The 60,948-nt window shown below is 52.2% G+C and overlaps 2 long non-coding RNA genes across 2 annotated transcripts; one reads left to right on the forward strand and one right to left on the reverse strand.

The window, feature by feature from the left end:
- Positions 1 to 43,937: 43,937 nt before the first annotated feature.
- Positions 43,938 to 44,505, forward strand: LOC139078474 (uncharacterized). The gene is made up of 2 exons (XR_011531437.1): positions 43,938 to 44,282; positions 44,362 to 44,505. It is a non-coding gene; the product is annotated as an uncharacterized lncRNA (long non-coding RNA).
- Positions 44,506 to 53,130: 8,625 nt separating this feature from the next.
- Positions 53,131 to 60,392, reverse strand: LOC139078798 (uncharacterized). The gene is made up of 3 exons (XR_011531913.1): positions 59,832 to 60,392; positions 56,036 to 56,214; positions 53,131 to 55,565 (listed from the first exon to the last, which is right to left on the reverse strand). It is a non-coding gene; the product is annotated as an uncharacterized lncRNA (long non-coding RNA).
- Positions 60,393 to 60,948: the final 556 nt, after the last annotated feature.

Here is a 60,948-nt window from a genome sequence, read left to right on the forward strand (position 1 = left end):
CGAGCATGGGTCTGTGCCCGGAGGGAGAGATGCCACAGGAAGAGCACAGATGCTTCACTGGCCGTGATTTCACCCTTACTGTCTTGTGGATGTGATCGCCTCTCGTACCTTCTTGGAGGACATCAATGAGGCTAATTTTAATGCGTTTTACTTTTTGTCCTGTCAATCCCCTTCTTGGGGGTTTTCCTGTTTGTTTGTTCTGTTGGCACATCTTTTTCGTAGTGTTGACCTCTCTCTGGTGTATGGCGATCGCGGATGACGCATCCTGCCCTCCTCCCAGGGAGAGTTCCGACGCTGGAAACCAGCCCCAGGGCTGTGGGAATATTCAATGGGTGAGGTGCACTGTGGCTGACCGCTGAGCGTGGGGCTGCTCCACACCCTCCCGTCTCTGACCCTGTCACCTCTGGAGCCTGGGTGGGAGCTCAGCTTCACCCACTGCCCAGCCCCGTGCGGGAGGAGCAAGTGCTCAGACCAGCTACCCGGGCTGCGCATCCCCAGGCTGCCCCTGATGGCCACCGGCCTCTCCTCTGCTCTCAGGGCCACTGCAGCCCAGCCCCCTCTCTCCTGCACACACTTGGTGGCTGTCATCTCTACTCTTCTTTTTCCATCAAGGTGTTTCTTTCTCTCTGATGGGAATTACTATCATTTCCGGCTTCCCACTGATTCCGTCTGGTCCTCCTGCTGCCTCTTACAGGTTTATTTTTGTGAGTAACCCTGTTTTGTTATCCCAAATAAGCCTGTGAGCGTAGTTTGCCATTTTGACCAAGTGGTTTTCAACCATCGCTTCCTTGGTGGCGTCAATTCATTCTTTACATCCACATTTCCGCCATCGTCTCAAACTTGGGAATCCTCAAACCCAGTTGACCTCCTCTTTACCAGTTGCATCTCTGGGAGCACTTCTCCGTGCTTGGAATGGTGGTTCCTGTTCCTGTGCTCGCTTCATCTGAGGCTCACCTCGTCTTTGCTTCATCCCCAGAGCTGTGTTCCCAGGACCTGGGTCTGGTGCCCTGGGCACGGCGCCCTTGCCCTGCACTGGCTGCCAGCCTCTCTCCCACTCCCTCTCACCCTGCAGGACCCCACCATGGCCCCTTCTTCCCTTGGGTCACACTCTAGTCAGGCCCAGTGCATCCTTGGCTCTGCCATGTCCTTTAAACTCCCCTCTGGTCCTTCACTTCTCTATGACACCTTCTGTCGCTCCCCACTGCCCACTGGCCATATGCCTCCACCTTGGTCCAGAAGACGTGGAGGAAAGAGACATAGGAGGCCTCTTGGGTGGAAGGGAGTGGAAGGAAATATCAGTTTTCCAACACATTGTCAATAAATATTTTCCCCCAAAGATATTAGTGGAGATGTCTCTCACCTGCAGTGAGAACTGAAACCAGGAACTGTTCTTTCAGCTCACATGGGCTCATCTAAGAATGGGGATGGGGCCCCGACGGACCCAAAATCTAAAACTGATCCTCAGGACAAAGGTAAAACTCGGGCCTACAGGTGTGGGAGAGCCGGTTGGCGCACAGGGAAGTCTGTATTTTTGTCTTGTTGCTGTGAGGAAGCTGGTGGCCTGGATGACAGTTAGAAGGCTGCACAGGCGGGCACGTCTCAGCTCCCGTGTGGCATGTTCGGACCGAGCCCCTATAATTAGGAATCCCAGATGCTGCGGTCCCCGTCTCGGCCGCCACAGGCACAGCTCCTGCTTGCCTCCCTCGCAGGATATTTTGGACCCGGGGTTTTGATTTTATTTTTGCCTGAGATTCACCTTGGATGGCAACAGCAGGGTTGATTGATGGCCCCACCAGCCTGCCTCTTTTACCCTTCCCTGAGGGGCAGGCCGGGCTGTGGCTTCAGTCAACGGCAGCAGGACGCCAGCTGAGATGGCTGCGGAATCCCACAGACGGTGCCTGATTTCCGGCAGATGTCCCAGACAACAGGCAGGAGAGCCCACCACAAAAAGGGTTGCGTAAAAAAGGGCTGCTCAGCAGGACCTGCCAGCCACAGGGTGGTCACACCAGCTTGGAGAGGGGAGAGATCCAGGCAGATCTGAGCCCACAGCCCAGAGCGGCCCTTGTTTCAGGACAGCCGGCCCAGGCCTGTCCCGCCAAGTCTCTTCTTCTCTGAGTCCTGTCGTGTGGGACTTCTGCAGGGTCTGGCCCCTGCATGAAGGGGCAAGCTGTGGCAGATAGCACCCTTCTCCCTTCTGGTGCCAAATTTGATGCTGAGGGTCAGACATTGGCGACATCAGAGTTGATAGCCGACAAATGCACCCATGACTGCATCCCACGCACTTGATGTCCAAGTTTGCCAGCCAGTCACTGTTGAGCAGGGACCTTGAGCTGCCTGGTCCAGGGAAAGGAGGTGGCGAGGAGCACAGGAGCCACAGCTCTGTTCTCTTGTGGAGCCCACATCCGGGGCTGGGGGCCAGGGGGCCAGGCGCTGGCACCTGTGCAATGAACAGATGAGCAAGGTGACTACATTGCATGTCAGATGGTGCCTGATGCCCTGGAGAAAAAGCACAGGAGAGTGAGGGAGAGAGGGAGTGGGGCGGGCAGGGCTGGCCACGGCGAGCCAGGAATGCTGCTGGGAGAAGGCTGGCTGGGTACATTTGTGCAGGTGGAGGGCTGGAGCAGCCAGGCCTGCCTCTGGGGTTCACAGCCCTGCCCGCTCCCACAGCCTGATCGTCGGAAGGCCTGAGGGCTTGCAGATGGGGAAACCGAGGCTGAGAGACCCACGGCTTGGAGACCTCAGGCTGGGATTGGAATGGCCTCATCTCCCTTCTCTCCTGTTTCATGAGCCGCCAACACCTTCTCCCTTTGGGCAGGAGCTCAAACTCAGGGTTCCAGTGGGACTGCTCATCAGCCGCATCTGTGCCATGGGCTGCTGTGGTTCTCCCCAGAGAAGCCACATTCTCCCCAGAAGGGAGCAGGGCGGACTGAGTGGGGAGCAGGTCGGAGGATGGAAAACATGATGGGGCCGCTAATTGAAGGCTCAGAGAGCCATAAAATAGGAGGCTTCAGATCCCATCGAGGGGTTAGAAAGCAGACAGAAAGACAGCGGAGCCGGCTCCTTTCACCTCCACCTGGGAGGGGCTGACTGTCCGGTAAGAACGTGGGCCATGGAGACAGAATGTCACTGTGCTGCTTACCGGCTGTGTGACGTTGGGCATCACCACCTCTCTGTGCTCAGGGCTCTGTGGGTGACGAAACCTGCCTGGTGTTTACTGTGCCTCCCTGTGGAGTTGTGATGAAGAGAACGAAGGTGAGAATATGCTGACCAGAAGAGCACGCCCCGTGAATTCCATTGTAACCGGTGTGTTCTTGACTTTCATGGGATGTGAACGTGTTTGGTGTCTAACGGAGCTGTGTCCTTGTCTTATCACAGCTTGATTAATTTTTACCTTCTTGAACCGTAGACTCCTTTGGCAATGCAAAACCTTTGGACTCCCTCTCAGAATGATAATTTTAAATATGCACGAAATCCATAGGGTGTCACAGGAAACCATCCTGCACGTGTCTGTCCGCCTGCAGCAACTGCAGTGTCACAGAAACGCCCGAGATTTCTTAGGCGAGAAGACCGTGAGAACCACTCGTCCCGCTGTGGTCTGGGGCCCACATTCACAACCGAGGTCCATCCTAGATTTCAGTTAGAGGTGAATGAAAATAAAGATCCATTTTCCCCATCTGTGCTCACGCCCCGCTCCCCCAGATTCCATCCACAGACTCCTGAGGGCTACACGGCCTCCAGGTTAGGAGTGCTGGAATCGGAAGCATCATCTCGGGGTGTAGATAAGAAAAAGATGAGGTGGATCATTTTATTTAGACATTTAGATTAACCCAAATATTAAGGGTAAAATAAGATGAAAATTCCGTATTTTTACTGACAGTTTGTTTTTGTTTTATTAATTATCTACAGAGGGAACGCTTCCAGCTAGAGTACAGTCTTAACACTAAAGAGGAAATAAGGACGTTGCTGCTACTTTCATATTAGGGCTGACTTCCTACCGGGATCTTCCAATTTCCGCCTCGAGGTATAGAATGGGGTCTCCAAGGCAGTGGGCCCCGCGAGTCACAGCCTCCTTGGGGGTCTGGCTCCTTCCAGCTAGGCTCTAGTGTTCATCGAGGAGCAGATCTGGAATCTGATAGGTCGTAAAGGGTCAGATCCAGGATCAAGTAGGTCATAGAGGATCAGATCAGGGATCAGGTAGATCATAGAGGGTCAGCTCCAGGACCAAGGAGGTCATAGAGGGTCAGATCTGGGAGAAGGGAAGGACAGCCCTGGGTGGAGTGGAGGTAATTCATGTATGTTTGGTGGCAAATTCCAGACGCACAGTTTCTTTGAGGAAGGATGTTCCCCACACAGAGGCTAAAAGAACATTTAACATGCAGAATTGCACAAATCCTGTGTGGATGATGATTATAGGTACCGGTTGAATATGTGAAGGATGACATTGTCTTACAAAAGCAACATGGTGGGCGACATGGCAGGAGTGACACGGGGACCAGGTGGGGAAGAATTATTGTTAATATACCTTGAGAGATAAATAGAGGAATCTGGAGTATGTTAACGTCTCTCGTTTTGATCCAACAGCCCCAGAGGGGACGCAGTTTATCTACTCCTTTCTTCCTTAAGTAACAGAATAACCTTCCCAGAGGAAAAGGACTCCCATGAACTGCTGGTCCTCCTGCATCCTTCATCTCACCTCCTTTACCCCTGAAACTTCTTCCACATCGAGAAGTCTGTCGCATGCACAGAGGAGCAGCAGGGCTGACAGTTGCCAGGTGTGCTGGGACTTTGCAGGAATGCTGTAACCTGGAGTCCAGGCTGGGCCCTTGGGACACTCGTGACCTGCCTAAGGCATCCCCCGTGTCCACAGTCTGCAGGACAGACATGATCCTTACACCTTTCTGCTGTTTTATATTTTTGGTGAGGAAGACTGGCCCTGAGCTAACACCTGTGCCCATCTTTCTCTACTTTGTATGTGGGATGCTGCCACAGCACGGCTTGACGAGTGGTGTGTACGTCTGCACTGGAATCTGAGGTGCAGAACCCCAGGCCACTGAAGCAAGTGTGCAAACTTAACCACTATGCCACTGGGCCAGTCTCTCTCACATCTTTTTAAACAACAAAGCCTGGGCTCCTGACCCTGGGCATCTCCATCCTCAGAGATCAATCTGCACTGTTAGAGAAGAACAGGACATGTCTAGGCCAACTCACCATGCACCGGCTGCCCGCAGAATTCATCTCTTCCTCCTTGGGGCGGGCCATGAAATGTGAGGAGGGACCCCACAGGTGGGGATGGGAGGGGGAAAATGGGTTTGACACAGTCCTGTGCTTCTGCACATCCTCGTTTTTATTTTATTTTTCCTTTAAAAAGAGACAATTCTTGATCCTCACACAGCGCATAAACACGCTGTGAAGACTCATTCGGCAGTGTCTCCTTGAGAAAGCGCCATGTCAGCCCGGTGTAGCATCCATTTGCTAATACGGGAGTGCGTGGTTGGAAGCCAGTTTTCTTGGCATTTCCATATGAGTCATGCGGCCTGTTATTTTTCCGCTCTCATTTCTCGCCCCCGTAAGCCCCTTTGATTATGGCACTTTTGAGTTGCCCCCGTGCTCACACAGGTGGTGACGATGTGGGCTGCCCAGGGACAAGACCTCCAAGGGGGGACGATGCTGCTGGAGCAGAGTTCAGCCCGGCGCGTCCCTCGCTCATGCCCCTTGGAAGTGTGGAGATGCTGTGCCCTGCCCCTCCCCGGCTCCTTTCTGCTCACTCCCCCCAGTTTCTCTTCTTCTGTGGCAAAACCCAGGGTCAAATTTTTCTGATCCATCACGGAAACAGGAGAGGTAAAAAGCCTTATTTTCTGGGCATCAATTTGTCACTTGTTCTGGGGAGACAGTTTCACAGCTGCCGTGGGGGAAAACAGCCTTCTTGGTGATGCCACTTCTGCTTTTCTTTTTTTTAAGCTACAAAATAACTGGATTTCTAATTCTGGTAGAAGGGTCTTTCCCCCTGAGTGAAGGGCTCAGGCAGGACTCATGGCCAGGCTTGCATCTCCGGGACCAGGTGCTCCCTTGTCAACCTCTGCGGGCACCGGTTCCAGGCTTATCTGGCCAGTGCGACCCCCGGGGAATGAAAACCACACAAATGCCCTGTGCTGTCCATCCAGGACCTCCTGGCCGCATGGGTCTGCGTGCGGCCTGGGGTCAGGAATTCACAGCTCTGCTTCTGCAGTGGGAGAAGCTCCGTGTCCCGTCAGTGACTCAGAGGTCCGGGGATTCTGTCCCCACTCTGTTCTTCTCACTTCGCAACGTCAAACCTCAATGCCTCATGTTTTCTGAATGCTTCAGATTCTGAGCCTGCCTCCATAAATCTGGATATGGGGAAACCCACAAACATGAATTACTTTGAAAGCCGGTAGTTAGTAAGTAATCAACTAGATTTAACCTCTTATAAAAACTTAGCTGCATTTCCATCTTAGTTTGGTTGGCTTTAAGTTAGAGCACATATATTTCCAAACTGTGGAATGACTGTGGAATTGCTCTTCGGGCCTATCTTCTTGGCCAACTGGCCCCCATAGGTGAGGAAACGGATAGAAGACCCTGGGTGGGCAGAGCTGGGCTGGAGGCAGGGCCTTCTGGCTGGTCAGCCGTTTCGGGGCTCTGAGGCCGGCCCGGGAGCGACTCAGATTCGCTGTGAGCCCAGGGCCGTTCCGGGGCCAGGCTGTTTATCTTCTTCCTCCTCTGTGTCTGCCCAGGAGCAAGGAAGGGCTAGAGGGGGCCCAATAGCCAGCTCTTGTTTTCTTGCTCAAAAAACCCCACATTCTCCAAGATCAACTGATTGTTCCTGACTCTCCTGATTCCACCAATTGATTTTTTTTTTCAATCTATTTTTTGAGCAGTCTTAGGTTCACAGCAAAATTGAGAGGGAAGTACAAAGATTTCCCATCACCCCCTGCCTGCACACATACACGGCGTCTTCATTCTCGGCATCCTCCACCAGAGGGTACATTTGTTACAATCGATGAAGCTACATTGACATAGCTCAACCCCCCACAGACAGTCCGTAGTTTACACTAGGGTTCACACCTGCTGCTGTGCATTCACAAACGTATGATGACATGTGTCCACCATTACAGTATCATACAGAGCAGTTTCACTGCCCAAAAAATCTTCTGGGATCCACCTGTTCATCTTCCCCCCTGACTCCCAGCTCCCTGCTTGGCAACCACTGCACTTTTTCCTGTTCCCACAGTTTTGCCTTTTCCAGAAGGTCATTTCATTTGAATTATACGGTACGCAGCCTTCTCAGATTGGCTTCTTTCACTTAGCAGCGTGCATGTAAGACCCCTCCGTGTCTTTTTGTGTCTGGAGAGCTCATTACCTGTTAGTGCCGAATAATACTTCACCGTGTGGATGGACCACAGGGCGTATCCATTCACCTACCGAAGGATGTCTGGGATGCCTCTGACCTTTGGCAATTAGCAGGAAAGCTGCTATAGACATTTGTGTGCAGGTTTCTAGTGGACAGACATTTTCAGCTCCTTTAGGTAAATACGAGGAGCACCATTGCTGGATTCTATGGTAAGACTATGTTTAGTTTTGTGAAAAACTACTAAACTCTCCTCCACAGTGGCTGGACCGTTTTGCATTCCCACCAGCAGCGATGAGGGTCCTGCTGCTCCACACGGCAACTGACCTTTAACGTACCAAAACGGTCATTTGGTTTGCCGCAGAGTTGATCAGATTCCATTTCCATAGCTGCATTTAGATCAGAAGAAACCAAAGCGGGATGAAGGAGGGAGGGCCATGAGCGGGTCGCTGTTGTGTGGATTGGTTTTTAGTTCCCTCTGGCTGGCTGTGCCTGGGGTTCAGGCAGTCGAGGTTGAAAGCCAGTGGTCCCTCTGTGGGACTTTGAGGTGTCAGCTTCACCAGGTGTGCACAGCGCCATCAGCTGTTTTCATAGATCTATTTTAAGGGGGGATCATTTTAAAGAGCAAGATTGCAACGTTACTGCAGGTGATTTGGCATTTTCCACAGCCACTATCCCTGAGGAACCATCGAAGGAGGGAGTCGGTGGGGCTGTCCCTCCCACCTGCTCTGCCGGACCTGGTCAGGTGGCCTTACCTGTGCCATGAGCCCTACCTCCCCTTGTGAAGGGAATGAGATCAATTCGTGCCTGGGCAAGAGGCCTAGGGAGCCCTGGTAGAGAGGACGAGCCACCAGCGAGCCTAGCTCTGTGTGGGTTGAACAATAGTGACCACATCCAGCTGGCAGGACCGTGGGTGTGTTACCTATGGGACCCAGCAGCCACCCCACCCACCCCAGTGCTCATTATCGCCCAGGGGTGGAGACTGGGGGGCTCCTGGCAGCTTCTTTTCTCTTCTCTATCCCTCCTTCAGACACGGAATCTCCTGGCCTCCAAAAAGTCCTTATTTTTGCACCATCTGGAATCTTTTTCCTTAAGAATGTGCCACTTCTTCCATCTTTCCTTTTCCACTGGGCAGTGAAGAAAAATGAAGGGCGTGGTGACACACAGCCTATGCTTTCTGATGGCTACTCTGTGGTCATATTTATCTACTCTGGAGACACCGGGGTCCAACGAGACTAGGTTGCATGAAAGTGGGTATTAATGGATGTGAATAAGCACATTCGATGACACATATGATAAACCGCACATATGATAAACCGGATGTGAATAAGCACATGCGATGACACGTATGATAAACCGCAGAGGAGACTGACCTTGTATACTTACATTCACGTACAGACAGACGGAGGACTAATTACAGTTTGTCAGACCATTCCCTGACACTTCTCCTTTAGATGCGTCTTGTACGTAATTTGAATTAGCAGGATACTCCTTTGCAGTAAATACTTTAAAGAATAGATGTGATCATTTCTTCAAAGTCCCCTTGCAATCACTTTTCTGCACTTGCAGAGGGAACATTTTGCCTGTTCTTGGTACAATACGTTCTCCTCTCTCAGTTTCATTCTTGCTTTGAACAAGCATTGCATTTTGGAGAAATGCTGCCAGGCAAAATCCCTCTTATGGGAGGCAAGGGTTCCAGCCCAGGCTGCCCGCTGGGAGGGGCCGTGTGGCTGCTCCCGGTGCTGGCTGGGCAGGCTGCAGGCGGAGCGCCTGGCGGGACGTCCAAGGGGCAAGAAGGTTCGTATTCGAATCTCATTAGCTGTGAGATTTTCTTAATTGTTCAACTTCCCTGGGCTTCCATGTCCTCCTCTGTAAAACATAGACCAGAACATTCTACTCCATTCTCACTGATTAAACTAACCACAGGATTGGCAGGAAACGCACATGAGCCACCTGTCACCCAGCAAATGCTCAATAAATGGGAGCGATTATTACTTTGTTTGCGTCTGAACGAACCTAGGACCACTCCTCTGGGAGTATGTGGAAACAATAAAACAACAGAATCCCCAGAGAAAGCATCCAGTGTAATTCAGTTTTCTAGTGTTTGCTGTTTTCCTTATTTAACTACTGAAACACAGCAGTAGGACTGACTTTGCTGCTAGAGAATCACGGCTTCACAGTTGTAAGGTAGGAGAGGCCACTTTCAAATGCAGGTCGAGACTTGCCAGCCTCGTGTGTGCACGAGTAATGAGCTCCGAGGGGCTGGGGGAGGGGCAGGCTACAGCATGCCCATCCTGCCTGCCGCAGGCGCTTCCCCGCTGGGCTCTGAGGCCATGGTGTCGCTGCCTGTGGACATGACCAGTGAGTCAGGGCGTTGAAGGACTGGTGTGTCACGTCATGATGAAGCAGGAGCGAGACCCTGCCCTCCTGGGATAAAGCGCCGTGTTCTTCCTGAACGCAAAGCTCAGCCTCACATATTTGCCTTCCAGAAGCTCACCAAGCACGTAGCAGAGCTGGCCTGGAACAGTGCTGTGAACAGCTCCACGTCATTTCCATAATTTTAACACCCTCTGCCTTTTGAGAATTTCTGACTCAGCCATGAAATTTTACTGAAGATAATTTGCCCAAGAACAATTTATTTCTTTGTGCCTGTAAACTATCCCATGCCACTGTCTATTTTTCTATTCTTAGAATGAACCAAAAACATTTAACTTTTACTCAGTGCAAATTCTTTGCCTTTGCTTTAAAATTCACTATCTTTTCGACACCAAATACATATATTTTTACGGTTTGTTACTTGTTAATACTTCCTCCATATTTGGCAGCCCCAAAAGGCCCAAAGGATGGGTGGTGTGGCTTCAAGAGCCCTGGACATCATCTAAGGCAAATGAAATCCTGCTAGGGGGAGCAGGGCTGGAAGCTGGTGGCAGGGGTCCTACTGGCTGTGTGGCCTTGTCCTCCTGCAGCTTTCACATGTGGGGCGTGCTCAAGTTTTCACTTAAGTAGAAATTAGAAAAACGGGGTCCTTGGGGAGACGGCATTCAAAGCTGCCAACTGTCCTTTAGGACATTCTGAGAAAATCGATTCTTGTGTCAGATTCTGCTCATGTGGTGGGGTAGGTCACAGTAGCAGCCGTTATTTCCAACGTCTGTGAAATAACACAAACTGGTAACTCACGTCAATTCCACACCGATTCCTCCCTCCCTTCCTTCTTCCATCCGTCCTTCTTCTAATTCTTTTTATGTATTTATTTATTTATTTGACACTTTGACATTATGCTGGTCAGTAAAAAGGAAAGTCTGTTCCGGTTTAAATAGCCCGAGAAATAAGAACCCTTGAGTTCTGGTCAAGATCCGTCTCTTACTCATTTACAAAATGAGGATGACAAAGCTCCTCTTGGGGACATTATGGGCATTAGACAGACATTAGGGATGTTTGTTAATTACATGGGGGACCACTCCTGTGCCAGGAATAAACTCCCTTGTACCTACTTAAACGGCCGGCATGATTCATGTGTGCTGAGTTCACCCTTTGATTTCCGTGCCAGGTGGGATCAGCTCTTGCGCAGACATCATCCAATTAGTGGGATGGGCCTCTTGCTGGCAGGGCCTGTGGGTTGCTCACTCCAGGCTTCCGGGGTTGTCATGGAGACTGTCAGAGCAGATGCCCTTAAATTGGCTAAGGTACCTCTTAAATACAGGAAGCCCAACTGGGGCCCCCAGACTCGAAAGCAGGGCCGTGTGGAGCTGAAGCAGACAGTCCGCATGTCTCTGATTCCTGCAAAGCCGGCTGGGCTCACCGACGCCCGGCTCACCGACTCCCGGCTCACCGACGCCCGGCTCACCGACGCCCGGCTCACCGAGCAGGCCACCACAGGATCAGGAGGAGAGGGAAGCCCTGCACGCTCCCAGCCCATCTCCGTGTCGAACTGCACCCTGAAGCCAGGTGTTGGCTACTGGCTGTGTTCCTGGGATGCTTGGCTTAAAACCAAGTGGGGTAGGCACTGGTGGGAGGTCTGCACTGTCCTTGGGGCTTACGCTGTACAACACTGGAAGGTGAGAATCAGGCAGAACAAAGTTAATCAGACTTTCCAAGCTGTTTCAGTGGGTAAGATGCAGACCCAATGCTACTAGTAGCATCAGCTTGGAGGAGGGTTCTGGAGGAACCCTTCATCACACCTGACAGAACTGTCTATCCGACTGGGACAGTGGGCTCTCATTAGATGATGTCCTGTCTGGTAAAAAACAATAAAAACTCTTTTACTGCATTTCTATTATGTGCCAGGCACTGCCCTTAAGTATATTCTTCCATCCATCCTCATGCCAACCCGAGGCGGTAAGAAATATGATACCTAATTTTTGGGTGAAGAAATTGAGGCTCACACACTCCAGTGGCAGAGCTGGCATTTGGTCCCAGGTGTGTCTGGCTGCGAAGTTCATGGCTTTTTCGATGCGTCACCCTGCAGTGAGACGAGAGCGGAGATCTTCCATTAGGTCTCCTCAACATGTGTTTTCCACGCCAATAAATTTGACAAACTTTGGTGCAAACTTTTATAAGGTAACTTTTTTCACCTAATTTTCTCTAGTTCATTGTGAATGTCTAGGAGAGAGGATGAAGTTTGCATAAATTGTATAACAATAAATACTGTTACATTGGAATTTCTGTTAGCATCTCACAAAACAGTGGTCCACAGAACACGGCTCTATAGAATGCCAGGTGAAGGTACTTGTATGTGCTGGGTGGGAAAAGGCATGGTTAAATAAGGACAAGGCAAAGATCTGGAAGGGGAAAGGAAAAGAAGGGCCCCCAAAGCAAGAGAAGGGACCCAGAGGACAAGCTTCACCCTACTCCCTCAGCACACACACACCTTGCCAAGATGGGCGCTATGTGTGCGTGTCCACTTTCATCCAAGAAACCTGGAGAGAGAGGTATTCATTAATTATATTTCAGTTTCTCATCTGCAAATCAAGTTTCATCCACAAAGAAGAAAGCTCAAGACTAACAATGTCAGAAAGAACCAATGACCAAGAAACAGCGGGCATTCAGTTTACAGGACTTCTTTCTTACAAACTTGCTTGTTTAGAGAAGTCATTTATGCAAAAGGCACAGAAAAAAATGACATTGTGGGTAGTGCCAGTCAGTATGGCTGCCATAGTAATTGGTACCAGTGGCCAATAACAAGTGCTTCCCTATGTCCAGTGCTGTGGCAGTCCCACGAACTCTGCTCTTTCATGGGAAACGGGAAGGGAAATACATGAGTCTGCACTATCTACCCCAGCATCCATCTCCCTTTCTTCCTTTCAGTAGTGGAAACCCTCAGAGTTTTAACTGGGCACACGGACCAGTGATGCATCTCCCAGCCACTTTTGCTGTTGGATATGACCATGTGACCAAGTTTGGGCCAGTGAGATGAGAGAGGAAGTGATGCTGCTTAGAGAAGTAGGAGATTGTTCGTGACTGCCCCGCCAGCCCATTGGCCAGCTGGGAAATCACAATTGGAGCAGTTGCCTGAAAACCGGAGTGGAAGCCGTGTGTTGAAAGTGGCAGAGCTGTCGCGTAGCCCAGGCTGTTTGCCTTTGACACCTTATGTCAGAGAGAAATAAAATTATTTCAGCCATCGTAGTTTTAGGTCTTCAAACGGATCATTAGCATAAGAGAATTTCCCATGCTTCCTCTCTCTCTCCGAACATTAAAACACTGGCTGGCTGTCTTCCCCATGTCTGAGCCTGTGCATGGGCTTCAGTTTCCACATCCCAGTTATTCACTAGATGCGATCTTGAAGGAGCAGATTAAGGGGGTTGCAGAAGCAATTTGGGGCATGACGCTGACCAGCTGTTGACAACCGGTACTGCTCGACTCTCATTTCAAAGATAAAAACAGATATGCCTCCTCATTTTTCTCTTAAATGATCGCTGAGCAGAAATTGCATGCATCTAGGACACAACAGGAATAAACAATAAATGGGTTTTCTTCATTTGATCCAGAGAACACAAGAAGGCAGAAGAAAACCTGCAAAGAGCAAACACAAATGATTGGGGAGTGCGTGTGGCCGGGCAGCAGCAGCCAGTACTGGAGGGATGGATGTCCAGGTGCCAGCTCCTGCTCAGGGCCTGGAGTCTGCAGAAGCAAGGAGAGGGGTCCGTGTCCCTTCCCACCTCACCACGGTGGGATTGGGGGCCAGCTGGAATTTCCCAAAGGCGGCTTCAACGACGTCTCCCATCCCACAAGCTCGCCGGCAGTGCGGCCTCCTGCCGCTCCTCTGGAGAGTTGGGGATCTGAATCCCTCTGCTGGCCCTGGCCTGGCCGCGGGGTAACCAACAGACTATGGAGAAGCCATGACGCATGGCATCTGCAGCCGTGCCACCTCTCCCTGTGCACCCCGGAAAACTCAGTCTGCGGGCGCCTCCTGGGGGATCAGGCCTGAAAAGCCCCAGCCACGGGGGCTGCGCGCAGGCTCAGGGGGACAGTCCCAGCTGAGCCCAGCCCCGAGTCATGTGAGAGAGGCTTCTAGATGACTCCAGCCCCAGCCACTGGAGTCTGCCCGCTGAGGCCGAGGCGTCATGGAGTTGAGGCACCTTCCTCCATGACCCCCCGACACTGTTCCACAACCCACAGACTCTGTGAGTGTGAGCTATTTTACACTGTGAAGTTTGGGGAGGCTTGTTAGCCACACTGAGAACCGGAACAGAATTTATATCCTTCCCGTGAAATGACATGCACATCTTGAAAAACATGCCTTATTAGTCATCTGGAAATTTCCTAGTTAGAATATCGGGGTGGAAAAATCATCCCGCACATCGAGATCTGGTGGCTGGAAGAAAGCTTGTGGAGGAGTAATATCGAAAGGGCCCTTTGGAGGAAGCGGCATCGAAAGCCTGGAGCCCAAGCCGGACGTGCATCTGTGCATTGCGAGCTCGCGAGTCCAGCTCCTGTCTGCGTGGCCGGGAGCAGCCAGAGGCAGGCCTGGGGCCGGGGACCAGAGGGTCTGGGATGGGGACCGAATGTGAGGAGTTTGGGAACCAAGAGTTTACCCATGTTCCCTTCAAACACACACCTTCTCACTCCCAGAGATTCTGCTGTGTCTCCTTCGCCTGGACGCTGGAGAATCGCAGACCGACTGGGGGTGAAGGGTCAGGGTGGGGTCACGCTGGAGGCTCGCCCGTGGGTGTTTCCCAGGTGATGCTGGGGCTCCTGCCAAGGCCAAGGCTGTGGGGTGTAGAAGGGCCGGCCCCGAGGGTGCAGACGAGTGTGTGGAAAACAACCAGGTCCCTTCAGTGCTGTCACAGGCCAGAAGCCAGGACGTGTGTGTGCAGACCCCGGACGCCGCTGCTGCTCGGCCCCAGGACCCGCCGGAACCCCCTGGGTCCCTTTAGCTGAGCCAGCTTGGGCCTTCCGGATTCTTCCTCGCCTTGCTAAGGCTTAGTGAAAATCTCAACTACCAGTATTTTGTATGTTTTTTATTCCAATAAAATTTTTATTACAGTATTTTACATCTTCTGTTTTGTTTCACTTAGGATGGATTCACAGCTTTAGGAGTCAAATGCTTCACTGGAGAAACGAGAAACGGGGGTGTGCTGAATTCTCTGGAGCAGTGATTGCCGATAAAAAGGTTTGTTTTGTTTTGTTTTTATTTTCTAAACGAAGAATTAGGCCCCATTTGATATTTTCCTTCTTATGTAACAGGTGACACATTCAGGTGGCTCCTAGTACCAACAGTCTTGAGTGACAGCTTCCTTTCTCTGTCCCACCCCCTCCCGGAGTCCCAGGTGTGCACCGCCACCAGCCTGTGTGAATCGTTCCATTTTCCATACGCAAATGCAAGCAGATGCAACAACATTTTCCTTATTTTCCCTCTTTCCCATAAAGAGCAGCATTCTGAGCCTTTGCTTCCAAGGGGATATTAAACTGTCAGTTTCAGGCTATTACTCAAATAACATCACTGTGAATGGCAGTGTGATTCAGATGGCAAATACGTCAACTCCGCCAGGCTACAGCGCACAGCTGTCTGGTCCAAAGCCAGTCTAGATCACCGGGAAGGGATGTTTTTAGATGGGATTGACACTCCAGTCAGTGGACTTTGGATAAAGGAGATACATCTGGGTGGGCCTCATCCAATCAGTTGAAAGCCTGAAAAGCAAACAGTGAATTTCCTCAAGAAGGAATTCCGCCTCCAGGCTGCCCCAGAGGGACCCTGCCTGAGCTCCCACCAGTCCGCTGGTCTTCCCCACGGATTTCAGATTCAAGACTGCAGAATCAGCGCTTGCCTGAATTTCCAGCCTGCCAGCCTACCTGCGGGCTCCTGCGATGACAGGGCCAGTTCCCTAAAGAAAATCCCTCTCTAGCATCCTCTTGATTCAGTCTCTCTGGAGAACCCTGACTGAAGTAAGGGGTATGTCTCTGTTCTTAGGAGACGCCTGCCGGAGAGATTTAGGGGTGCAGGGTCATGTCTGTCACTATCAATCGGTTCAGAGAGAGGAATCCAGAGAAGGAACCGAACTAGGACTGAGTGGTCACCACGGCATCCAGGTGGCGCCGACGGCAGGCGTGCATCAGTTCTTCAGCTTCTCTGAATGTGCAAACGTTTCCTAGAGAGAACTGGGGACACCTCTCCCCACCTGCATTTCCACGCGGGGCGGTGCTTGGGAGGGCTGGGGTGTGGTGGTGCTGGTGCTGCTCACACACGTGTGTCCTGCGTCCTCCACGCAGCCGCAGGGAGGAGCTGCGGGAAGGGGGGGGGGAGCAGTGTTGTTCTAGGAATTTGATCTAGAAAAGTCTCAGGTCGGCTGTCCGCGTCGCCTCGCAGCGCGTCCAGCCACATCCCATTTCCGGCACCTGGGGAAGGGCGGAGCACTGGTCTGGTCCCTCTCTGACCCGCACTGGGGAAGGAGGTTCTGTGTTAGGGGCACAGGTGCAAGGGAGGCGGGGAGGGGATTCCGAAGAAAGCTCTCCCTGGAGGGTGTCGGCATGGACGGAAAAGCTCATCGCACCTTTTCGCACGGGCACGGGGGATGCATGAGCGGCCCTTGCGCCTGAGCTCGGTGCACGGGAAACACGGTGACATGGGGCAGCTGCCCCTCTGCCGGGCCCCGTCCTGGAGCCCAGCACAGTCGCTGCGGGCGCCAGGCCTCATGTGCTGCAGAGCCGGGTCCGGCCGCGGCCTTCTGAGCCTCGGTCTGCCCATCTGTAAGATGGGAACGCGCGTCTGCCCGTCCCAAGGGCATCACGAGTGACGTTTGTAAAGCCCTCGGAGGGAAACCTGCCCCACTTCTAAGAGGAAAAATGCTACCTCGTGTTTTGTTTTTACTCAAAAAAATATTTTGTGTCTGGGGAATTGTTATTCTTAAGCAAAATGAGGATTGAGATCGGGCTGCGCTAAGAAACAGTGGCTGCATTTTTAGATGCTGTGAAGTTCAGGCAGGGCTGGTTTGAGTAAAATGTGGAGATTTCAGTTCAACCGAACAGGAGTTTCCAGCGGACAGAGGCGATGGGATGTATCCTGCTTCTCGAGTTTGTTGGTCTGGGTGGCGGCCCCTCCAGTCAGGACGGAAATCTCTGACACCTCTCTTACCCGACCTGCATGTCTGTATTCTTCTGTGCTCATTTACATGGTTACATCAGGTGACTTTTCACAGGAAAACAGGTAAAAGAGACACTGATGTTTAGAGATGATATGAAAACATGGACAGCCGTGACCAACTGAAATTGGCGTGATGCTTCCCTGAAATTGGCGTGATGGTTTCCTAAACGGGATCGGAGGAACACGCCTTCAGTGACCTCATTAAAAGAAACTTTAAAACACACAGGTGTCCCAGCGTTTCCTAAGGAGGCGCTGCTGGGCCAGGACAAGCCCCGGAAAGGAGGGACTACCGACCAGTCTCACCCCTGCCGGGTGAGTCCCAGCCCCTCCCTGGGGCCCAAGTTTGTGCAAGGACGCCTCTGCTCAGTGCCCAGGGACGGAGAAAGAATGGTGCCCTCGATGCAGCAACCTCCCAGTGGAGTGGGGACAAGCCATCCGCAGGGCAGCCTCGCCCTCAGCCTCTCCCTGGAGCACCAGAGAGGAGGACGGTGGCCATGCTGCCTCAGAAGCTTGGCCCTCCTCTGGGGAGGGGTGGCGCAGACACTCGTGGAGGGCGCACTGGGGTTCTGCTGGGCATGTGCACCCAGACATCCTGTCCCGCAGGTGGGAGAGGAGCCGTGCTGGGACCAAACGCTGCTTGGGATGTCCTCCTGTCCCGGGACATTTTGTCAGGATGGAGACCCGCTGCCTCACAGTGGAGCGTGCGTTTCCGGAGCACAGAGCACCCTCCACACCCTCATGGGCCCAGAGACCCCTTGTTTCCCTGAGACCCACTACAGGTGATTCCCAGGTGACCTAGTAGATAGAAAAGCCCACTGCATATGGGATTAAGACATTGTGACGATTTAACATGTATCCAAGTCTTTAACCACGATTTCCTCCAGCCTCTGAATGGAAACTTAAAAACACTGGGTTGACCCACTGTAATTCAAGTCAGATAAATCATCCATAGAATCAGGTGCCTCCCTTTCCAGAACAGAGTAGGCAGTGAGGGCCTTGCCTTGGGCCTCTGGGGCCCTTCACCTCTAACACGGCGTTGTCCAGGTCCCCTGAGTTTGCCATGGCAATGTACAAACTTGCTCATTGTCTAACATTTTACCTTAAAATGATTCTTTCTATATAAACTCACAAAGAAAACTTTATACCACTACTAAAGTCATAGGTTTGATGTACTAGTCATGTTTTTTTATTATATGCTCTAAAATAAATGCATAGCTTTTTGATCACAATATTTGTCCATGTCACAGTTCACATTGCTTTGGGAAATCCTATTTTAAGGAATAGATCTGTTTCAGCAAATTTCACCAAAAAATTAATACATATATGTTGAATTTGATTTTCTTTGTTGTATCTACTTTTTACATAGGGTGCATGTTTTGAAAATGTTCCAGTGAAATGTATTCCTCTGGGAGAACAGGGTCTCACTGACTTCAGGGTCTGTCCCAGGTACCAGGGCTGTTTGCCCATCACCCAGCATCGCCCAGCAGACTGCAAGTGTGAGTCTTTAAGAAACTTGTATTATGGAATTGACCAGAGAACCCGATGTTTCCGTCCCATCCAGCTTTGCAGTGCAAGCACTGCATGGCTTCCCGAGGTGGGGAGCCTTCCTCACGCTGGACCCTCGTGCAGGTGACGTGTGAGTGGTATTGTCAACCTGCAGGCAGGTCTGCGGGATTCTTTGTGCCACTTAATGATTTCACAGGTGCGGCCACTCCCTGCCCGCCCTCTTGCACCCACCACCCTCGCCTCCCCCAGGCTGATGTGTGCGTTGCCTGCTTCCTTGTCCAGCAAGCCACTCTCGGGCCATTGCCATTTCCAGGCCTCTGTGTAGCTGTCCACAGGTGTTCAGTGAGTCCTGTGCCTGGTGCCGTCCCTGTTGACAACAGCCCACGGGGACCAGCTGAAGCCGGGAGGGGAGGAGGCCTGTCCAGGTCTGAATAAAAACTGGGCTGACCGTGCAAACACAAATCTCGCTCAGGAGCCTCTGCATCCACACTCGCTCTTCCAGCAAGGGACAAGAATGCCAACCAGGTCATATTCTGGGATATCACACAATCTCTTTTTGAGCTGAAAACTTGGCTGTGTTTGTGGCCCAGGTGAGCCCCGGCCGCCTCCCATGTCTGTGTCAGGGTACAATTGATTCCTTATTTACGCCTTCTAAATTGTGCAGGCATGGTAGGGCTGCATGCTGCTGGGGTGGGCATTTCCTGATATTCGGGGTGGAAGGAGCGGGCCACACCTCCCCACCCAGGGTCTGGGGGCTCCTTCCCGAGGCACAAGCACCACGCCAGCCAGAGGTGGGATGGCGGGAGCTCTGCACAGAGGGTGGCGGCGGGCTTCCCAGACTGCACCAGCCCCCCAGCTCCTCCGACGGGCCGGTGAGCCAGTTACATAACCGCTCCCAGCCTCAGTTTCCCCATCTGTAGGATGGGGAGCCAAAGCAGCAGCTCCGTCACAGGGTAGGTTGTCAACTTTGAATAAGGAACATGTGCAGGGGCAGAACCCTGCTGGCTGGGCTCACAGGCAGTGAAACATCAGTCACAGCCCTGGCGAGGGGCCCGCCCCAGGGCCGAGTGGTTAAGTCCGCACTCTGCTTCAGTGGCCCAGGGTTTCCCTGGTTGGGATCCTGGGCGTGGACATGGTACCACTCACCATGCCATGCTGAGGCGGTGTCCCACATAACACAACCAGAAGGACCTACAACTAGAATATACAACTATGTACTGGGGGGCTTTGGGGAGAAGAAGAAGAAGAAGAAAAAAAGGAAGATTGGCAACAGATGCTCAGGTGCCAATCTTAAAAAAATAAAAGGATTAAACTGGCCAATCTGCCAAGCTACAATTTTATACAATCCCCAATCTTAGCTGAAATTTCTTGGTCCCAGCACGTCCTATTTCATCTCTCAAAATAGCTTGGATTTTCCCTCTTGGGGTTCCAAACTTCAAAAGACTATCATTTACCATCCCCCCAAATCCCTGTTTTATTTCACTTTATTAAAAAACAAAATCGAAAACTCTTACCTCCAGCGTGGCAAACCCTCTTGGGAAGAAGCTAAACTTTGATGGAAGTTATTGGTGAGGAGGCTGGCTTGGGCTAATTGCTAGGAGGGTCAGGAGGTCATAGGATGGACCACTGGGCCAGGACAACTGACTTTGGACACACGGCTTCCCCAGGCTCCTCAAGGTGACATTGAAGTGTCCGTGCTCCCCACGGCACACTCACCACTTTCCTCCTGTGCTTACTTCAGACGGCTCAGTCCCAGGGCTTCTGATCTCCCTGGAGCCAATGACTCCCAGATGTGCGCCTGGGATCCGTGTCCTACAGCCCACCCCCCAGTGTTCACCAAGCAGCTGAATGTCACAGGTGCCCGACCAGATTCCATATTCATTCCCCTTGCTGATCCCCCGTCAGGGAACCGCATCATCGCTGGCTGGGTGGATGCCCCCAACAGGACGCGCCCCTGGTCCTTGTTTCCTCTCTCCTCCAGCCAGTCCACCTTCAGGCCCCGTCAGCTCTGCTGTGCTAACAGTTCCAGAATCACCACTTCTTGTCAGTCAGGACCACACTCAAGTCTCAGCCCCCCAAAACTCTAACTTGCCCCCGAGTCCTCTCCTGCACGCTTCTGGCCATTTCTAATGCCGCAGGTGGAGTGGGCTTTCAAAACATGCATTCTAGGCTCCAGACACTCAGAGCTTTCTCATTTCATAGAATTAAAATCCAAATTCCTCCTCGTGACATAGACCCGACCCCCCCCAGGATTTGTCCCCTGTGTAGGACCTCCTCTCCACTCAGCTTCCCGCCTATGCACAGCTCTGGCCACACGGGCCATCTGGCTGGTGCGGGGGCACCCACTAGGCCTCCGCCCAGGATCTTCACCTCCAGTCTGGACCACCCTGCCCAAGCGCTTTGCCAAGAGAGGCTCTGCAGCCATCCCATCGGAAGCAGCATGCTCTCTCTGCTGCTCTTCTCTCTCGTCCCACCTGTTTCTTCCTTCGTCCTTCATATCACCACCGAAAGCTGAAGGACTGGCTATTTGTTGTGCTTTCCCCTCACTGTAACAGAAGCCCCAGGAAGCCAGGTGTGTGGTCCAATTTACATCTGTGAGCTTACCCCCTGAAAGCAGAGGAGGCATCTGTGAGTTCATTTTGGATGAATGAAAGGCTCGTGCTGGTACCAGCATGACGTTGCAGTCAGTTCTGTTGAATGTCCCAGACACAACAAGGAAGATGGGGCATTTCAGATTTCATTGTTCACCTTATCCCCAATATCTGCCTCTGGTAAGAAGCAGCCCATGATCGAAAGTAAGCAACGCCCCGGCACCGTAGACTTGACCTTTGTGCTGCCCCTAGAGTCATGTTCTACAGGCCTTCACCCCGCTGGCCCTGCCTCCTGAGGGGAGACTGGGACTGAGACAGTCCCTTTAAACATCCCGTTACCCACAAAGAAGTCCCAGCATAACAGAAATTATTGCATATCTGCTACAACTTAAGGCTATTTGCATATCAGAGTGATTCTGGGTGGATCTAGTCAGAACGGCGCAGGTCCATGCGCCTCACTTTTCTTCTGGGATGTTCTTCCATCCTCCTCCCACCTGCACCTCCCGCAGCAAATCTGAGCCTCTTGCCCTCAGATCCACCCCATGTTCCCTCTTCTTTCTGCAGCCACCTCCCCCGACGCACTTAGAGGACTCTCCCTTGATCTTCAAAGAATTATCTCTTGGCTCACTGTCCATCTTTCCAACACCACTCCTAGCTTTGTTTTTGACAATTTCAGTGGCCATATAGAAGATGATCCTCTAAATACACTGCCCCCACCCCATGCTCCTGTCCTCCACCCACCTCAGCCACTCTCTTCTAGGGTCATGTCATAACTGCTATCTTCATGTCATTCCTAGGGGTTGTCCTTCCGGCGCTGCCACATTTGCCATTTCAAGCATCCTGGTCTCTGGGCCACCTCGTCCCATCTTCCCAGCTCACTTTCTCCCATCCGTCTGCTGTTTCAATGCTGCAGCCACACTGGGATCCCCATTCTCTGCCTCTCGTTACCCCGGGTAAATAATCCATTATCACAGTCACATCTTTTCATACATCCCCAACTCACACCTTCCTCTCTTGCGTTGTCATATGCTTTCAGAAAAAGTCCCCAGTGGGATAAACCCCATTTTCCCAGGACTGGTATTTTGGCTGGTTCTCACTAGTATGGCCCCAGCCCACCCTGGCCGGTCAGTGCCTGTGCCATACCAATAGGTGTTTTGAAGTTCACCAGCTAACTTTCCACCGTCTCTGCACCTGCACCCATGCAGCTGCTGGGCTGGAAAAATACCTGCAGTGTGCTGACCAGCCTCACTTTAATTTCATGACATCAGATGGGCCCTTCGTGTTTCCAGCTGTCACATTACATTTCCTGGTCCATTCAGTCCCATGTCCTAGATGATCATTTCACTACTTTTCTCCTCAAACCCCCCAAGATTTCCTTCCCATCTTCTTAGTCAACTGATCACCAAGTTTCTTATTTCACTGGAAAAAAAAGAAGCAATCACGGCAAATTCCACCGCCGTGTAAACCAACATACTGACACATCTACCGACGTGTTCTATCTCCCCCGTCCCCCGTCGCCGTGAACTGCCCACTCTCTCATCTGGAAAGCCCCCTCCACTTGTTCACTAGGTCCTGTGCCTCTGCACATGGGTCCAGAAGTCCTCCCCTCTGTGCATGGTAAGAATTTCCCACCGCAGTGGAACATTACCGTCAGCACAGCACTGCACTGAAATTGTCTCATTTAAAAGAAAAACAGCAACAAAAAAATCTTTTGACTTTTGCATCCATCTCCAGCTACAGCCCTGTGCTGGATATTGTCTGTGCTCTCCCCTGGATCACAGGAGATGGACGCCTGGGAACCACATTTCCTCAAATCCCTGCTAGCAGGCTGCTGGTTAGATCCCACCAGCGTGAGGAACTCTCATACTGCTTGGAGAGTAGAGGAATATAGAGCTGTTGTTTAGAAGCAAGTATTTCCTAGGCATCCTGACCCTCCTTATTCCTGCCTCAGGACCTTTGCATGTTCTGATCCTGCTGCAAGGGAACCCTTTCTCCCCCCAGAGAGACACATGGCTCTTTCTTTACTCAAATGCCATCTTCTCACTTAGGCCCTCCTGATGATGCTACATAAAATCTCAACCTGTTCCTCCTCTACTCCCAGCACTTCTTAATTCCCTTTTCCTAACGTATTTTCTTCTCTACCATTTAACATCATATGACCCTCTCTGTGAATGCATATTTATTTTGTTATTGTCTGTCCTCGCTAGGACGTACACTCCACAGACACAGGGTTTCCATCTGTTTTATGCCCTGTTAGAATAATGCCTGACATAGAGTAGATACTCCATTTTTTTTGTTGATTGATCCAAATGAATGAATACAGTATATGATTCAAAGCCGCACAATGTCTTCGGAGCACTTCTTCAGGTGTAACTCACAGGTTCTATAGGACCAGCTTTTATCATCATCATCATCAAGATATTCTGCTATTTGGTTGTAATTTCCTTTTGGAGTTAAAAATTAGCTAAAAGGTAGGTTAAAAATGTCCAGATCATAGGGATCGTTTGTTTGTTTCTGGCTATTTTGTTTGTTTCTTGTTTTTGTTATTAATTTCTCTTTGTACTGCAGTTGGCTCAGAGAACAATGCTTGTGCTGTGCAATTTCTGGAGTATAGTGAGGCTTTCTGTGTGCCCTGTTAAAGGGTCAATTTTGATGCACCATTGGCACTTGAAAAAAGTGATTAATTATGTTATTTTGGTCTTCTGTAACTTATTTTTGTCCGCCTGCTCCGTCTTGGATTTAAAGTGATTAAGGTCTCCGTCAACAAGTCCTGTGTGTGGCCTTCCTTGTATGGTTGTGCTTTGTCCTCTGGGAACGTGGGTGCCCTCTCACTTGGAGGGTGGCTATTCGTAACCGTTGTGAATGTGACCTGTTGTGTCTTTGCTATGGATCGTGCTGTCTTCATTGTAGGGCATCCTCCTTGAATCCACACCTTGTTTGACTGTGACCTGCTTTCTTCCTTCTATGCATTTGCCTGCCATGTCTCCACCCACCCTTCACCTTCGAACATCTTGATTTTTTAGTTGTGCTTCTAATATAGATTGTATTGTTTGATTTTGCTTCCTAATCCGGTATTTGAGTCTTTCTCTTTCTATATTAATTTAATGCATTTACATGCATTTATTTGGTGTAGTCTTAATTCTGTTTCATGTTACACATTCTGGGTTTTGGGGTTTTTTTTGGTGAGGAAGATTGGCCCCAGCTAACATCTGTGCCAGTCTTCCTCTACCTTGTATGTGGAACTCCACCACAGCATGGCTTGATGAGCTGTGTGTAGGTCTGTGCCTGGGATCTGAACCTGTGAAACCTGGGTGCCGAAGTGCAGCATGCAAACTTAACCATTACACCACTGGGCTGGCCCCTGCATTCTGTTTTTTTGAGGAAGATTAGCCCTGAGGTAACATCCACCACCAATCCTCCTCTTTTTGCTGAGGAAGACTGGCCCTGAGCTAATGTCCGTGCCCATCTTCCTCTACTTTATGTGTGGGACACCTGCCACAGCATGGCTTGATAAGTGGTGTGTAGGTCCGCACCCAGGATCCAAACTGGCGGACCCCAGGCTGCCAAAGCGGGATGTGTGAACTTAACAGCTATGCCACTGGGCTGGCCCCTGCATTCTGTTTTTAATAGCTTTTAAATCTTTGTGTTTAGTTTGATGTATTTGTGTTTTCTTTGATCATTTGTTAAAATAGTTAACTTTTAATTATAATTAAATATAATGCACTTAATCTTCTTTTTTTGCATAAAATCCATTGACTCCTTGTCATAAGCAATGATGAACTTACTGTATTTCCTTCCCTTTCTCCCCCTGCCAACAAACCAGTTTAATCTTATTAAATTATTTTTGTCAAAGTTTTCCTTTGTGTTTTAAAAAACATATTTCTCTTTTAATTTGTTCCTCAGTTTCATTGATCTCTCCTCGTCTTCAGTTCTCAAAGATGAAGAAACCACCACACCCACAATATCTACCAGATTACATCCCCCTTCTGCTCCTGGTCACTGTCGCATGAATCTCCCGACATTATAGCACCGCTCTTGCAGTCTGTCATGTATCCCGAGTCCTGGCTTGCTTTCATCTTAGCCCCACAGTTAAATAGCCCGTGCTCACAGCCCGTCCTCTGCTGGGACTTCTCGCTCGTCCACACGTTGTCTCGAGTGTCTCCTGCAGCACTTTCTCAAATTATTGTACATTTAAAGAACACTTTTCCCTCTTGCTTCTTAAACTAAACAGCAGTCTGGTTGGGTTCGAACGTTTTGGTCACTTTTCCTGTTCCTGAGGACCTCTTAGACTCTGTTTCACTGTCTTCTAGGACTGACGGCTGCTGTGGAAATGCTGGCGACCAGCCCAGGCTCCTCTAAGTCAACAGCGTGATCCGCGTGCAGGATGCGTCCCAGTGTTGACTGCTCTCTGTCACTTTTTCCTAAGGAACAATGTGCCCTTTCAATAAGCAGGTGCATGTCTTCTTTGACGTCAGGAAAGTTTTCTGGCATTATATTTTAAAACATTTGTTCTGTCGTATTACATAAGTTCTCTGTCCCGGTGACGGTGGGTATGTGTTGGATCTCTGTCGTCTGTCTAATGCACCTATTACCTTCTCTCAAATCCTTTAACTCTAAGCTCATCCCATCCCAGTGTCCTCAGTCCTGTACTTTATGCCCCTTTTCCACAATATTTATATTCTTTCTCATTGATTCCAAAGCTGCCTTCATTTCTGGAGGAACACACCTTTCCCGTGTTCTCTTGGCTTGTGGTTCAACTCCTTCTGTCGTCCTTCCAAGTCATATCTGAAAATCTTGTATCTGTGCTTTCAGGTTTGCTTTATTAGGGAAATTTCCTTGTTACTTTGTTGATTCCACGGCAATGTGTTTGTTCACAACTCATCTGATCTGTAACAATATTTTTCAGACGAATGTTCTTTGTTTGGATTTTGGTTTTCCTGTTCTGTGGTTCCTTTTATTTTACTTGGTTTATCTGATTAGATCCTGTACCAGACTCATTTCACTATAGATCTTTAAAAGACGTGAGTTCCTTCTGGATATGTCTTTGGGAAGTAGTTCCCAGGGTAAGGGGCACAGGCTGGTCCGAGTCAGCAGGACTTTCTTTCATGGCTCAGGGTTGTGTGTGCCATGGAATTATTTTAGCCTTTGTCCCCCACAAGCAGAGTTTCCAGCTCACAGCTCAGAAGCTCTTCTCCAGCCCCCCTCACCAACAAACCACTCCCGGCCAACGTGGCTGCCTCTCTGCCGTTCCCGCTTCTTAAGCACTTGCACGAAGCACATTGCTGCAAAGCACACCTGCCACTCCACTCCCAGTGCTGCACACAGGGGATGGCGCACGGCACTGCAGGGGCCTCCCTGAAACTCTGAGAGGCCTTCCCTCCCATGTCTCCAGCACCTGTTCGACCCCTGCTCCTGGCAGCCTCCCTCTCGTGTCACAGTTTGGGGTTTTGAATATCTCTAGGTCGTCGGAGAGGTCGTTCCTGTTTCCCATATTCCTTGTTGCTGTCGGATCTCTCAGGAGGAAATAGGGAAACAAGGATTTTGTGTCTTCGTTTTGAAACCAGATATTGTGAAGTTCAAACTCAATTTGGAACAACTTCTTTTGGTGTCTCTGCCCTCCCTTATTAGATTGCCGTGTCCGTCCTAGCACTTCGCAGACGACTTGAGGCTCGAGCCGGAAGCTGTTCTTTGACTTGTTTTTATTGGAGCCACTATTCCTCAGGAGGAATGATTTGCAAATGCATCGTAGACACGAAGTGCTTCTTCCTAGACATCACTTCTTCACTGAAGTCGCTCCCATTACAGAACTGTTGTGCCTGCTGAGGTCATGTACACCCAATGGGGACATTCCATCAGAAATGATTAACTTTGGTGATTAGAGCCAAATGGAATTTCTTCCCAGAGAACTCCCATTCACAGTTAAAATAACATTGTAAAAATTGTTATATATATATATATATATATATATATATATATATATATATATCTCCTGAGATGCAGTTAAGCAGACGTTCAGTATTTGTTAACATTTGAAATAGTTAGGACTCCTGAACTCAAGCTTGCTTTAAGGGCAGCATCCTTGTATCCACAGCACACAGAACCCGACACACACGGTGCTCGGTGCTTGGTAGATAAAGGCAACTTGATTTCTGTCCCTCACTGTAACTCATGTTTGATTCACCGCCCTCCTCCCGCACCACCTCACAGTGTGCAGTTCTCCTGGGTGTGCGATCTCCAGGCTGGTTCCAAGGACACTGGAGCCACGTTTGCCTTTGCTGTCTGTCCGTCTGTTAGTCTAGCTTCCGTCTCTCTGACGTGGAGGAGGGCTTCCCGTGGTGGTTCTATTCTCATTGTTGGGGGACCAGCGCAAGTCTGGACTAATGGTGCTTTGGTGTTGGCATTCCCTCTTTTCTGGCTTCCTGCATCACAGACACTGGAGGAAATCCCGGGAGAAAACACAGCAGGAGCATTCATCCTCGTCAGTGTCACCGAGTCTGCCTTTCCCTAATCAGAAGCCGACACCTGAGCTAACAACTGTCGCCAATCTTCCTTTTCTTTTCCTTTCTGCTTTTCTCCCCAAATCCCACCAGTATATATAGTTGCATATTTTAGTTGTGGGTCTCTCTAGTTGTGGCACGTGGGACGCCGCCTCATCGTGGCCTGATGAGTGGTGCCATGTCTGCGCCCAGGATCTGAACCAGCAAAACCCTGGGCCGCCACAGCCAAGCGTTCCAACTCAACCACTCGGCCATGGGGCCGGCCCTGAAACAACATTTTTAAGAGTGTTTCTCCCAACACTATGAGGACCTCAGAGCCTTTGCATTAAAGGACCCTGGTGGCTGGAGACAACCCTGCCTGCAGCCTAGACTGGATCAGACACCTTCAGCTTTGCTTTGTAAACTTGTAGGACGTGTGGTGCATTACCTTTGACTGATTTCAATCATATTCAATTTTTTTCTCCCTGTACCCACTCACACCCATGTGCTTTGGAGAAAAATACATCCTTATAATTGACATTGGTCTGAGCCCTTTTGAGGAACTGTGATATCTCAAAGTACCGGGACCTGCACTGTCCAGGAGGGAAGCCATTAGCCCACATGGCTGCTAAGGTGTGAAGTGTGGCGAGTCCAGATTGAGATGGTTGTGTATGGTAAAAAAAGGAAGTAAAATGTGTCACTAGTAATTTTTTATATTGGCTGCATGTTGAAATAATATTTCCTTATATTGAGTTAGACAAAATATATTATTAAAATTAATTTCACTTTATTTTAACTTTTCAATGTGGCTACTAGATAATGAAAAATTTTGTACGTGGTTCACGTTTGTGACTTGTGTTATGTTTCTGTGGGAGAGTACTGACCCGGACACTAGCCCAGGCAGGTTCTGAATTCTGGGCCGGATGCAGGGCCTGGAAGGACGGAACGTGGAAAGAGTGAACTGGGCTCCTGTCCAAAGGAGGCTGATGTTGTCCTACTTGTCTGCTCACCAGCTGTGTGACCTTGGCCAAGTGACTGAGCCTTTTGCACCTCAGCTTGCAGGGCTGTGAAAATGGGTGCAAGGATGCCTCTTTCAAACATCATGAGGATAAAGTCAGGTAATAAATAAAGCACCTGATGTGAGCAAGCCCTCACAAGTGGTGAGTTCCTTTCTTTAGGCAAAACAAAAGGACCTAGAAATCACATTTGTCTTTTAAACAGTTCTGCCAGCATCATGCGCGAAGCATATGCTTTACGTGGAGCACAAAATAAGATGCCGGTGGGGGTGTCCTGGGCTGAGGCCACTCCATCTCAAGGAAGTGATGAGACGCACCTCAGTCAGGCAGGCGGGGCAGTAGGGGCGATGGGGAGTGCCTGGTTAGCTCCAGGAAAATCCCAACAGGAGGAACAACTCAGCAGCGAGCAGCCTAGAACTCCCAGCCAGCCACCCGTGTCACAGGCGCCCGATTCAGAGCCGCTTTTTTGAGGGGAGGTGGCGAGGGAAGCAAGGCCACCAGAGGGTTTCCAGGAAGTAGCCCCTGGGTGGCTGAGGATCAGCAATTCCAAGTTTTGAACAGCCCAGAGGCTTTCCGCCCAGCCCTCCCGTCCACTGGTCTGAGATGATGCCTTATCACTGGGCTTTCTCATCTTCCTATTGGTTTAGGTGAGTGTCCCAGCAGTTCCCACGCTGCGGAGGTTGCCGGTCTCCAACACGGAGGCAGTGATTTCCCATAGTGGGACAGGCTGATGGGGGGGTGCTCTGAGAAATTCCACAGAGGTGTGGAGTCAGAGCCAGGCTGCAGGGAGGCAGGCGGCCGGAGCCCCCAGACCCAGACAGAGCGGGGGCACTTGTGTCCTTTAAGGGTATGTACACGGCACCCAACACTTCCCACTCGGACCTCCCACTTCTGAAGTTTGTGAGCGTGGCAGAGGTGACAAAGCACCTACTCTTGGAAAACTTCCCAACCAGTGATGCTGTGAATGGAGAGTGTGTCGAGTAACTGGAAGCTTTTGTCTCTAGTGAGGTCTTGGTCAAATCATCGGAGAAGGAAAAAGTGCACAGAAACATACAAATATTTTAAGTCTTTCTATTGCAGCATGTGTTCCTGAATACAGGTATTTGATTATTCCTGTATATCCATATTTATTATTATTTATGATTACAACATACATGTATTTATTTTGGTGGCCTCGGATGAGCCCTGGTACTCACACCTTGTGTTGTCCCCTCCCAATGACCTTGACCCTGTGCATGCTTTGACCAATGGATGTTAGTGAGCAGGACAAGGAGGCTTGACAACAGCTCATGCTAGGCTCGTCTTCTTGGAACACTGTCCCTAGGAGCCCTGAGTCTCCTGTGAAGAGATGGAGCTACCCTGCTGGGGAAGCCGCGTGGAGAGAAAGAACACCCAGCCCAGTGGAGAAACCACTGTGGATGTTCCAGTCCAGCATATCCGTTACCCAGCCAGGCGGCTGCGTGCTGAGGAAGAAGCATCAGAATTGTTTCAATGCATTAAAGTTTACTGTTGTTGGTGGCTCAGCAATAGAGAATTGGGACAATACCACTTATAAAAACTATTATATTGGGCCCGGCCTGGTGGCGCAGCGGTTAAGTTCACAAGTTCTGCTTCAGCGACCCTAGGTTCACCGGTTCAGATCCTGGGTGCAGATATGGTACCGCTTGGCACGCCATGCTGTGGCAGGCGTCCCACATATAAAGTAGAGTAAGCTGGACACGGATATTAGCTCAGGGCCAGTCTTCCTCAGCAAAAAGTGGAGGACTGGCAGCAGATGTTAGCTCAGGGCTAAACTTCCTCAAAAAAAAAAAGTTACAAAATGAAAAAAGATAAAATTGCTTATCAAAATACATACAATAAGAAAGGATCAAATGAATCACTGAGGAAGTTTCGTAGAAAAATGAGGAGTAGAAAACATAATAACACCCTAAGTAAGATCAGCTCACAGGAAGACGTGCAACTGCGCCCCGAGTGGTCCCAGGTATGGTAACCTTCCTGCACCGAAACCAAAGGAGGAGACATGACCAGTTACCAGATCCACAGTGTGCAGAACAAAGCACATGGCAGTCCGAGGGACACTGAGTCTGGGGTGAACACTGTGTGGCGGTGCTGGAGAGCAGAGGGGGACCGGCCTAGACCCAGAAGCCTTCGCTGAATGGTGGGCGAGTGCAAATTTTCCTTTTATCTTCTTTCTATTGCAAAATATAAAACACAATCAGAAAATTATGCAAAGCCAAGGTAATTTATCACAATTATACCTGCATAACCAGTACCCAGGTCAAGAAGGATAACATTGCCACTCCCAAGGACCCCTCACTTGCCCCTGCCTCTGAAGGTAGCAATTATCCTGACTTTGATGGAAATCACCTTCTTGCTGTTCTTGAGCAAGTGAGTGCCATGGTTTAGTTTTGGTGGTTTGATCTTTATCTTAATGAAAGCATGCAGTACATGTTCTGTTGTAGCTGGCCTGCTATATTTAGCTGTGGATCATTGCTTTTCATTCCTGTCTAGCAAAACACTTTATGAATATATCTCTGTTATTGATGTACATTTGGGTTATCTTCAGTTTGAGGCTGTTACAAATACTGCTGCAATGAGTATTGCATTTATCTCCTGGTGAACATGTCCATGCAGTTCCGTTGGGAACATACCTTGGGGTGAAATGGCTCGGTGTGACATGATTTGTGTCCTTGGCTGTAATAAATGATGTCAAGCTGTCTTGCAAAGTGGCTGTACTTATGGAAACTCTTACCACGGAGGGTGAGAGCTCTGTCACGTCATGTCATACCAAAACCTTGCTACAGTCAGGCTCTTCCATTTGGGCCATTCATTGCGTTGTGGTTTTGATTTAATTTTCCTTGATTATTAATCAACTTAAGTATCTATTCATAGATTTATTGGTCATTTAAAGTCTTTTGCTCAGTTTTCTTTTTGATCGTCATTTTCTTAATGTGTAGAAATCCCTTATGTACACGGGAAGAGAGCCCTTTGTAAGGTCAGTACCCTCCAGACATCTCCTCTCAATTTGTGGCATACTTTTTTTTGGCGGGGGGGGGGGGGGGGTGAGGAAGATTGGACCTGAGCCAACATCTGTGCCCATCTTCCTCTATTTTGTATGTGGGATACCGCCACAGCATGGCTTGATGAGCAGTGTGTAGGTCCTTGCCTGGGATCCGAACCCATGAACCCTGGGCCACCAAAGCAAAGTGTGAGAACCCAACCACTATGCAACCTGGCTAGCCCCTCATTGTGGTGTATTTTGTCCCTTCCTACAGGTGTATTTTGAGACCAGAGGGTCCTAGAACTATTATAGAATAGTTTATCAAGTCTTTCCCTTTATGGAAACGCTTTTTACATCTAGTTTAATTGCTCTTTCTCTAGCCCATGTTCAAGAAAACATTCTTTTATATTTTTGTCTAAAAGTATTGTTTTGCCTTTCACATTTAGACTTACAAATGTGTGTGTATGGTGTGAGGACACTCGCTTTCTCTTTCATTTCCTTGTGGATCACCAGCTGCCCCAGCATCACATACTGAAAAGAATGCTCTTTCACACCGGTCAGTTTTCCTTGGCTTTGCGTTGTGTTCCCACCTTGACTTCAGTTACTGCTCTTCGAGGCTGTTAAATGTGCCGCTCTGCCTCTCCTGGCCCCTCTGAAACTGGAAAATGCTCCGAAAACAAGGAAAAGCAGCCCTGAGGCCAGCACACCTCTTGGGGGTCTCCACCTTCACTCCAATACCGGAGGAATTCTCCACACCATTTCCAGCTCTCCCACGCTCTTAAGCTGATGTTTTCATAGTGTATTCAGCTTTTATCTTGTCTCCCCAGGAATTTTATCTCAATTGAACTAACTACTCATCACTACTAGAAGCAGAAGTTTGATGATTCAGTTTTAAATAAAATTTGCAATATCTTCGCACGTGGCAGGAGAAAGCGGAAGGACGAGGAGGCAAATACGAAAGCTTCAAAATCGAGCTTCTGCTTTGGATGTGGTCAGGGAGCACGTTGGCTTTGGGGGCTGGTACAAATGCCCCCGGGGAGACTCTATGGGGCAAGAGGCAGTGTCTTGGAGGGGAAAGGCCTCAGGTTCATGGAGTTGTGTTTCATGAGGTGGCAGGCCCTCCAAAGCTTGTTGGAGCCTAGCTAATTTAGCTGCAAGTAACATGCAAATGAATTCAAAATGGTTTAAATGACAAAGGAAGTGTATTTTCTCACATATCTCAAATTCGGGAGTCAGAGGGATTCCAGAATCAATTAATTCATCGCCTGGTAACATCATCAAGAACATGGGTTCTCTCCCCCTTCCTCCGCGTTTTGGCCTACAGGAGGCCTGCCCCGCACAAGCTGCCCGCGCTGTCCGGACACCATGCCCAGCAACGGGAGTGGACGGTGACAGGGGAGGCACTGCTCTTTCCTGTCCTCCTCTTGGTGTCTCATCTCAACAACAAGGACAACCTTCCCCAGAAGCCTCTAGAAGATGCCCCCTCTTGTCTCTTCAGTCAGGATGGTCTGGAATGTCCATGCCTGATCCAACCACTGGGAGGGTTGAATTATGACTCACCCTTTGGGACCGGGATGAGCCCACCAGCATCCCCCAGGGAGCTGCTGTCTGCTTCCAAGAAGTGGGGGGTTGGGAGAGCACAATCAGAGTGTGCAGGGGTAGGAGAGGAGAGGAGAGGCCCGTGAACACGCGGGTTTGTTGGCATGGTCCTGGCCAAGGCCCAGGGTCCTAAGTGTGGGGAAGGAAGGAAGGCTGGGAGGAGAGATGGAGGAAGGGAGGCCACAGCAGGGACAGGGGCTGAGGACAGCCCCCCAGCAAGAGCAGGGGCAGCAGAGTTGCTCAACCTCCAGGAAAAGAATTCTTGCCTTGCCTGCCCTCCGTGCCCTGCTTTCATCACCTGGAAAGTTCCCTCGGGCAGTCTACAGCGCCCTGGGCCCAAACCGCCAGCCTCCTTGTGCGGGTGGTTCAGTCCTCCTCTCCGCTTGCAGACCCAGAGGCTTGTGAGGGTCGTAGGATTGACTCCTGTTGAACGAGAGCACTGGAGCCCAGGAGGGGGGCTGGCGATAGCGCAGGCCGGAGACCACCCAGACTGACGTGAGCCCCGGTACAAACCAGGCTTGAGGGGACCCCTTGTCACTCTTGGCCTTTTCCAATGGAACCATCCATCAAGAGATGACAGCAACTCCAGCAGCACATGTATGTTTGGACCGGGGGAACCGTTCACGCCTGACCTCAGGCTGTGGCCGCTTCTGTGTGCGCCTCTGGGGGCAAGCTGAGCCTGCTGAAGGGTTGACCGGCCCGTCCTTTAGTCCTCCAGCTAGTCTGGGCCCTGCCCGAGCCGATGGAGTCTCCCTCTGGGCAGCATGAGGTTCAGGCAGGAGCTGACTCAGAGGTGCCCCAGCTCAAATGGGAGCGTGGGCTGCGGCTTTGCTCTGTTTGGAGTTTGGGGCTGATCTTCGGGCCTGGGTGGAGCTGGGTGGACACTCTAGAGGATGGGGCCAACAGGAGTCACCTGTACAAGCTCTTCAGCCTGGGGAGCAGCTTGTGTTGATTCCGTGCCATTCAGTCGAGCAAACACTGGGCCCGGTGCTGACCACCTGGAGGTTAGCAAGTCATGCGTGTCTCATGGAGGACACAGACTTCCTGATTGTCACACGCAAGGACCCTCTGCAGAGCTTCATGTTCGAAGGGAAGATCAGGGCCCAGCAAACTTTTTCTGTAAAGAGCCAGACAGTAAATAATTCAGCCTTTGAAGGCCGTGTGGTCTGCACTTCAGCTACTCAACCCTGTGTCATAGCATGAAAATAGTCACGGACAAATCGTAAATAGGCGAGCGCGGCCGCATTCCCATCACACTTCACTGACAATTACAGACAGTGCTCTGGGCTGGCTCCACAGGCTGCAGCTTACCAACTCCTGACCTAACTTGATCAAGAATGCCATTTTCTATGGGAGAAAGAACTTGGGAAAATTGTGAGTAATTGTTCTTTCATCTTCATTCACTATTTGACTTAAACACTTGTTAATGACATTTTTAATTGCCATTTTTAGTAAAGATGATGCATTGCATTTTAATCTCCTCCTAATTGGCCAGCCAAGGGGGAGGGCAGCCTCGAATCTTCTTTCCTACCGCATCAGGCATCAGCTCTTTTGAGTCTGATTTGCTGCCTAAGTAACTGCGCCGGAAGTTTCTATGGAGTTACAGTGTGGGTGAGTCAGCCGCTGAGTTCTTTCTGCTCCTATTCGCACGATCTCTGAAGAGAACGTGGATTTTCCTGTTTGTCCCCTGCTATCTCCACATCCACCTGGCCTGGCTTCTCTCACCATCCCCGAGAGCCGGAGCACCCACGCAGTCCCTGAGTGCACTGGGATGCCTGTCAGTGTCGCTGGAGTAGGACACAGAGCCACCTGCGCCATCTGGGACGGAGAATCATGTACGAGCCACACTGCTCGTGCAGCATCCGTATTTAAGTCAAAGCTGGGTGTGTTTGCTCAACGAGAAACACCCTCTCCCTCTCTGGGCCTGTGGTCAGTCAAGATGTGAACGGATCCAGGGTCGCTGCAGTAAGCTCAGAGGGAGAGGCTCTGGACGACCTGCCAATCAGGGCTTGGAGCAGGGAGGAAGCGGGAGGAGCTTTGTGAGAACTCAGCAGTGAGTTCGGGGGCAGAAAACCCACGGTCAGGTCTCCATGTGAGCACTACTTGGGCAAGCCACTGAATTTCCTCTGAGCCTCTCCTTCTGTAAAAGGATTGGTGGATCGATTGCCAGAATGGCCCCAGTCTCCCCATGTGAACATCTTTCCAGTGTGACTTTTCAGGCCTGCCATTGAGAGGTGGAGCTGAGCTCCCCATGCCAAGCATTGGGTCCTGTGACCTGCCATACCTTCCAGCGGCAGCGGCAGTGACAGTGAGCAGGCCCCAGGCTGAGGCCCAGAGGTGCTGCACGTCGCTCGCTCCTGCTCTGTTGTCTTTTTCTGAGAATCATTAGGCCTGGACTGGCCCGCTGGGAGAGAAACGTGTATTGGGGGAGCTGAGGTGTCCCAGCTGACAGCTAGTCGGGCCCCACAATCATGCTGCCTGGCGACCCACAGCTTTCCATACACATGCATGTGGGAGCAGAGCCCAAATGACCATCACCGCCCTGTTCCCGGCCTTCGTCGCCCAGCGGAGTTGAGGATCGCTTGTTGTTTGAAGCTGGTAAATTTGGGATGTTTGCTCAGCAGCAATAGCTGCCTGTTACACCTGCTCTATCTCACAGAACGTTGTGAAGAGCAAATGAAGCCACGTCCACGAGACTGCTTTGTGAATCGTAAACAGCACACAAATGGAAGCTGTCTCATCAACTTCGTGAGTTTCCATCAGCGTTGAGACCAAGCAGAAGATGCAAATCGATAGAAACGGCCCCTCCGCTCCCCTCCCTGCTCCCCTCCACACACGGAAGAGCTTGTTTTTCTCTTCTAACTCTCTCGGCCCCTGTTCATCTGCCCGGGTTCACACGCCCCACTCACGCACTCAGCCAGCACTTACTGACCATCTGTGATGTGCCGGGCGCTGTTTTAGGAACAGAAGATACCGGGGTGGAGCGGGATAGGGAGGCAAATAAGTAATGAATGAAACAAAGAAAAAGACCAGAAGCGAAAGGCTGTGCAGAGAAGATAAGTCCAGGGAGAAGTGATATAGTCACTGGGTGGAGACTTCAAGCTGGGTCCTTTGGAAAGGAGGTGATGACAAGATGAGAGCTAATGAAGGGAAGAAGCCAAATGAAAATCCATGGGAAGAATGTGCCAGGAGGAAAGAGTGGCATCGCAAAGACCTCGAGGCCAGAGAGGCCGAAGGCGGATGACAGGGCCTGAGGTGGGGGCAGCGGGGCCGGGCTGGGTCAGCGGCTGGACTTCATTCTCCAGTGTGACGGAGCCGTGGGCACCGGAAGTGAGGGAGGGCTGGCATAGGATTTATGTTAGGGCCCTCGAGTTGCTGTGTGGAGACTTGCCTATAGCAGGACAAGGGACAAAGCCTGGGGACCGTACGGGAGTCTTTCGAGGCTGTCCACGAGAGGTACGTGGGTGACTTACTTTGAGGCGGAGAAGAACAGGCCAATTTGGGATATGAGGGAGGTAGTTTCAGCAGGAATCAAGGATGGCACTTCTTCTCAAGGCGTGTGCATGGGGCCATCAGAATATGGAGCACTTTTGTAGTTCCTAAGCGTGGACACAAACCCATAAGGTGGTCACACTGGAAGCTGGGAGCTGCCGAGCTCCTGGGGCCCCGTGGCTGGGTGAGGGATGGGTGGAGCAGCCGGGGGGTTACTCACCACTCCATCTTACTGCCAGGGGTGGTGCCCAGGCCTGACAGCACTGGACTATTTATTTGGAAATAAAGAGATTTCGATGTGTACTAATGATCTATTGCTGTGCAAAAAGTCACCCCACCACTGAAAGCGATGATAGTCCTTTTTATCCCTCCCAGTTTCTGTGGGTCAGGAATCCGGGAGCAGTGTGGCCGGATGGGTCTGGCTCGGGGTCTCTCGTGACATTGCAACCAGACGTTGGCTGGGGCTGCACTCGTCTGAAGGTCGACTGGGGCTGGAGGACCCACTTCTGAAGTGGCTGGAAAGTTGGTGCTGGCATCGGCTGGGGCCTCAGTTCCTCTCCCCGTGGGCTTCTCCGCAGGGCTGCCTGAGTGTCCTCAAGACATGGCAGCTGGCCTCCCCCAGGGGGAGCGATTCAAGAGACCCAGGAGGAGGCTGCACTGCTTTTTATGACCTAGTCTTGGAGGTCACACCATGCTCATGCCACATTCTACTAGTCATAATGGCCAGCCTTGACTCAGTGTGGGAGGGGTGGATGCCAGGAAGAGAGGATCTTGGAAATTGGCTACCAGAGTGTCCTCTGATTCCCCTAAAAACAAAAGCTATTGCTGACCGCTGGTGGCTAGTGCACGGGGGATATTTTTTTGTGGCAGGGATTAGTCCCCATGTCGCCCACAGGGCTGGATTTGAGTCAGACCACCCATGTCCAGTGCTGGCTCCTCCCACTTGGCAGAGGCATGTAATCCAGGTCTCGGGTTCCTCATCTGTAAAATGAGCTCCATCTCCCGCCTTGTGGTGTGACGTGAGAATTGGGTCCAGTTCTCGGTGAGTGTCCTCCTCTTTCCTCGGCTTAGCCAACTCCTGTCTGCTAGGCAGCGCGCCCTGGGGCACAGTTGTCAAAACAGGTGCTTTGATTCCTGCAGACCTTTCAAGAAATTTTGCATCTTGTTTATGTGGAGATTGAGTCAGTGGGCTTTTTTCTTGGCCTTGCCTGACCCCTTTTGAGGAGGTCCGCACTGGAGCGCACTTTGCTCAGGGCTGCACCACCTCCAGCACAGAGGCAAGCAGGCCTGCCGAACCGGCGTCTGACCGCCTCTCCACTGGGGCAGCCGTCATCTGCAGGTTAATGCCCACCCTAGAGTGAACTTCTCCTTCAGTACGTAATTCGTCAGCCCACACAATCGATTTATTGTATTCTCTGTGCAGGGCCCAAATTGTGGACCTCTGGACAGGTCCATATGATGACATCTCGTGGCCTATGGGCAGCCATCAGAGAATATGCTCAGGACTCCCACCTGTGCACAGATGCACAGGGCTGCAGGTTCAAGGCCAGCTAGCTCTGATTTTTGCCAAGTTTCAAATATGTTTACAGATTAGATATTAGTTATGCAATTTGGCTTAAATAATTTTCTTTTCTCTGAAAATCAGCGTTATGTGTCAGAAGCTGGGAATCATTGATGCTCCTGGTCTTCTGTGTTCTACAGATGGGTGGGCAGTTAAAGTACCACAATGAGTCGATGCCTCCCATATCAGGTGATCATTGGATGTGTTTCTTGATAGCAGGGTCATTCATAGGTTCCCCCTGTGGGAGGCTATTTTCCGGACACTCAGGTTGGCCTGTGTGGGGGACATGGGGGAAATGCATTCTTCTTCCCTAGTCGACAATGCCAGAATGGGCCAATTTCAATGAAATGGAAGTCTTGGGCAGACAACTGAGTTTAAATGGAAGTCAGTTGCTCTCTGCCACCCCCTTCCCCCGGTCCCTAGAGCTCTCATCCCAACAGCCACAGGGACAGACAAGGTCTCACTGGGGCTTTGGGCTTCACAGTGAAGTGGTTGTTCCAGACACGGCTTCTGACAACAACTCAGATTAAACACTCTGGAACCATCTTTATCAAGACTTAATGTTCCTGCCAAATATATTCATGGATCTAAGGATAAGCTATCTGATCCAGTGGCCTTGCCTTCTTAATTTATTTAATTATATAGTTGCGCTCATTGTCGGAAACAGGTGCAATTGTGTGAAAGTTGTCACTGAGTGATTCATGTGGCTCGTGGGTTGGGTAGAGAGCAGTTCTGTGCTGCTGGGGTCTGTGGTCTTGTAACAGTGGGAAGGGGTCCTCATCTTATGAAGTGATCAGTAAGGCACTCCTTCTTTTCTTTAAACATTATCTATCTCAGAAGCTGTCTCTCGGGAACATTTTGTACATCAGAGTTCATTGTTTCGAGGCGAGTAGATGTTTGTGCTATGTAGTGGTTTGCTAGGCCGTGTGACAAAGCACCACAGAGTGGGTGGCTCTACCAACAGCAACACATTCTCTCGCAACTCTGCAGGCTGGTGTTCCGAGACCAAGGTGAGGGCAGGGCTGTTCGTTCTGAGGGCTATGAGGAAACGATGTGTTCCAGGCCTCTCTCCTTGGCTTACAGATGGCCGTCTTCTCCCTGTGTCTTCGCACGCATGTGTCTGCGTCCTAGTCTCTCCTTATAAGGAGACAGTCCTATTGGATTAGGGCCCACCCTAATGACTTCATTTTAATTTAATTACCTCTTTAAAGGCCTTGTCTCCAAATGCAGTCACATTCTGCAGTACTGGGAGTTAAGACTTCAACTTCTGAGTTCTGGGGGGACACAGTTCAGCCCATAACACTCTGCTTGATGCAGCCCAGCACGGTTTTGATAACCACAGAGAATAACTTGCAGGGTATATTATTTACGCATGGTAAGTCTATTGCCCCTTTTGATCTGGTACCTGATGGGTCTTGTCATTGGTTTGCCCTGGGGGTAGGAAGTACTGGGAGGCCTCCTGTAGGATCCGGAGATGGGAGTGCTCCTGGGCAGAGGTGGGGCACCCCTGTAGGTCAGTGCTTGTCAAACCTTAACAGTCATACGAATCACCAGAAAACTCGATAAGGCACAGATGCCAGGGCCCACCCCCAGAGGTTCTGCTTCGGTAGGTCCAGGAGGGGCCATTTCTAGTGAGTTCTTAGATACTGCTGCTGGAGGTGCTGGTGGTGCTGGCGGTGCTGGTGCTGCTGGTGGTGCTGGCGCTGCTGGTGCTGGTGGTGCTGGTGGTGCTGGTGGTGCTGGTGCTGCTTGTGCTGCTGGTGGTGCTTGTGGTGCTGGTGCTGCTGGTGCTGCTGGTGCTGCTCGTGGTGCTGATGCTGCTGGTGCTGCTGGTGCTGGTGCTGCTGGTGCTGCTGGTGCTGCTTGTGCTGCTGGTGGTGCTTGTGGTGCTGGTGCTGCTGGTGCTGCTGGTGCTGCTCATGGTGCTGATGCTGCTGGTGCTGCTGGGGCATCAGCTTGAGCAGCGCTGGGAGATTCCATCCCGGGGACCCGGCAACACCCCAGCACGGTGGTCATGGTGAGGAGGGTCTTAATCAGGGGGACGTAGTGGACTTTCTTCTCTTTGGGACTTTATAGTTAAAAATTTTAACTATAGAAAACTTTGTGGTTAAAGTTACTATAAAAAAACCTTTATAGTACCCATTGTTAGAAGACAAAACAAAAGCGAGTTCTGGGAGATGTGTGTCATTGAGTGAGTTTTGCCCTTTGGCACCTAAACTGGCAACAATGGATTCGCCTGGATGATAAATCACTCATAAGCTGGAATGTAATTCTGGCTGATCGTAAGCTTCACTTTCACTTCTCCAGGGTCAGCTTGACCTGAGCTGGCAGATGTGGGGCCTCCACACCACACACAATGGAAGGAACACAGGGTGAAGCCCACTCCGCTTTCCCTCAGGAGTCCACCCACCTCCACGTTTGCTCGGAGGAAAGATTTGGGGGAAATCTCAACCCTCCTGCACTCAGGGTTCTTGGGGTTCTGTCCAGGTGCAGCTAATATCACTCATGCAATTATTCAGAATTTTCTGTTGTTTTCTAGTCCTGGAGGGGGGAGAGTCAGGAGGAGAAGTGGTTAATGTCCTTTCTATGTAATTCAACTAGAATATTAACATATTAAGAAGCTATAAAACAAGGTGATGGAGGTGGCAGCATCCATGTAAATGTCATCGATGTGCCCCTCTTTGCAGGGTCTGTGCTAATGCACCAGGCTGGGCGTGAGGCCTCCGGGACTTTGAAACAAGCCAAGTGGAACACATTGCATTTATGCAGTCCTCCCTGGCTGGCTGGAAATGTTAGCCGTGCAGGGTACCCTAGAGGGAACCCAGGACAACACGTCCTACATGGAGCCAAGGAAACGGAGCTAGCGCCAAGGACCCACAAGTCAGAGGTGACCCAGACTGTCTGCCTCTCCGTACGATGGAGGGCGCTTGCTGCCTGTGCCTCCTCTGAGATTCGGGGGCGGTGGGTGGGAGGAGGGCACCGAGGCCGTGTCCGCCTTGAACAGAGCCTTCGCCTCTTCTCCTCTGCCTGGAGCCAGTTGCCAAGGCACGGAGATGACCCAGGGACGCATGGCCCTTCCCACCTGTGACTGGGCGGTGAGGCTGCAAGGTCCCTGGGCAGCTCCTGCTCTCACTGCCTCCCCGAGGTGCCCCTCAGAGACCCTGTGAGTGAGAATGCTCAGCCCACAGAAGTGCCCCTGGCCACTTGCCCTGCTCCATCCACCCCAAGGATGCCCCTGACTCCAGGAGGATGAACCCCTGAGCTAGACACATCTGTCCATCCAGCCCCATTTCCCGGGATGCGCATAGAGTCCAGCATGTGGGGGAAGTTATTTACTCAGAGGCAAAGGCTGCAGCCCCATCTCAGGGCCCTGGGGCCCCCTGTGGCCTGTCTGTGAGGGGTCTCTGGTCAGGCCCCAGCTGTCTGCAGAGCCACCTTCTCCTCCATGCCTCTTCTACACCGGGCTTTGCAAACATTGGTAAGCATCGGGATCACTCGGGGGCTTGTGACAGCCCCCCGCCCCCCACAGCCCTGAGTCAGCAGGTCTCGAGGGAGGTCAGAGCCAGCTCCTAGGGGAGGCAGACGCTGCAGGTCTGGACTAGACACAGGGAAGTGCTGGATGACACAAGTCCCATGGCTGCTGCCCATCTCCTCCCCCCTCGGGGTGGGGGATGTGCCGCAGTCTCTCTCATCCCGTCTGGGAGTTCCAGTTATCCTCCGGTCCTCCCCACTCTCAAGCCCAGATCCTTTTACCCACCCTGCTTGAGACGGGAGGCTAAGCAACTCGGGGTGTACAGTCCTGGCATCACCCTCCTGCCAGGGCCCTGGAAGCCGCCACTGGGCGCGAAAGAGCCCAGACCATTTCAGACCAATCTCCTGCGCTCTAACTAGGGGGAGTGGGCCTGAGGGCCTGTGACAGTCCTTCCAGCTCCTGAGCCACAGCAAACACGTCTTCCCTCACGTGCCTTCAGACTGTGTCTAGTTATCCACCAGCACAAACAGTGACCTCAAATTGTAGTGGCTAAAACAGCAGTCTGTTATGACTCTGTCCCTTGGTTCTGTGGGTGAGAAATGGAGACAGGCTACAGCTGGAATGGCCCATCTCTGCTCCATGATGTCAGGGTCTCCACTGGGAGAAGGTAAACTGAGCCGGCCTCTCTCTCTCTCTCTCTCTCTCTCTCTCTCTCTCGTCACCACCTTTCTCTGTGGGGAGCTTGGGCTTCCTTGCAGCATGGCGGACTCAGGTTAGTCGAATGGCTAATGGGTGGACATTGCAAGCCTCCTTAAGACATAGCCTCTGAAGTCCCAGAACATCCCTTCCATCACAGCCTATGGTTACGGAATTCAGGAAGGTGGGTACCCAGATTCTACCCATCAATGGAGAAGGAGCAAAGAATTTGTGGCCAAGTTTAATCTACCACAGTCCACCTCTGAGATAACCTACAGCCAGGGCAGACAGTGCCCCCTTGTCCCAACAATGCCCCACTTGGAGCCTGCTCTGCCTTGTGCTGGAGGGTCTTCCCTGGTGTCCAGGCGCTTGCTCAGGGCCTGAGCAGGACAACCAGGAGTGCATGCTGTTTAACTCCCCAAAGGCAACCTCAGCCAACAAGCGAAGGAGGGAGAAGATAATCCCCGGGTCCCCATCCCATGGTAGATGACAGGGAGGCACGGTCCAGGCCGTAACTTGGAGGGCCTCCCAGGGGACTGAGACCAACTGGCAGGCAGTGCTTGTTCACTAGTGCACCCTGGATCGTTCCCTGTCTGTCCCCCTGTCTCACTTCCTCTCCCTCAGGCAGGCCTCTCAGACCACCTCCCAGATGAACTGTCCGCCCCCAGTCCTGTCTCAGCGTCTGCTACAGGGGCGCCTGAGCGAGGAGCATGGTGGGGACTTCAGAGGCACGCAGAAAACGTCCAATGCGTGTCAGCAGTTACTACTATTGTTGCCTTCTGGAAATGCATTACCTTATAATAGAGTTAGTTTCCTCATCCGGATACAGATGATCCCATAGAAATGTAACAACCTGATCCCTGACCGACATCATGACCAAACCGTGCGGGCACCTGTTTCCTTCTCAGCCCTGCAAGATCGGAGAAAGCTCGCTGCCCTCGTGTGAACCACCCAGTGAGGCCCGTCAAGGTAGGGCCCCACAACAACCATGCGTCTCAGGTGCAGAGCAGGTCTGGATGGGACACTGTAGGTGGGTTCCCCATTAGTGGCGTCCATGCTTCTGGGTTGTGTTCCCAGCAGAGGCGCACAGAGACGCTCTTGGTCTTGTCACCACAGGGCTCGCTCTCACTGCGTGCCCACCGTGCGATGCACTGAGGCCTTCATTTCGTCCTCCACCTCCCAGCTCCCAGCTGCAGTTATGTCCCCACTTGGTAGAAGAGGAAGCAGGCTCAGAGAGGCCGAAGGGCTGCTCACTGCATGCGCGTTTCCAGCAACACCTCCTCCTCCTGACCCCATGTGCATAGCCTTTGTTCCTTGAACACACACACACCCTCACGCACACTCACACCCACACTCATACTCACACACACACTCCTAGACACAGGGAAGGAAGTTTTATGCCAAGGACAGGGTTGGGGGGGTCTGCCCTGCTGCAGACCATGTGGGGGGGTCATTGACTGCAGAGAATTTAAAAACAATAATAAAAGTGACTATAGATGAGTCTGCTATTTATTGTCACCGTGCACTAGGAATTCTAAACAAGGCCAGTGATGGCATACTCTTTCCCCTAAATCTCTGTTGGGGCAGGTCCCAAACAGCTGCTGCCATTCAAGGAGCTTCGCTGACATCCACGTGGGCGGCAGGTTAGCACGTGGTCCTCACCCGCCCTTGGATGAGCCCTGGCTGTTGGCTGTCTGGGACTCGGCTTCACATGCTTGCCGTGAGAGCGCTGATGGTTCCAGCTCGCAGCCCCAGGTGCTGTGTGTTCCTGCCTCAAGACAGCAGGTCTGACAGGCACCAGGACTGCCCAGCGACGGAAAAGATGGAGAAACACAACAAGGCCCTCAATGTGACCAGCTGGCACTTGCATCAGTGTTGAAAATTTCAAACAGTGACACAAGTTAGGACTGTGAGGGACAATATTTTTGTTTGGTAAGGTCAGATTTTGGGTCACATATGAACAATAGTTATTTCTTTTCAGATTATTACTGACAATAGTTTTGTCTTACAGAGGAGATGAGCGTTAACAATGGTCGGCTCTGGTGTAAATCTGCCGGGTCAGCTCCACTGGACCATAACGGACAGAAATCCAGGCCCTTTTTGGGTTTTTCTGTGTACAGTTGTCCTAAACCTGAAATATATGTGATGCATTCCACATATTGCTACTTTTTCTGCTGCAATTATGCCTCTGTGTTATTAAACACATACGCCATATGTCTTTATTTGAAAGCTCAGAACCTGGTCAGTGCTCATAGCAGAGGTAATGCCCACTGCACTTCTGGAATTTGGTTCCAGAGCTACATGAGTACGACTGCACAGTGACTTCCAGCCTGGCCTGTTTCCTCCCGTGTTGGACATTGTGGGCTTCACACGGACTCCTCCTGTCCTACACACACACACACACACACACCGCACACACAGAGCTCAGGCCTCCAGCTGAGCCCTCCCCAGGAACCGCCTCAGCCAGGAGGAGCTCAGAGTCAGCCATGTCATCCTGGGGCCACCCCATCCGATGGGCTCAGGCGAGCACAGAGGCCCCGCCCCTTTGCCTGCATAACGGCAGGCCTGAAGGACCCCCAGCGGTGCCCTTCCTTGGGGCTGCCTTCGAGGTTCAAATTCTCCCTTTGCGGGGTCCCAGTCCTCCTGCCTCGCTCCCCACAGGGACGGAGCCTAAGAGCACTCTCTGATATTCCGCTTCTGCACAAACCAGGGGCTGATTTTTGGAACTCTGTTATGACACCACTTACCTCCCCCGACCTCCGTATTGCACTGACCTGGCCCTCTGGCCTGTCACCTCTTCCCCAAATGCCCGTGTTGGCTCCAGAGTTGGCCCAGGTGGCAATCAGTGCTGGACCCCAAATATTCCCACGGTTCTGTCTTCCAGGGTCACTAGGGCTCCCCTGCCTGGCCCTGTGGCCGGGTGGGGCTGTGTGGATAGCTGGCTGATAGGCTGTGGGCAGAGATGACCTGGGTCAGTTCAAGAAGATGGTTTAACTGCCACCTGGAGCCCTCCAGAACCGCTCCCCTCCAGCACTGACGTGGGTCCTGGAATGTGTGCACGAGGCGAGGCCCCTGCCAGTCCTCTGTGGGCAGGGAGAGCGGATGTTGAACCTCTGGTGGTGTGCGCGCTGAGACTGGGGACCGCTGCTCACAGCAGCATCGTCCTGTGCATCCCCCTGATGCAGCTCCCGGGGGCAGGAACCTCCTTCCCTGCGCTTTCTGGCCATTTCTCTCAACTTCCAAGTTCTGTACAAAACGCAACCATCTCTGTGAAGCCTCTGCATTCAGCCTGGAGCCTGTTCTTACTTTGTCCTGTGAAGTTTGTCTCCCCCATTAGACTGACGGCACCTCCAGGACAGGGAGCACATCCCAGGCTCCTTCTCTCTGTCACAAGGCCTTGGTTGTTGCAGAGGCCATGCTGTGAAAGGCACAGGAGGCGTGAGGAGCCGAGTTGCATGCTGGGTGGTGCTGACAGTGTGTGTGCAGCACGAGAGGATGCTGAGAGGAGGGCACAGCCAACACAGCTGCTGAGCGTCACACGCTGCCCTGCTTCACTGGCCCCAGGCAGAGGCCATGGCCTCCCGCCCACCGTGAGCACCTCCCGCCCTGCCAATGCACCACGGGCCCGGGTTCCAGCCCCTCCGCAGTGCTCTGCGACGTTCTTCTCTGTACCCTAAGAGCTTAATAGTGATGTCAGATGTTCACGCACAGTCATGTCTGTAGCTTCGTGTATTGAGCAAACATCAAGCATCCTGGGGTCCCAAATGCTGCTGATTAGAACAGAGAATACGCCAGTGAGTACCGTTAAAATCGGCTCGTTGGAACACGGGTAATGACACTGCTGTCTAGGCAGTTCTGCACATGTGGGGACGCAGGGACTGCACCGTCCACCTGTGCCCACCGAGCCCATCCACCGCACAATGGCAGCGGCACGGCCGGCTCGCTGCAGGGCCGGTGCTCAGAGAGCCAGAACCGCGGCCTGGCTGGGTCAGATCTCCCAGAGCAAGGTCAGCCGCGGGGCACACTGCCACCTCAGCAGCCTCCTGCTGCCGTTGCTGTCATGTTCTCTGAAACACCTGACTTTCCTCAAAAACATTTTGAGGAGGATCCACAAGGCCTCCCCGCTTCACTCTGCTGCTGAATCATTTCCTCTGAACTGTTTCAGATCTTTTATTTAATTGCTTGACGTTGCTCATCTGTCCCAGAACTGCCTCTCGCATAGACTCGGCTCCCTGACCTGTTAAAGGAGCCCCACGGGCTGCTGCTGATTGGCCTGCGGTGGGCGAGACTCAAGTCCAGCCCCTGATCCGCTCGGGGGCGCACAGCAATGCGTCTCTGATGCGGCCTCTGGGGTTGTCCAGGATCAAAGACGTTTCTGGGGCTGATGATTCCCCCTGACCCCGTCACCCTCCTTCGCAGAGTCCTGTGCCGGTGGAGAGAGGAGGGTGATCCTGCAGCCAGAGGTGAGAGACAGGAGCATGTCTGCCCCGTGGCCTGGTTTGGAAGTCCCCGAGTCTGTGCCCTGGTTAGTGCTGGATTTGGTAGACAGAGCCCAGTGAGCTGTCCATGCCCCCCGGGGCAGCAGAGGCTGGGAAGCTAAGACGACTTTGCCCAAACTCCCCTGCAGCTGTATTCTGGGTGTGATCTTATCTCCATCCCATTAGGTGTAGATGCTCATGATTTCAGGGCAGGGAGAAGTGGGCCCTGGTCTGCTCTGTCTGCTCTTCCCACTGGGGCACCCCAGCAGGTGGGGAGGCTTCTGATTTTCTGCTGCAGCTTCAGCAGAGGTCCCGACATCCAGGCAGGGGCTGCACGAGTGTCAAGAGCAGGCCTTGGGGCACCCATTTCCCGGGTAGCAGCTAGCGGGAGCCTGGGCCCTCTTCCGACCCCCAGCTGAGACAAGCTACTCCTGAAGCACGTGGCTGGGGCTGGTGGCTTCCTGGTCTCGGAATTTTAGCTAAGGTGGGCGGTCTAGAGGCAGAGGCGGCCCAGCACCATCCCCGGGGCATCCAACTTCCGGCTGCGGCAGAGGAAACAGACCCCTTGCTAGGCCGTCGGTTCTGTGCCCAGGAGCCCCTCGCAGAGGCCAGGCCAGGGCCTGCCCCTTAGTCCACTCCACCAGTTCGCCAGCGTCTGGTTTCTTCTGTCAACTCCGGTTTGGCTTATCAGCACCTGCACTTGTGTTAACAGCAGACGTCCCGACTGTGCTGTCCATCTGCTGCTCTGCCTTGACGTGTTATAAACCGAGTTACATACCCCAGGTTTGAACAAGTTGAGTTTAAACTTGCGCTGAAAATAGAGAATGGCTACAAATCTTTCCTTCATGCGGCTCTGTGAGCTTGGCACGGAAGGTGAGCGTCTGGCTCTCAGACAACAAGCTCTCCTCCGCTTGCTCAGCACCAGCTCCTCTGGCTCTGGAGGCGTGGGTGCAGGTTCCGTCCACTGCTTGGCCAGCTGGTCCTCATTTCTGTAACAACCGTCCTCCTCGAGAGCACGTCTGCCGGGCGCAGGAGGAACCCTGAAGACACGGGGAAGAGAAGCCCACGGTGAATGCTGGAAAGTTCTCTCCCTGTGGGAGCAGGGAGCTGGGGCGGGCAGCCTGTGCCGCGTGGGAAGGGCAGGGGCTTGCAAACGTGCGCTTGGCCCCCTGCCTCCCGCTTTCCCCTCATTTATTTTGTCTCTTTATCAAGCTCAAATCTTGTGCACAGAAGCAGTTACGTCTGAGCGATCGACTTGCCTCCATAGTCAGGAGAAACAGTCTTGTGTGCCTTGGGCGGGTCTTCCCATCCTGATGGGTCCCTGCGTGGACATCACGTCAGAGAAGGGGTTTCTGTCCCTTCCTCCCCAGTAATGCGTTGGAGGATTCAAGGCATTGAGACTTGAATGTTGTTCTTGGATTCCTCTCACCTGCTGGGTGGTTCTGCCCCATGCTCCGTCCTCCGGTAGCTGCGAGCCCACCTGCTGTTTCAGTCGGTGCTGGGGGTCTTCAGCTCATCAGGGTTAGGAGGAGGGAGCCTCTCCAACCTTCTGTAGCACCACCACCTCTCCTTCCATGTCTGTATTGGCTTGGAAATCAGAAAAAAATAATCAAAACACTTTTTTGAAAAATCAGAAAACGTTCTACCCTCTGTTGCTCATTCGATCCTCCCCCTTGGAGTCAATAGAGAACAGAGACAGGGCTGCAGCCACAGGCACACGGGAGGTCGTGGACAACAAGAGGAGGTTCAGCCGAGGCAGGCACTGGCCGGAGGACATCCAGTAGCCTGCAAGCCCTGGACCCCCCACCCCAGGGTGAGGCCTGCCTGGGGGCAAGGCTGCCCAGCAGGGTCAGGACTCAGGAGAGCGCCATACCACGGGAGACGCGGGATGCTGCTGTTGGCCCCAGGGTGAGCCATGCCACCAAACAGCTCCAAGAGGAGAGCCGGCCTCCTGCGTGAGAATGGGCACATGCCTGGGCCCTGGAACAGGCGGGACCTGACAGTGGACCTGAGACTATAAGGCAGCTGTCTCAGGGTGGGGTGGGGGAGTGAACTGCATCTCAAAACGCAACCAGATTTCTAGCTGGAATCCAGGTGAATCCAGGAATCATAAACTCCTCTATCATTAAGCAGATTCGTTTACTTTTGTGTTCATTGAATGAATTTACAAATTAGTGCTTTCTTGGGGGAACAAATGCCTGGGAGCCTGCAAATAGCAGATAATACCATGGAGTTAACATGCACTCAACAGAAACAGTAACATCAGGTTATATCAGCACCAGCCAAAGAATACGAACATCCAGACTTTTGAATTCTCCAGTGTCAAAGGCCTCTGTGATTTACTTCCTTTTAGGGCTTCATCTGGGTGGGGAAATTTGATTTCTAGCCAGAAGTTTCTGTGCAGCCCGTCCCTGGACTTCCTTGAATGGTGTGGCGTCTTCTGAGGTTTCTGGCATCCATCCCTGGTTGACTCCAGCCTCCTTGAGTCCAAGGGAACTGTCTGGAGGAGAGCACCAGCGACCTACTCCCATTTTCTTGCTGGCAGGACAAGTCAGAGTGGCCCAACGTGCTTTTCCGACCCTCTAGATTGGAGACCCATCTGTGGAGTCAAGCATGTAGGTTTTTCTGAAAAATGTTCCCTGTGAATGGGGTCATCGCTCCTCCTTGCTCCCCGCTCCTGCCCGCTCGTCCTTCCTTTTCTGGTGAGATCTCCTGGCAGATTGAGTGTTGGGATCGTGAGCAGCTTCCAAGGATCTCCAGCTGCCTCTGTTTCCAGGTCTTCATAAGCTCAGTCAACACTTCCCACCCCAGAGAAAGGGAACGGGCAGCAACCAGGGGATCCAGAAGAGGCTTTTATTCACCCCTCATGCACTCATTGAGTGGGGCAAGGTTTGGGTTGTTTCTTAAATTCTTTAGACAATAGCAGCCATTTCAACCTGAGCATATCCTTGAAAACTCTGGCCCCCATCCCCACACACAAGTGCCCATCAGCAGAGGAATGAACAAATACGCCGAGGTGCATTCCTGCCATGGGGTGGACGCTGGTGTGACAAGGACACGGTGATCCACAAGTGCACGAGATAACACAGATGAGAATCTTGCAAATGCAGTTGGAGCCAGAGAAGTGGGACAGAAAAGTACAAACTGTACGATTCCATGTGTACGAAGGACAGAATGGAGATCAAGCTACACTATTGGAAGTTGGGATAGTGATGACCCGGGGCCCAGCTGTGACCAGGTGGTGACCTTCTGGGTGCCGCTGACTGGGTGCCGCTGAGGCTGGAAACGTGGGATGAGCAGTGCGTGAGACTTCAACAATCCATGCACTGAGGAAATGTGTACATCGTGTTTGTGTCCTAGATTTGAAAATAAACAAGAGCGCGGGCCAGCTCTGTTGTGGGTGAACAGACGGGAAGATCCACACGGGCCTTTGGGAAGGAGAGGCCCTTCTTCAGACCCCACTTCCCCAGGGGCACTTCTCTCTGCTCAGTGCTCTGGTCTCTATTTCTTCTCCCTGGGCTGTAAGTGACAAGCTTTGGGACAAGAGGGGACAGCCCGTGCAGGCTGTGGTGGGATCCTGACTGGGAATGTGGCTTTGAGGTCGCTGACAAAAGGGAAAACAAAAATATGTCGTGTGGATGTTTTCAACACCAACTCTCGGGATTATCCAGAACGATGGGAACCCCCAAGAACCTTTCAGCATTTGAAGGAGAGGTTCCAGGGTTCTTCCAGAACGTGTGCTAAAGGACAAGGAGATCAGAGTTCAAGATGAAGCAGAGGCGTGAGGGGCAGCCCTTCGTCCCAGGGTGCAAGGAGGAGAGACCCTGGGGAGGCCGATGAGCCGGACACCTCCAGAGCCGAGGGAAGACCAGTCTCCAGCTGCAGACTTTCTCGAGGTTCTGAACAGGATTTATTATTATTATTATTAATATTGTTGTTGTTACTAGTTTGATTCATGTAAAACTGACCTCTTAAGAGAAATAAATTCAATTTTCCTCCCAGAAACACTTACAAAGAAGAACCATCCTCCCCAAGATGATAAAAGAGGACAAACCAATTCAAAGCTTTCACTTCCTCATTTTTGTGTTGAATCTCAAGTGCCCTTAAGGAAAAACAAAAAACACTGAGCCACATAGACCTATTTTAAGAACAGCAGGTATTTCCACACTGGTGCTTTGACTTGTTTCTAGATCAGAAACTAGACAGCAGGTCCACGGAGCCCCGTCCCACCTGGCGTCTGCTCCGCACGGGCTGAGGAAGAGCAGCCGTGGGGTCTCGCAGCAAAGGCCGTTTTGTCTCGTTTATGATAGACTGCCATGAATTTACTAATTTATAGCATCTACTTTGATATTATCCACAGAGGCCAAGACTGGAGCCCGGCCCAGTCTTTTTTGGAAATGATCCCTTTGAAATCAGGAGGTCCACTTAAAGAAAAGAATGTAATTGTGAGTTTTACAGAACTGACGTCACCACTGTTCTGTGTGGCTTTCTTTGTCGAGACTTTATCTGGAAGCCACTGATGGGAGTTCTGTTCCCATCCAGAGGGTGGTATTGAGCAAGTCGTTGGGAGTCTGTCTGCCAGGGGACCCTTCCATCTCTAGAACCATGCCAAAATGGACATGCAGGGAGGCATTTCACAGAAGTTCCAATCTATGTGCTCCCCACAAGGAATCCCATAATATTGAGCCTGAAATGACCATCTGGATGACCTGGTCCATTAGCTGCTGGGTCAGGCTGTGTGGAAGGGCCCAGGAGCCCCAGGGCCAGGCCTGTCTTGAGTGGGGTCGCAGGAGGGACCTCCAAGGTCACCTGCCGTGATGATTGCTGTACCCCCTCCACTTACACACTGTGCTTTCACAAATAAGTTCTCATTTGACATTTCCCAAAGCTAAAAAGAGTGGAAAGCCGCTGATCTGCTTGAGGCCCTTATTTTACAAATGAGAAAACGGAGCCCAGACAACCATGCTGGCCGAGGATTCCCAAACAGAAAGGAAAGTAGATAGCCAAGCAAGATGAACGGATAGTTGGAGCAAAATGGACGCTATGGGAAAGTGGCAATCAAACTCAACAACTGGAAGAGCCAACGCAGACTAAGATGAAAGTCTTCAAGGTAATTATCATTAATATAGTCCAGGAGATTAGAGAATATAAACCATCCACAAAACAAGATGAGGCTGTTAGAAAAAGAACTATAAAACTTCAAAATTTAAAAAATGATTGAACAGACACATTGAAGGATGAAGTATTGAACTGAAAGATCAAGGGTTTCTTGAAGAATGTTCATAAGGACAAAGAGATCACGATCAGAGGGAGAAGTGGGCACATGAAGGGGAGGGCCAGAAGTCTCGTCATGTATTTACCAGGAGTCCCAGGGAACAGGCAGAATCCAGGGAAGAAGGTACTCAGCTAACCAACAGAAGAGCGCGTATCAGGACTTTCTCAGTTCTGTGCGGGGCCGGCCTCACAGCTGTGTGGCCTTCACCGTCACACGGGCTCTACACTCAAAAGGGCTTCCACCTGACATCATGCTCTGTGGACACCATCTTGGAATTGTTAATAATTTGATTTGGGATTTGTTTTGTCAGTGAAGTCCTATGAGACAATGGAGGGTGTGTGTTAGCAGAGAAGAAGCCACGTGGAGCTGCTGTCTGCCGGTTCTTGCTGTCCCATTTGTGTTCACAATGCCCCATAAACACAGAGTGTGGACCAAAGATGCATGCAGTTTGGCAAGACTGCAAGCAAGTACAGGTAAGCGCGTCCCCTTTACAGCTGAGTAAGTGGGGCACTGACAGCTCTGAGAAGCCAGACGCGCCACTTGAAGCTGAACTCGCTTCAAATGCAAAAGAAGGCAGTGACCTTCTCAGAAACACGAATGGCCCAGGCACTTGTCCTATTCTTTCTCCCCATTGAACGTCCCTGGTCAGACAGCCACTTGTCTGAAAGTGATGACGCAGGATGGAAGGGAAGAGGGGGCCCATAGCGCCTATCCTTCAGTCCTGCCCTTCTCCTCACTAAGCCACGGTGTCAAGACGTGAACTAAAGATGATGGGATGGGTTTTGTGCAGCATTTCCCCTGTTCTGGTAAAAATGAAATACTCATGTGTGTACAAGCTACAAAATACAAACTACGTAATTTCAATGGTTCCTCGTGCGAGTTAAATGCACTCGAATTTGCATTTAAAACTGGCATTGCACAATATAAAGGTGAATGCTAAGACATGCTAATAATTTAAAATTTTCACTTTTCTTTACTTGCAACGACATTAAGTAACAAAAACACCACGGCAAGTCAAGAAAAAATGGAGGAAAGGAGAGCTTTATATTTTGGTATCATTAAGTGCTGTTTTCCTGCCTTTTGAACAAGGGTCCCACATTTTAAAATGCACTGAGTCCTGCAAATGAGGTAGCCGGCCCTATTTACAAGGCAAATTCACAGCAGAATACATTTTAAAAATATTCATTTGGGAACTTCAAATGTAAAGAGGAATGTTTGAGGTCTCCAGGGAAAGAAAGAAGAGATCATCATCATTTGCAAGAAATGAAAGTCGCCACGCCAAGGGATGGCCGAGCAGGTAAAGCTTCCATCGTGGACCGATGTGGTGTGGGCACTGAGGGCCACCCCTCCAGGGCTCCCCACTCGGTGAATTGGTGCGGGCAAGGCCCAGAGCCTCTGAAGAGCTGAGTGGCCCAGGCCCACGTCTGGTCATCATTTGGCCTAGAAAGCAAAGGAGGTGGAGAAGCCAGTGACATGCTGGTTGTGACATTTCTAGAGGCATCTCCCCACAGAACTGGCAGGGCTGGCTCTGGAGCCAGGCCGGGTTCCTGGGACATGCAGAGATGCAACTCGGCTGGGCTGTCCCCTCCAGGCTGCAAGCGGTGGGCTGCAGTTGGAGGACATGTTGAAACTCAGTGTCCTACTGCTCCAGGGTCTGGACACCGTGGTGCAGTGGAAAACCCAGGGGACAGAGGCCGGGAGGATGGGGAAGCTGCGACGACATGGCCATCACTGAGGACACTCAGGATGCCTGCAAGACTCAGGTGTCCTGTGTCAGAGAGTAGGCTGGACCAACTGTGGGTGCCCTGGGTTCACATGAGTGTAGACACCACATCCATGCACACACACATCTACAAACACACACACATATACAGACACACAAAGAAGCCTAGAGACATATACAACATGCATCCATAAACATACATACACAGAGTCATTCAGAGACACACAGACACAGACAGAGACACACATACACAGACATAACAGACACACACAAATATCCAGAGACACACATGGACATGTGCAGACATACGTACACACTTACATAGACATGTACGCAGACACGTATACAGACATAACATAGACATACATACATCTGTAGATATACAGACAGAGACACACATATACACAGACACAGACAGACACACAGACACACACTGGAGAGGAAATTTCTCCTTCGGCTCTTCAAATACAGAAATATACAAACAATTCCCTTTGGCCAAGCAAACCCCTGCACCATGTTAGGAGTTGGCTAATGACACAGGGCGCCAGCTCTGCCTTTCATCCCCCGCCCTTCATCCCTGGTAGAGGCACTAATGAGCAAACCCAGCCAAGCCATCCAGGAGGAGGGACGCCGAGCGACTAAGCATTGGGAAAAGGTCCAGCAGCTGAGGAGTGCTGGCCGGTCTGTGCCTGCTCCGTGCTGGTCCAGGCACAGGGAAGGAACAGAACGTGACTCCCACTTTCAAAGGACTCTTGGCCCAACGTCCATAAAACATGCATCTCAGATCGGATGGTACATCGTGTTACAGGGACCTTGAGAGCTGAGGGAATGTGAGGGAGTGCACGGTCGGCAGTGAAAGGAGGGGAAGATTTATGGGGAAAGAGGCGTGGGCTGACTTTTCAGGCTGGAAGAGCAGGGCCAGAGAGGGAGGCGCGGTGGGCAGAGAGGCACCCTCTTGGGGCAGACGGGCAAGATGGCTCCAGTCCAAAGACCCCCAGGACGTGTGGGGTGACACGAATGTGAACGGGCTTCCGTGCGGCGGGAGTTCTGTGCATTTTGAGTACGCTTTCTGGATCTCTTACAGGGGACTATAATCTCCAGAGGCTTCCATAAGTATTCAACCACGGGACACTCCTTTCTGTGGAGCAGAACACAGTCTGTAAACACTGATGTGAGCAGATCGGGGAGGCCGTGCAGGTCATGGGGCAGGTGACAGGTTACAGCTGGGAGACAGGATTCCACCGCACAGTGCAGTTGACCCACCCTGCGAGCCCAACCGTGGATGGAGCAGGAAAGCCATCGTGGGCTTGAAGGATGGAACCCTGGGGGTGGAGGGAGCCAGTCCCTCAGCGGATTTGCTCACAGCTCTTGGGTGAACCTGCTGCCCACTCTCAGTGAAAAGCAGAGTATAGGGCGTGTCCATGGAGCCCGCCTTCTGGATGGAGGGCAGCGGGACCTCAGGGAGGAGATGGCACGCCGTCCTAACACAACCAAACTTCTGAAGGGTCAACATCCATGCGGAAAGGGGGAAATCGTGGCAGCAGAGTGGTCATTGATCCTGACTTTTCAAATGCCTTTGTATCATCCACATGTGAAGACTGTTGCAAAAAGTGGCTTCCTGAGGTGGCGCTTGGTTGGTTTGCTGTGGACAAGGACTTGCCTTAGATGACCAAAGGCTGACTCCGGGGCTAATGGGCAAGGGAAGGAGTCTTATTCATTCACGGTCGGGATCCATGTGGCTGGAAAGAGAACAGGCACGATAACATCTCCATGGCCAGGCATCCAAGGGCAGAGACAAATGTGTGTTGAGCGCTCACTCCGTGAGGGCTGCTTTGCTCTTGCGCAAGGGGGTGAATGAAGTCTGGTAGCATCTACACTCCAGGCACATCCCCTGCCACCCCCCCACCCCCACCCCGAGCCTCGGGGTCCACCTGGATGGAGAGCCCGGTGACCGCCATCCTGGGAGGCCTGGGCAGCCCGGGCAGAAGAGGACCCACAAGGCAGCAGCCCTGGTTCTTACGTGTCCAGAGCTCATAGAGGCGTCCCCTGGGTGCTGAGGACCACCCGGACTCCTAGAGCAGGGCCTGGTCCAGGGGGAGCACGGGAGATGCCTGGGAGGCAGAGTTTGCGGAGGCTCCACCCTCTGCCTTGAACGTCCACCCCTCCTCCTCCAGCACATTCCTCCGCCCCATACGTGGTGCTGTCTCACCTCGCTCTCTCCTGCTGCAGAAACGCGTGGTGAGGCGGGACCCGCGATGCGGACTATAAATACCACGTCCCGTGCCGAGTCCCCACACAGGGACAGGCCAGCTGCCATGAGAGGGCTGGAATGCGGCTCTTGAGTGGGTCGCTTGACACTCCACAGGGATGTGCCCAAGTGCAGGCGAGCTGGAGGAGAGAACACGCTCATTCAGTCCCGACCTCCGTGTGGTCCAAACCTTAGAGTGTCACCAGCTCACTGGAATGAGGGAGAGACTAGGTACAAATATGTATCTTTTCACTGACCTAGAAGGGTCACCATCACTCCTGTTGACATTTCTCAAATATTTCCTTGGGTGTGTCAAGGGGGTGGCTCACCCTAGGCTTTGCGTGCTCTTTGGGAATCTATTAAAGACTCAGCCAGTGGGGTCTCCTCCGCTGGCCGAGGCTCCAAGTCCCGGGGGCAGGGGAGGGGGTGCGGGGCGGGGGTGTGGGGGGGTTGGGGGGGTGGGGGTGTGCGGGGTGGGGGATGGAAGGCTGGGTAGGATGGACTAGGCCCTGAGCAGGTGAGGGTGAAGTCCACGGGCTCCCTCCACACCCGTCCAGTCCCCCTGGGATTTGGGGACCCAGTAAAACAGGGAGGACCAGACCGAGGTCCTTTATTACCTCTTGAGAACCTACGCTAAGAAAGGGCCAGTCCTCCAGACCACGGTGAGCACGCAGTGAATCCACTGTTTCCCTCCCCTTAATCAACGGCCTGGACTATTCAAGCCCTAGTTAAGGAAACGGGTATTTCTGTGTCCAGGTGACCTTCTCCAGGAACGTGGGACTTGTTCCTCAGTTCCTGAGGACTCTGGGCTGGTGATGAACCGGCCTGGGTGAGGGGCCCTTCCAGCCCAGACCTTGAGCATCCCACCTCAAAACGAGCCACTGCAAGCTCAGCTAGCAGGAAAGATCACGTGCCAGGCACGTCTTTAACAAGAGGACATAAAGAAACCTTTCAAGTCCCTTTTACTGGCCATTTCCTAATGGCACAGATTAGAAATTGCTTCCCCGAATAGCGTAGCCAGCTGCCAACCACTCACTTTGAAAATAAATCACGGACTCCATCTTTTTACACCTGTCAAAATGTGATTTCCAATAGCGCATCCAGTTGGTGGCTTTCCTGCTATTGGGAGAACAGGCAGAACCCAGGTCCCTGTTGCCAGCACGGGAGAGCCCTTGCCCAGGTGTCAGGCTGCCATCTAGTGGGCACTGGGGAGGGGCTGTGGCTCTGCTGTTCAGGGGCTTGGGGCCCACCAGGCCACACTGGCGGCGGCTGCTGTGCCCGTGAAAGAGGCACAGCCAGCCCCCTGACTTCCTGCCGTCGTCCGGCCAGCCCGCCCTCTATTAGAGACTCGACATTATGACCATGCACCCATCTCCTCCTTCCTTCCTCCCCTCCCACCTCCTAAAAGAGGCTCAAGCCAAGGAAGTGGAGCCCCATGGGAGGCGGTTCCCGCAGCAGAAGGCAAGGATTTGATGGAGAGGATGGCTGCCCACTCTGGGAAATCACCCTGGGGACAGCCCCGGCGCACGCAGGCAGACAGCCTCAGACCATCCAGATTCCCGCAGGCAGGCCCCGCCCCTGCGGGTTTCAGGAATAAGGCTCACCTGGGGATGGCGCTTCTGCCCGCCCCTAGTTCCTTAGGCGTGACAACAAGGTGCCTAGGGGCTCAGCACTTGGCCTGACCAAGTGCTCAATTGGAGGCTACAGAGGGGCCCACAGCCCGGGCTGGCGGGTGCCTCCCTAAGCGTGGCAATGCAGAGCGCGGCCCCGTGCCCGGACCGCCCAGCGCATGCCTGTGGGCCTTGCTGGGCAGCTTGAGAAGCAGGCTGACACACAGGCTCGTGGGCCCCAGAGTCGGGCGGGCTCTGGGGGCAGGAGCCTAGGGTCCCATGCCTGGTTCCCCGCCTGCTTCGTGCCCTGACCAGTCTTCCAGACAGCGTCTCTTCCCTCCCCCACCAGAGCCCCCACGAGCCCCCCAGGAGCCCCCGGGTGCAATGATGGTTACTGATTTAACAGGAGAGCAGGGCCAGGGAGGGGGTGTTCTTCCGGGGCCCACAGGACGGGCGGTGGGACCTGGTCCACCTCCACAAGCCCCGTGCAGGCTGGGGGAAAGTCACCCCAGCTCTGGGCCCCTGCACCACCTCCGCCCTTCCCTAGGGGGCCGGAATTCACCTTCACTGGAAACAAATGCCACCTGGATGCTTCTTCAGCTGTTAGTTCTGGGCCTTCTCTGGGCAGCAGGAAACTCCCTGCTGGCTTTTTCTTCTCTCTTTTCTAGTTCTTTCTCTCTCTCTCACACACACACACACACATACACACTTGGCTCAGTCCCAGAATTTGAAGATCCCCACGCATAACCCTGCCCTCCGAGGGCTGCCCTGTCCCACTGAGTGAGGATGAGGATGGCGGGCAGTGTGACCTTTGCCTGTGGCCTCCAAAGCCCTCCGCTGGTTCACTTGGGAGGGGCGGGACTGGAGAGCAGAGGGGGCTCCATCCCCGGGGCCTGCGTCGTGGGATTAGAACTGAGGACCTCGGGATTTCTGGGGCCCTGCGGGGTCAGAGGACAACGAGAACATGCCAGCTGGACCAAGCATAATTCCCCACAGATCTGGCTGGACACATCCACGTGGAGAGACCCTGATGACAACCAGGGAGCCGCAGCTTCTGGGGACACAGTCCTGGTGGAACTGTCCATCCATCCTGCCATTGTTCTGTTTGTCCAGGTGGGCAGGGACCTCGGGAAACACCTGCCAGTGCCTTTATCTGTCCACTCCCCACTTGGACGGCCTGGCTGGTATGGCAGCTAGACATCCATGCTGGGCGCCTTCTCTGGTTGGGCCCAGCCTCTTGCTCATGCTCTCAGTGGCTCCGTGTGGATGATGCCAGGCCTGCAGTGGGTCTTGTCCCTGAAAAGCCCGTGGGCCAGACCCCGGGGGAGCAGGGGGAGGACTCCTGGATTCTAGCAGAGACCCCTCCCCGTCCAGGTGACACCAGCACCTGCCTCCACTCCGCCCACCATGCCCAGTGTCCCAGCTGGCCAGAGGGAGGTGTCCACCGGGACCAGAAAAAGGGCCATAGCTGTGAAGGGATAATCTAGGTTGTTAGATACAGACGTTGAGAGCTCAAAGCTGGTGCCTTAGACAGCCCCCAACTCTCTGGCTGATAGGGAGCACCTGGGGCCTGCTTAGACTTGGAAGCAGGGGGCCCGGGGGTGTCCTGGAGGGCAGACTGTTTGAGTTGAAAGTCAGCAACCGCCCACAGTAAAAAGCATTTGTTTACACAAATGTAGTCATGTCTGAGGTTGGCTGAATCACAGATTCTCTGAATTCAAGTATTCCTCAAAGATCAGGATTTCTGAGCCCATGGGCCACCGTGGAGGGTGAAAGACACAGAGGGACAGTACACACTGCCACACGGTGCTGGCCCTTTGACTTCTCCGGAGGATGCCACAGTGATGGTCCATGCACACTGTACTCCTGCATGGCTCACAGTGGCCAGGACCCAGGGGGCACGGTGGTCCCCTTCCACCCGTGACCCTGACCCTGAGCCCTGTGGGCTCGTGGGCTCTGTGGGGACAGAGTGACTTCTTCTCCTTCCTCAGGCCTCGAGAAGCACCAGAGTGCAGGAGGGAGCTGGGGTGGGGGGAGGAAGGGCCAGGTGCCCTCACGGACCAACGGTGGAGTCCTGGGGACTGCTGGGCAGCACCCATCCGTATGCAACTGCACGTGTCCTCGACCCCACCATAGTGGACACTCACCACAACACACGACACACACGAGTGAAGTCTTGTGTGCGCTGGGTCTTTGGAAAGAAGCTCAGGCAGGAGAGGCAGTGTGGGGGCAGGTGTTCATCAGCAAGGCCGAGGGTCCATGTCTGTCGGGCGTGGACAGAAGACGGTGCAAGGTAGCCTCAGGTGGCCCCGGGGGACTCTGGGCTAGCTTGTCTCAGCAGAGCTGTCCCAGGGGCCCAAATGGCCACAACTGCACAGACCAACCCCATCTCGATAGGGCCCCCTCCCAGCGTCCATCAGAAGACCCGTTGTATGCCATAAAGCTGCCAGGCGCTTAAACTCCTCACTGGACGAATTCAGGGTCCTGAAAAGGCTTTGCAAGCTGTAAAATATTCTGCAAATGCAAGTTGTATTCCAGAGTGCCCATGAACACCACTGCACGCATCTAGCCCACCGAAGTAAACTAAACCGTTTGTGTGCGTGAGTGACGCCCTGTGCATTCACATACTGTTCCGGGATTTGTTATAAAGCCCTTTGCTGGCTGGTCTGCCCAGCGGGCAGAGGTGCAGCCAGCGGGCTGCTAGGGGCATCATTTCTCCCCTGGCTAGTTTCCAAAGGCTGAGAATGGGGACAGAGGAAGACTGTGACACCCACGGATTCTGAAGTCATTCTTGGTGATGTGGATAAGTGGTCTACCTTTGCTTTCTCTCCTGTGGAGCCTCCAAGAATCACGGGTGGCCTGAGGCATTGGTTGAGACCCACGAAGCGTCCCACCCTGTGGAGTCTCAGGGACGATCTGGGCTGTGGCTGGCGCCCCTCCTCCAGGCCACTCACCCCTCAGGGGACCACGTGAAAGAGGTAAAGCCTGCTCCGCCGGTTAGGCTGGCTGCTCAGGGGGCAGGAGGACAGGTCCTCACGGCCAAAGTCCAAGTCCCACTGAGAAAGCACCTGCGGGGCTGCAGAGGCGGCCCTCTGCGCTGGCTCGGGAACCTGCCTCCCCCATCCCTGTCCCTGTCCCTGTCCTTGTCTTTCCTGGCATCCACCCACCCTGGCCGCTCCCAGAGGGGCCAGCAGGGGTCAGGCTCTGAGCAGCGCAGGCAAAGAGACCTCTCCCTGTGAACTGGATCGCTCGGCTCTTACAAAG

This window comes from Equus przewalskii, chromosome 22 (assembly GCF_037783145.1).
Source record: "Equus przewalskii isolate Varuska chromosome 22, EquPr2, whole genome shotgun sequence".
Lineage (NCBI taxonomy): Eukaryota > Metazoa > Chordata > Mammalia > Perissodactyla > Equidae > Equus > Equus przewalskii.